Source organism: Bufo bufo, chromosome 7 (genome assembly GCF_905171765.1).
Source record: "Bufo bufo chromosome 7, aBufBuf1.1, whole genome shotgun sequence".
Classification (NCBI taxonomy): domain Eukaryota; kingdom Metazoa; phylum Chordata; class Amphibia; order Anura; family Bufonidae; genus Bufo; species Bufo bufo.
The window spans coordinates 172,775,993-172,836,940 of record NC_053395.1 but is presented as its reverse complement, the minus strand read 5'-3'; the positions used below and the strand labels follow the sequence as shown (position 1 = coordinate 172,836,940).

At 41.9% G+C, this 60,948-nt stretch overlaps 1 long non-coding RNA gene across 3 annotated transcripts; it reads right to left on the bottom strand.

The window, feature by feature from the left end:
• Nucleotides 1–263: 263 nt before the first annotated feature.
• Nucleotides 264–32,599, bottom strand: LOC121007349. Of its 3 annotated transcripts, none has more exons than XR_005780398.1 (5): nt 32,496–32,599; nt 29,822–29,918; nt 21,434–21,464; nt 13,955–14,196; nt 264–433 (listed from the first exon to the last, which is right to left on the bottom strand). It is a non-coding gene; the product is annotated as an uncharacterized LOC121007349 (long non-coding RNA). The 3 variants fall into 3 exon arrangements; XR_005780397.1 differs by lacking the exon at nt 32,496–32,599 and adding an exon at nt 19,765–19,776 and having other exon boundaries at nt 29,822–30,015; XR_005780396.1 differs by lacking the exon at nt 32,496–32,599 and having other exon boundaries at nt 29,822–30,014.
• Nucleotides 32,600–60,948: the final 28,349 nt, after the last annotated feature.

Here is a 60,948-nt window from a genome sequence, read left to right as displayed (position 1 = left end):
CAACGCACAAGTGATGCGTGAAAATCACCGCTCATGTGCACAGCCCCATAGAAATGAATGGGTCCTGATTCAGTGCGGGTGCAATGCGTTAAACTAACGCATTGCACCCGCGCGGAAAACTCGCCCGTGTGAAAGGGGCCTTAGTCATGTGCATGAGCCCTTTGTGATAACCATGGAGAAGTACCTATGGAGTAACCTGAACGTGTAATAGCATCCTAGCTAAAGTTCTCTAATCAATCAAAAAATCAAATAATGCCAACTTTAGTCATTTATTTAGTGAATGTAGTTGTGGCAATAAAACAATCAATATATCAATAGATTATTAATAAATTTACATTTTTTTTTACATATAGATATACTGTAAATGTATGTATACTGTCTAACAATCTTCTTGCATGTCGTCAACATGAAAATTTTCCTCTCACTTCAAGTGCTGCAAATACAAACAGGCAAAAATACAAGTAAGTGCACAACATATGTAGTATAATACGTACAAAACTACAAAAAAACAAAATAAAAGAAATCACAAAAATAAAGCTAAAAACTTTGGGGGAGATATACTGTATCTAAACTGGTGCAAAGGCAAAATGGATTCATTGCCTAGAGAACAAAATCAGATTCCACTTCTCATTTTTCATACAGGCAGTGAAATAACGGGTTATTATGGGCAGGATCTCCAATTTTCCTTTTTAACCATTTCCCCCCCAAAACTTTCATATTAAAGCTACTTTCACACTTGCGTTGTTAATTCTGGTATTGAGATCCGGCAGAGGATCTCAACACCGGAATTAAACTGATCCGTTTTTGCACGTCAGGATGTATCCGTTAGGATGCGGTTGAGTGAAATAAAAATGGTAAAAAACGGATCTGTCACTAAGTATATTAAAAGTCAATGGGGAACGGATCCGGTTTTTTTCTCCATTTTTATGACTGGACACAAAACCGCAGCTTTCAGCAGTGTTGTGTCCGGTCACAAAACGGAACGGAAGACATCCTGGTGCATCCTGAACGGATCTCTTTCTATTCAGAATGCATGAGGACTAAACGGAAATGTTTTTTTTTTTTTCGGGATTGAGATCCTCTGCCGGATCTTAATGAAAACAACAGGAGTATTAAACAGGCCTAAGGCTACTTTTGCGGATTCGTCTGGTATCTGCACAGACGGATCCGCACCTATTATGCAAACGCTTGTATCCGTTCAGAACGGATCCGTTTGCATTATTCTTTAAAAAAAAAGTCTAAGTCAAAACGGATCCGTCCTGACTTACATTGAAAGTCAATGGGGGACGGATCCGTTTTCAACAGCACCATATTGTGTCAGTGAAAACGGATCCGTCCACATTGACTTACATTGTAAGTCAGGACGGATCCGTTTGGCTCCGCATCGCCAGGCAGACACCAAAACGCTGCAAGCAGTGTTTTGGTGTCCGCATCCAGAGCAGAATGGAGGTGGAACGGAGCCAAACGGATGTATTCTGAACGGATCCTTATCCATTCAGAAAGCATTGGGGCTGAACTGATCCGTTTTAAACTGTTTGTGAGATCCCTGAAACGGATCTCACAAACAGAATTAAAAACGCCAGTGTGAAAGTAGCCTAATTCATTCACAGTCAAAATATTCTAAATGTTATTTCCTATAATAGAACATGTAAAACACAAATTGAAAATTCATTAATAAAGGATGACTTTATCACCTTTAATGATAAAAATGTAATTATAACAATAAAATAGGTCATGTATAAAAGGCTTTACGCTAATTAACTCCTTAAGGACGCGGCCATATTTCACCTTAAGGACCAGGCCATTTTTTGCAAATCTGACCAGTGTCACTTTAAGGCCTCCTGCACACGACCGTATGGCTTTTTCAGTGTTATGCGGTCCGTTTTTTGCTTCCATTGTGTTTCCGTTTCTGTTTCGTTTTTCCGTCCCGTTTTTCCGTATGGCATATACAGTATACAGTAATTACATAGATAAAATTGGGCTGGGCATAACATGTTCAATAGATGGTTCCGCAAAAAACGGAACAGAAACGGAAGACATACGGATGCATTTCCGTATGTGTTCCGTTTTTTTGCGGACCCATTGACTTCAATGGAGCCATGGAACGTGATTTGCGGGCAATAATAGGACATGTTCTATCTTTAAACGGAACGGAAAAACGGAAATACGGAAACGGAATGGATACGGAGTACATTCAGGTTTTTTTGCGAAAACCATTAACCCCATAGGGACACAGCCTTATTTCACCTTAAGGACCAGGCCATTTTTTGCAAATCTGACCAGTGTCACTTTAAGTGGTGATAACTTTAAAACTCTTTGACTTATCCAGGCCATTCTGAGAATGTTTTTTCGTCACATATTGTACTTCATGACACTTGAAAAATGAAGTCAAAATGTATTTATTTTTTGCATAAAAAAATACCAAATTTACCAAAAATTTTGAAAAATTAGCAAATTTCAAAGTTTCAGTTTCTCAACTTCTGTAATACATAGTAATACCCCCAAAAATTGTGATGACTTTACATTCCCCATATGTCTACTTCATGTTTGAAGTATTTTGGGAATGATATTTTATTTTTTGGGGATGTTACAAGGCTTAGAAGTTTAGAAGCAAATCTTGAAATTTTTCAGAAATCCAATTTTTAGGGACCACTACAGGTCTGAAGTCTCTTTGCAAGGCTTACATAATAGAAACCACCCAAAAATGACCCCCTTCTATAAACTACACCCCTCAAGGGATTCAAAACTGATTTTACAAACTTCGTTAACCCTTTAGGTGTTGCACAAAAAAGATAAAGTGAAGTCTCAAAGGAAGCAGCTGTTGCTGGGTGATTCAATCATAAGAAGTGTGGAGCTTAAAGAAAATGGTTTTGTGAGATGTCTCCCTGGGGCTACTGCTAGAAGAGATAGAAGACGTATTATTAATATTGTTAAGCAAGCAAAGCAGGAAGGGGACGTGGATGTTCTTGTCCATCTAGGGACAAATGACCTGGCTTGCAATGAAGTGTCAGAGGTGAAAAAATCTTTTATCACACTTGGCAATGACGTACAGGATTTTGCATCCACCATTTCATTTTCTGAAGTTCTGCCTGTGCATAATGTTCAGAATGATAGGCAGAGGCGCATAAAGGAGTTCAACATATGGCTTGGTAAATGGTGTCAAGAGCAAGGATTTGGCTTTGTTTCTCATGATAGCTCTACTTGGAATAGAAAGGAACTGTACAAAAAAGATGGTTTGCATCTTTCTCTCAAAGGAACAAATGTACTTAGTGAACAACTCCAAGAATTTGCGAAAGAGTATTTAAACTAGGAAGGGGGGGCAAAAGAGTGAAAATAAAAGAGTCCATTTGCCACCCGAAACAATGCCAGAACAGGTCAGAAGCACAGAGGTTAAGAAATGATAAGCTCAGAGTCCTGTCTACAAATGTTCGCAGTTTAGGTAAAAAAATCAATGAACTTGATTCAATAATGGCATCTGAGAATGTAGATTTAGTGGCTGTTACGGAGACATGGTTTAATGAAAGAAATGACTGGGACATAACCATACCAGGGTACTCTTTATACAAAAGAGACAGAGAAGGCAAGAAAGGAGGAGGAGTGGCCCTGTATGTGAAAGATAGCATTAAATCTAACCTAATACAAGTTGGTGAGGCCAACATAGAGTCAGTTTGGGTTACGTTGCAGTTTGCTAACCATGCAGTAACTCGTGTAGGTGTGATATATAGACCACCTGGTCAAGTTAAAGAACTAGATGATCTACTAGTTGAAGAAATAGCTAAAATGACAATGAAAGGAGAAGTTATCATTATGGGAGATTTCAATCTCCCAGATATAAACTGGAAAACCAAAATAGCAAGTTCTACCAGGAGTACAGATATTCTAAATTCCCTACTGGGGTTATCTCTACAACAAGTGGTTGAGGAGCCAACCCGGAGGGAGGCCATTTTGGATTTGGTATTCACAAACGGGGATTCGGTATATGATGTCATTGTAGGCGAAACCTTGGGAACTAGTGATCACCAGTCAGTGTGGTTTAATATGAGAACTGTGAAAGAGTCCCACCGCACAAAAACAAAAGTTTTAGATTTTAGAAAAACAGACTTTTCAAAAATGAAATTAGTCATAAATGAGTCCTTATCAGACTGGAACGGATTACATGGAGTCCAGGAGAAATGGGACTACTTAAAAGGTGCATTATTGAAGGCAACAGAAAATTGCATTAGACTTGTCAGTAAAAGCAAAAAAAGGAGGAGACCACTGTGGTACTCAGCAGAAGTGGCCCAAATCATTAAAAATAAAAAGCTAGCATTTTGTAATTATAAAAAAACCCAGAGCAATGAAGATAAGGAAATCTACAAGATTAGGCAGAGAGAGGCCAAGCAAGTTATAAGAACTTCTAAAGCGCAGGCAGAAGAAAAACTAGCTCAGTCTATGAAAAAAGGGGATAAGACATTCTTCAGATATATAAATGAAAAAAGGAAATTAAAACAAGGAATAACTAAATTAAAAACAAAGGACGGAAGGTATGTAGAAGAGAATAAAGGGCTAGCCGACTGCCTTAATAAATACTTCTGTTCAGTTTTTACAAAAGAAAAAGGAGAAGGACCTCCACTAGAAAGAATGACTAATAAATCGTTTGATGCATGTATCTTTACAGAGGAAGATGTTCTAAGTTTGCTGTCTAAGGTGAAGACAAATAAGTCACAGGGGCCTGATGAGATACACCCAAAATTATTAAAAGAGCTTAGTGGTGAGCTGGCAAAACCGTTAACAGATTTATTTAACCAATCATTAGTAACAGGAGTCGTCCCGGAAAATTGGAAATTGGCTAATGTCGTGCCCATTCACAAGAAAGGTAGTAGGGAGGAATCGAGCAACTATAGACCAGTGAGTCTGACATCAATAGTAGGCAAATTAATGGAAACCCTATTAAAGGATAGGATTGTGGAACATCTAAAATCCCATGGATTGCAAGATGAAAAACAACATGGGTTTACTTCAGGGAGATCATGTCAAACAAATCTTATAGATTTTTTTGACTGGGTGAATAAAATAATAGACGGTGGAGGTGCAGTAGACATCGCATATCTAGATTTTAGTAAGGCTTTTGACACTGTCCCACATAGAAGACTTATCAATAAACTGCAGTCATTGAGCATGGACTCCCATATTGTTGAGTGGATTAGGCAGTGGCTCAGTGACAGACAACAGAGGGTGGTAGTCAATGGAGAACATTCAAAACAAGGTCATGTTACCAGTGGGGTTCCACAGGGATCTGTACTGGGACCGATTTTGTTTAATATCTTCATAAGTGATATTGCAAAAGGCCTCGCTGGTAAGGTTTGTCTTTTTGCTGATGACACAAAGATAGGTAACAGGGTTGATGTTCCTGGAGGGAAACGCCAAATGGAAAAGGATTTAGGAAAACTAGAAGAATGGTCAGAACTCTGGAAACTGAAATTTAATGTGGATAAGTGCAAGATAATGCACCTGGGGCGTAAAAACCCGAGGGCAGAATATAGAATATTTGACACAGTCCTGACCTCAGTATCTGAGGAAAGGGATTTAGGAGTAATTATTTCAGAAGACTTAAAGGTGGGAAGACAATGTAATAGAGCAGCACGAAATGCCAGCAGAATGCTTGGATGTATAGGGAGAGGTATAAGCAGTAGAAAGAGTGAAGTGCTTATGCCGCTGTACAGAACACTGGTGAGACCTCACTTGGAGTATTGTGCGCAGTACTGGAGGCCATATCTCCAGAAGGATATAGATACTCTAGAGAGAGTTCAGAGAAGAGCTACTAAACTAGTACATGGATTGCAGGATAAAACTTACCAGGAAAGGTTAAAGGACCTTAATATGTATAGCTTGGAAGAAAGAAGAGACAGAGGGGATATGATAGAAACTTTTAAATACATAAAGGGAATCAACTCGGTAAAGGAAGAGAGCATATTTAAAAGAAGAAAAACTACCACAAGAGGACACAGTTTTAAATTAGAGGGGCAAAGGTTTAAAAGTAATATAAGGAAGTATTACTTTACTGAGAGAGTAGTGGATGCATGGAATAGCCTTCCTGCAGAAGTGGTAGCTGCAAATACAGTGAAGGGGTTTAAGCATGCATGGGATAGGCACAAGGCCATCCTTCATATAAGATAGGGCCGGGGGCTATCCATAGTATTCAGTATATTGGGCAGACTAGATGGGCCAAATGGTTCTTATCTGCCGACACATTCTATGTTTCTATGTTTCTATGTTATTGGCAAATGGGGATGAAATTTGAGAATTTCATTTTTTTGACTAATTTTCCATTTTAACCCATTTTTTCCACTAACAAAGCAAGGGTTAACAGCCAAACAAGACTGTATCTTTATTGCCCTGACTCTGCCGTTTACATAAACACCCCATATGTGGCCGTAAACTACTGTACGGCCACACAGCGGGGCGTAGAGTGAAAAGTGCGCCGTTTGGTTTTTGATAGACAGATTTTGCTGGACTGGTTTATTTACACCATGTCCCATTTGAAGCCCCCTGATGCACCCCTAGAGAAGAAACTCCATAAAAGTGACTCCATCTAAGAAACTACACCCCTCAAGGTTTTCAAAACAGATTTTACAAACTTTGTTAACCCTTTAGGTGTTGCACAAGATTTAATGAAAAATAGAGATACAATTTCAAAATTTCATTTTTTTGGCAGATTTTCCTTTTTTTTTTTTTTTTTCCAGTTACAAAGCAAGGGTTAACAGCCAAACAAAACTCATTATTTATGGACCTGATTCTGTAGTTTACAGAAACACCCCATATGTGGTCGTAAACTGCTGTACGGGCACACGGCAGGGCGCAGAAGTAAAGGAATGCCATACGGTTTTTGGAAGGCAGATTTTGCTAGACTGGTATTTTGACACCATGTCCCATTTGAAGCCCCCCTGATGCACCCCTAGAGTAGAAACTCCAAAAAAGTGACCCCATTTTAGAAACTACGGCATAGGGTGGCAGTTTTGTTGGTACTAGTTTAGGGTACATATGATTTTTGGTTGCTCTATATTACACTTTTTGTGAGGAAAGGTAACAAAAAATAGCTTTTTTGGCACTTTTTTTTTTTTGTTATTTACAACATTTATCTGACAGGTTAGATCATGTGGTAATTTTATAGAGCAGGTTGTCACGGACGCAGCGATACCTAATATGTATGCTTTTTTATTATTTATGTAAGTTTTACACAATGATTTCATTTTGAAAACAAAGAAAATGTTTTAGTGTCTCCATAGTCTAAGAGTCATAGTTTTTTCAGTTTTTGGGCGATTATCTTAAGTAGGGTCTCATTTTTTGCGGCATGAGATGACGGTTTGATTGGCACTATTTTGGGGTGCATATGACTTTTTGATCGCTTGCTATTACACTTTTTGTGACGTAAGATGACAAAAATGCGGTGATACCTAATATGTATACTTTTTTTTAATTTATGTAAGTTTTACACAAGGATTTCATTTTTGAAACAAAAAAAATCATGTTTTAGTGTTTCCATAGTCTAAGAGCCATAGTTTTTTCAGTTTTGGGGCGATTATCTTGGGTAGGGTATGATTTTTGTGGGATGAGATGACGGTTTGATTGTTACAATTTTGGCGTACATGCGACTTTTTTGATCACTTTTATTACCTTTTTTTGGGAAGTAAGGTGGGCAAAATTTCAATTTCATCATAGTTTTTTATTTTTTATTTTTATGGCATTCACCGTTCGGGTAAAGTAACATGACCGTTTTATAGATCAGGTCGTTACGGACGCGGCGATACCAAACATGTGTAGGGAATTTTATTTTTTTCATTTTTAATCAGGGATAAATGTGTTTTTTGATTTTTACTTTTTCTGCACTTTTTTTTTTATGTAGACCCACTAGGTTCTTGAAGATCCAGTGGGTCTGATGTCTGTACAATACAGTACAGTACAATATATATTGTACTGTACTGTATTTTACTTACACTTTGTCTGAACAGATCTCTGCCTTTAGCACAGATCTGTTCAGCACCATGGACAGCAGGACGCCTGAGACGGCGTCCTGTTGCCATGGGAACCTTCCCCATCTGCTCAGAACTTTGCAGACGGGGAAGGGTAAGGAGGGGATCTGTCGGGGGGCTGTCTGGGAGCTCTCTCCCTCTCCATCGGGGGGCTGCAAAGGCACTGCAGCCCCCCGATGGGAGAGGGAGGGAGCTCCCTCTTACTGTTAACTTTTTCCATACAGCGGTCCGTACGGGTTACAGTACGGGTTACTTTTTCCATACAGCGGTCCGTAAAGGGTTAAACGGCTGACATCGCATCGCAGATGTCAGCCGTTTATACCAGGGTGCCAGCAATGTGCTGGCACCCTGGTATACCCACTAACCACCAACGGTCATTCAAGGGGAGGCGGGCGGGGGATCGCGATCCCACCTGCCGCACCGCCCGCCTCCCACACCGCCCGCAACCCTCCCCCTGCACCTCCCACCGGGCTAAAATCACTCAGGGGTGCAGGGGGGGGATACAGATATATTTTGGACATTATAAAGTTTCTGATCCTCGCGGTCAGGGCCAGCGGGGATCAGAAACTGCAAAAAGCGCATCAAACCGCAGGTCTGAATTGACCTGCGGTTTGTTGCGATCGCCGACATGGGGGGGTCACGGGACACCCCCGCGCATTTAGCCTATGTGCCTGCTCAATGATTTGAGCAGGCACCTTGTTCCGATCACTGCCGGCCGGGCGGCAGTGATCGGAACAACACATGACGTACCGTTACGTCATGTGTCCTTAAGTACCAGGACATCATGACGTACCGGTACGTCATGTGTCCTTAAGAGGTTAAAATGAATGGTTCCGTATACGGAACGCAAAAAATGGCCAGTAAACGGGGGGAAAAAAATGGTCGTGTGCAGGAGGCCTAAGTGGTGATAACTTTAAAACGCTTTTTCGGCACATATTGTACTTCATGACACTGGTAAAATGGAGTAAAAAAAAATATCATTTTAATTTATAAAAAAAAACAAATTTGCAAAAAATTTTGAAAAATTTCCAAGTTTCAATTTCTCTACTCCTATAATACATAGTAATACCTACAAAAATAGTTATTACTTTACATTCCCCATATGTCTACTTCATGTTTGGATCATTTTGGGAATGACATTTTATTTTTTGGGGATGTTACAAGGCTTAGAAGTTTAGAAGCAAATCTTGAAATTTTTCTGACATTTTCAAAAACCCACTTTTCAAGGACCAGTTCAGATCTGAAGTCACTTTGTGAGGCTTACATAATAGAAACCACCCAAAAATGACCCCATTCTAGAAACTACACCCCTCGAGGTATTCAAAATAGATTTTTACAAACTTTGTTAAACCTTTAGGTGTTCCACAAGAATTAATGGAAAATAGAGATACAATTTCAAAATGTCACTTTTTTGGCAGATTTTCCATTTTAATTTTTTTTTTTTCCAGTTACAAAGCAGTGGTTAACAGCCAAACAAAACTCATTATTTATGGCCCTGATTCTGTAGTTTACAGAAACACCCCGTATGTGGTCATAAACAGCTGTACGGGCACACGGCAGGGCGCAGAAGGAAAGGAATGCCATACGGTTTTTGGAAGGAAGATTTTGCTGGACTGGTTTTTTGACACCATGTCCATTTGATGCCCCCCTGATGCACCCCTAGAGTAGAAACTCCAAAAAAGTGACCCCATTTTAGAAACTACGGGATAGGGTGGCAGTTTTGTTGGTACTATTTTAGGGTACATATGATTTTTGGTTGCTCTATATTACACTTTTTGTGAGGCAAGGTAACGAGAAATAGCTGTTTTAGCACAGTTTCTATTTTTTGTTATTTACAACATTCATCTGACAGGTTAGATCATGTGGTATTTTTATAGACCAGGTTGTCACGGACGCGTCGATACCTAATATGTATACTTTTTATTTATTTATGTAAGTTTTACACAATGATTTCATAAAAAAAAAATATATATCATGTTTTAGTGTCCCCATATTCTGAGAGCCATAGTTTTTTCAGTTTTTGGGCGATTATCTTAGTTAGGGTCTCATTTTTTGCGGGATGAGATGACGGTTTGATTGGCTTTAATTTAGGGTGCATATGACTTTTTGATCGCTTGCTATTACACTTTTTGTGATGTAAGGTGACAATTTTTTTTTTATTTAGCACAGTTTTTATTTTTTACAGTGTTCACCTGAGGGGTTAGGTCATGTGATATTTTTATAGAGCCGGTCAATACGGAAGCGACGATACCTAATATGTATAAAAAAAATTATTTATGTAAGTTTTACACAATAATATCATTTTTGAAACAAAAAAAAAATCATGTTTTAGTGTCTCCATATTCTGAGAGCCATAGTTTTGCCGTTTTTGGCCGATTGTCTCAGGTAGGGGCTTATTTTTTGCAGGATGAGGTGACGGTTAGATTGGTACTATTTTGGTGGGCGTGCACCTTTTTGATCGCCTGCTGTTGTACTTTTAGTGATGTAAGGTGACAAAAAATTGTTTATTTAGCACAGTTTTTATTTTTTACGGTGTTCATCTGAGGGGTTAGGTCATGTGATATGTTTATAGAGCCGGTCGATATGGATGCGGCGATACCTAATATGTCCCTATTTTTTACCAATTTTTTTTAACTTTATTTGGGGAAAAGGACGTTTTGGTTTATTTTTACTTGAAACTTAATTTTTTGGGGGGGAAACTTTATTTTTTCAACTTTTTTTTCACTTTATTTTTTGTCCCACTTTGGAACTTCAAATTTTGGGGGTTTAATCCTTTTCAATGCATTCCAATATTTCTGTATTGGAATGCATTGGCTGTATGAGTAATACTGTGTGTATTACTCATACAGCTTCCGGCCTGTGAGATCCAGGGAACTGGATCTCACAGGCTCGTCACCGGAAGACAGCCAGATGCCTAAGGAAGGCATCGCGCTGCCTTCCACGCCATCGGGTCCCCCCTATAGCCCCACGGGGACCCGATGGCACCACCGCCGCCTGCAACATGAAAAGCCGCAAACCGCAGGTCTGAATTGACCTGCGGTTTGCGGCGATCGCCAACATGGGGGGGTCACGGGACCACCCCGCGCATTTAGCCAAGGTGCCTGCTCAATGATTTGAGCAGGCACCTTGTTCCGATCACCGCCTGCCGCGCGGCGGTGATCGGAAATACACAGTACGCCCTGTGTCCTGTACGCCCTGTGTCCGGAAGAGGTTAATGTTTCCGCAGTGGAAAAAAATTGTATGCATTAACACCAGTACAAGAATGTTGAGACTTCTCGAAATTTAACCCCTTAGTGACCACACACATTTAAAAAAAAAATTGCATTCCAAGAGCTCTAACTTTGTAGTTTTTTCATCAATGTACTTGTATGAGGTCTTATTTTTTGCAGGACAAGTTATAGTTTTTAATGCACCATTTTGGGTTCATGTAATGATTGATTAAAGCCAGCTGTTTAGCTAAAACCCACTTTGTTTACATCAGTAAAAAGGCGTATTAGTGGTCACTAAGTACTGCATGTGTCACGAAAAAACGTTAATGTATTTGTTTTTTTCTATTGGTCACAGATGCATCCATGCACGGGTAATGATAATGGAGAAGTTGTTCATACAGAGTTCTTTTATAATTAATTCCTTACTGTATACAGTAATGCACAGGGCATATAATGGCTATGGGGCTCTGACCTTTAGCAATGGGATTGTCATTGCAGTTACCCCTAGCTGCCACTAGAGGGAGCACCCTGCATGAAGATTTATTCGCTTCCCATTTATTCCATGCTATTTTATGCTCTATTAAATACACAGATACGTAGCTCCCCTATTGGATGTTCCATGTAATGATGAGCGAAGCGAGCTTCGGATGCTACATCTTAAGTCGCTTCCCTCAAAACTTTGGATCAATGCTGTACGGAGATCCGTCTCTGTACAGCATTAAAATGTACGGTGTCCAATGAGGCGGTTAGTTATTCGCGAAGTCGCGCGAGACTTCATTGAATAACTTTGGTATTTGGTTTTTAAAGTGGGAAACTACTTTAAAACTTGGAACAGAAGGAAAATCGAGGAACCGTGGAAAATCAAATACCAAAGTTATTCAACTAAGTCTCGCGCGACTTCACGAATAACGAACTTTGCCTCATCAAAGGCAGTACATTCTAATACTGTACAGAGACGGATGCATCAAGAATTAAGTAATTAAGCAATTTAGTTAAAAAACTGAAACTCCCCCTCTATATATTTTTTGGACATTCAATAGCACAAAACAGAATAATGAAAATTAATATTAGTAAAAGTGATTTATATTTGGATAAGCTCCTATAAAGCCCTGTGATTTTAGTGCCCCGGGCTTAAAGTGCCCCTTGATGGCCTTCTAATAATTAGGACCTTATGATAGATTATCAATATCTGATTAGTGGGAATCCAACACCTGACACCTCCACCAATCAGCTGCACCGTCTGCCACTTTGAACAGATCCAGAAGGACAGTTCCATTCAAAGTGCGGTGGATGTACCAGGTTACTGCAGTGCTGAGGTAAATGGGGTGCTGAGGTGCAGTAACCTGGCATGGCCACTACCCTTTGAGTGGCGCTGTGCTTCCACATCTGATCTGACCCCCCACTGATCAGATATTGATGACCCATCCTGAGGAGCCCGGAAACCACTATACATTTAATATCAGGTCTAGTACCTTTATTAATTAGTAAAGAAGATCTACTTTGTCAGGCTGAAATGCCGAAGACGCTTACTACAGTTATTTTCTACCCTTCAGAAGTATTTATGTGACATACAGGAAAATTGGCAAAAAAAAGAAGAAGAAGATGTCTACAGTTCAAGGATGTATTGCTGTCCAGAGGACAAACAGGTTTAGTAGGATGCCTTCTGTACAGAGATCCCACGACACAGTCACCACAGAAACACAGTCCATAATAAGACAAGCAAACAATGAGTTGTCAGGTCACCTAGTCCTCAGTGGGGTGAGGAAAACAAATCCCCCCAGTGCACAGACCGAGAGGGTTGGATCCCAGGTATAGATTGTGCTGCAAAAGTGTAAGGCATCCAGCACTCGGAATAAAATCCAAACACTTTATTTGGGACACATAGAAACTTGGGGGGGGGTCATTTATTAAGCTGAAATATGCCTATATTAGGTGTATTTCAGCCGCGGTTAGTTGTGCCGCAATCTGCAACTTCTTCCCACGCCAGGCATAAAATTGTGGGCGCGGCATGGGCAGAGAATGGTCTCATTCACCATTTTCACGCCTGTTTTAGGTGAAGAAAATGGTCTAAATGTAAGACAGCTTGTAATCTCAACTAAAGACATTAATGGGCCAGATTTATCATTATCTCAAGTCAGAATAATGAAGTGAAAAAGTTGCAAATTTTTGCGCAATCGCTTAAACTGCGCAAAAAATTGCGACTTTTATTGGCTCTGCACTATGCTCGCCAGTTTTCTGAAAGTGGGAGTGTTTTCTTATGTAAATTAATCTCTAGACAGATTTACTATTGCGACCATATAAAAAGTCGCAAAAAAGTCGCAAAAAAATTCGCAATTTCACTCCAGTGAGGAGCATGCTTATCTTATGCGACTTTTTATTCGAACATGCAACTTTTTCGTAAAGACGTGCGACTTTTGTAAAGCTGCTTACTGACGGATAAACTGCTACCGTCAAACCACATTTATTACAGTCTTAAAGGGCCGATCATAAATCTGACTTGGCTAAAACTGACTTTAGCCATATGTGAAAGTGGAGTGAGCTGTCAGAGTCATGATAAATCTGGCCCATTGTATTTTATTTCTGAGCACTGGATGTCTTCCACTTCTGATTCTGACCAAATACACTGCCATTATATTTATAATAATAATAATAATAATAATTTTAACAATCTACTTTCAGCAAAAAAGGACTATTTGATTCAAATACTAGAATACATATTCCTTAATCAAGACTCACCCTGCCCTGGCAGCCTTAGTGTTTGCCATGATGGCCATGATGACCATGATGGCCATGATGACCATGATGGCCATGATGACCATGAATTCCATGGTGTCCATGTAGACCGTGGTGTATATTTGGTCCAATGTGTCCAGCATGACCATGGTGTATGTGTGGACCTATGTGATGAGGTGGATGATGTCCTGGGTGGGGCTGATGGTGATGGTGATGGTGGGGATGTCGAGGATGGTGGTGGGGACCTGAAACAAAACATTAATTCAGATTTTTAAAATTACAGGGTCAAGTACAAGGATGTTTAATGAGAAGGCTAGTTTCCCACTAGCGCTTTTCGATCCGGCAGGCTGTTTCATCAGAGAACAGCCTGCCGGATCTCTCTGCGCTCCAGCATTGCCGGAAGCTACCGAATCGTTGTCCGGCTCCATTCACTAAAATTGGACCGGCATGTTTGTCAGATCTCCATCTGTCCTCATTATAGTGAATGGGGCTGGCGGATGTCAGGTAGCGTCCAGACGTGCCAGATCCAGACATCTAGTGTGAAAATAGCCTTATTATATAGAAAAGGAAACCGGTATTGCCAGGTCATAAGAAATATTGATATTCCAGTCAATATATAGTAACATAGTTTATAAGGAATATAGCAACATAGTAACATGGTTTGTAAGACTGAAAAACTACATTTGTCCATCCAGTTCGGCCTGTTATCCTGCAAGTTGATCCAGAGGAAGGCAAAAAAAAAAAAAAAACTGAGGTAGAAGCCAATTTTCCCCACTTAAGGGGAAAAAACTTCCTTCCCGACTCCAATCAGGCAATCAGAATAACTCCCTGGATCAACGACCCCTCTCTAGTAGCTATAGCCTGTAATATTATTACACTCCAGAAATACATCCAGGCCCCTCTTGAATTCCTTTATTGTACTCACCATCACCACCTCCTCAGGCAGAGAGTTCCATAGTCTCACTGCTCTTACCGTAAAGAATCCTCTTCTATGTTTGTGTACAAACCTTCTTTCCTCCAGACGCAGAGGATGTCCCCTCGTCACAGTCCTGGGGATAAATAGATGATGGGAGAGATCTCTGTACTGACCCCTGATATATTTATACACAGTAATTAGATCTCCCCTCAGTCTTCTTTTTTCTAAAGTGAATAACCCTAATTTTGATAATCTTTCAGGGTACTGTAGTTAACCGATTCCAGTTATTACTTTAGTTGCCCTCCTCTGGACCCTCTCCAGCTCTGCTCTGTCTGCCTTGTTCACAAGAGCCCAGAACTGTACACAGTACTCCATGTGTGGTCTGACTAGTGATTTGTAAAGTGGTAGGATTATGTTCTCATCACTGGCATCTATGCCCCTTTTGATGAAACCCATTATCTTATTGGCCTTGGCAGCAGCTGCCTGACACTGGTTTTTGCAGCTTAGTTTGCTGTTCACTAAAACTCCTAGGTCCTTTTCCATGTCAGTGTTACCCAGAGTTTTACCATTTAGTATGTACGGGTGACTTGCATTATTCCTTCCCATGTGCATAACCTTACATTTGTCAGTGTTAAACCTCATCTGCCACGTATCTGCCCAAGCCTCCAATCTATCCAGATCCCTCTGTAGTAGTATACTGTCCTCTTCAGTGTCAATTACTTTACACAGTTTAGTGTCATCTGCAAAAATTTATACTTTACTATGCAAGCCTTCTATAAGATCATTAATACATATATTGAAGAGAATAGGGCCCAATACTGACCCCTGAGGTACCCCACTAGTGACAGTGACCCAATCTGAGTGTGTACCATTAATAACCACCCTCTGTTTTCTATCACTCAGCCAGTTACTTACCCACATACAGACATTTTCTCCCAGTCCAAGCATTCTCATTTTATATACTAACCTTTCATGTGGTACAGTGTCAAATGCTTTGGAGAAGTCCAGATATACGACATCCATTGATTCACCGCTGTCAAGTCTAGAACTTACCTCCTCATAGAAACTGATTAAAGGGATTCTGTCACCTCGTTTTCGGTTATAGAGATGCGGACATGCACGGCTAGATCGCCGCTAGCATGTCCGCAATATACCTGTCCTATAGGGCTGTGTGCTTTTATTTTGTTTAAAAAATGATTTTAGAGATATGTAAATGAGTCTTGTAAGGTGCCCAAGGGGCTGTACGAACCTTCCTGGTGCCCAGCCACGCCCCCCTGTGAAGGAGCCCAGCACCGCCTGCGTCCTCCGAATCTCCTCCTTTCGACAGTTAGATTGCCGTAATCTCGCGATGCGCGAGCTCGCGCATGCGCAGTTCCTTCCCTGAGGCTGATGCCAGCACAGGGAAGGAACACTATACCGGCAGTGCGCATGCGCGAGCTCGCGCATCGCGAGATTACGGCAATCTAACTGTCGAAAGGAGGAGATTCGGAGGACATAGGCGGTGCTGGGCTCCTTCACAGGGGGGCGTGGCTGGGCACAAGGAAGGTTCGTACAGCCCCTTGGGCACCTTACAAGACTCATTTACATTTCTCTAAAATCATTTTTTAAACAAAATAAAAGCACACAGCCCTATAGGACCGGTATATTGCGGACATGCTAGCGGTGATCTAGCCGTGCATGTCCGCATCTCTATAACCTAAAACGAGGTGACAGAATCCTTTAAATTAGTTTGACATGACCAATCCCTCATGAAGCCATGCTGATATGGCATTATTTGCTTATTTTCATTGAGGTGCTCCAGGATAGCATCTCTTAGAAAACCTTCAAACAGTTTACCCACGACAGGTGTTAAACTTACCGGCCTATAGTTTCTGGGCTCTGTTTTTGGACCCTTTTGAATATTGGCACCACATTTGCTATATGCCAATCCTGTGGGACACTCCCTGTCAGTTTAGAGCCCTTAAATATCAGAAATAAGGGTCTGGGTATGACATTGCTTAATTCTCTTCTTAGGTCCTGGCGATTTTTCTATTTTAATCTTTTTAAACGCCACTGTACTTCTTCCTGGGTCAGACAGGGCACTTTTAATGAGGAATTAATTTTACATTCTGTATTTCATCTGACAGTTTGATTTCCTCAGTGAGTACAGTGGAGAAAAAAAAATATTTAATAGCTTTGCTTTCTCCTCATCGCTCTCTGCAACTCCCCCCTCATTTCTCTGTAGAGGGCCGACACCTTCAGATTTATACTTTTTACCATTTATATAATTAAAGAATATTTTAGGGTTAGTTTTGCTCTCTTTGGCAATTAATCTCTCGGTCTCTAGTTTGGCTGCTTTTATTAGTATTTTTACATATTCTATTTTTTTCCTTATAGTTTTCAGTGCTTCCTCGCTACCCTCCTGTTTAAGTGATTTAAATGCTTTCTTTTTGTCATTTATTGCTTTCTTTACAGTTCTATTTATCCATATTGTTTTTTTCTTGTTCCTTAACCTTTTATTCCCATAAGGTATGTACCTCTCACAATTAGATTTTATGCTTTATGCTTTAAAAAATATCCCATTTTGTCCCAGTTTGTTAGACATATGGCCTTTCTTAGTTGGCTAAATTTAGCTTTTTTGAAGTTTGGTATTTTTGTTCCACCCTGAAGAAACACTCTTTTGAATGACAATTGGAAGGTTATTATTTTATGGTCACTATTTCCCAGGTGTCCCCCAACCTGCACGTCTGTTGTTCTGTCAGGTCTATTGGTTAATACTAAGTCCAGTATGGCTGTCCCTCTAGTCGGGTACTGAACCAGTTGGGAAAGGTAATTGTCTTTGGTTATTGCCAAGAACCTGTTTCCTTTATGAGACGTTCAGGTTTCAGTTTCCCAGTCTATATCTGGGTAGTTGCTGCCTCGTCTATCTCATTTAGTAGCAGATTTTCTGGTATATTAGGTGGCTTATAATAAACTCCTATTAGTATTTTATTATTGTTCTTGCCTCTATGTATTTCTTCCCACAGTGACTCCACATGTTCATGTCCCTCACTTAAATCTTCTCGGACTGTGGGTTTTAGACAGGACTTTACTTAAAGGCAGACCCTTCCCCCTCTCCGGTTTTGGCGATCCTTTCTAACCAGACTGTAACCCTGTACATTAACCGCCCAGTCATAGCTATCATCCAGCCATGTCTCAGTTATTCCCACTATGTCATAGTCCTCCTCACACATCACTAATTCCAGTTCACCAGTTTTATTAGTCAGGCTTCTGGCATTAGTATACATATTGCATATTTTCTACCCTACACCTTTCCTTATGTACTGTTCTAGTCCCTTCTTCCATTCCTCCCCCAGTTCCATTACCTTGCCCCAGGTCTCTATCAGCACTATCTTCCCCTCCTATAGCGTAATTACCCTCTCCCCCAGTCCCTAGTTTAAACACTCCTCCAACCTTCTAGCCATCTTATCCCCAACACAGCTGGCCCTTCCCTATTGAGGTGCAGCCCATCTCTACGATAGAGCCTGTAGCCGATAGAGAAGTCGGACCAGTTCTCCAGGAACCCAAACCCCTCCTTCCTACACCAGTTCTTGAGCCACTTGTTACCCTCCCCAATCTCCCGCTGCCTTTCTTGTGTGGCTCCTGGTACAGGTAGTATTTTGGAAAACACTACCTTTGAGGTCCTTGCCCTAAGCTTGTGACCTAAATCAGTCCTTGCCCTAAGCTTGTGACCTAAATCCCTAAAATCATTTTTAAGGACGCTCCACCTACCTCTAACTTTGTCATTGGTTCAGATATGGACCATGACTGCTGGATCTTCTCCAGCCCCTCCCAGTAATCTGTCAACCTGATCCGCGATGTGTCAAACTCGAGCGCCAGGAAGACAACACACAGTTTGACGATCACGGTCTTTGTGACAGATCACAATAATAATTAATTGAGTCTCCCACTAATAATTAATTGATTCTCCCACTACCAGCATCTGGTCTGCCCTGCTTACATTCCCCTGACTGGCAGAGGAAGTGTCCGGCTGCAGCAGTGCTGTCCCTGAACCAACATCCCGCTCATCTGCCAACCTTGCAAACTTGTTGGGGTATGTCAGATCAGGGCTAGCCTCCCTGGCACTCTTCCCTCTACCCCGCTTTCTAACTGTTATCCAGCTAGCTACTCACTCGTTACCACCCTCCCCACATCTACTCCATAGAGTGCTTGCTCAGTGAGCAGTGCCCCGTTAGATACACGATGTGTGATTCCAAACGGGCAATTCGCTCACATTTTGAACAAAGATATGCACCCTCAAACGGCTGTTCCAGGACTGCATACATTTATTTATTTATTTTATGCACTTATATAGCACTACTAAATTCCACAGACATTAATAACCAACTGTCCCCAATGGGGCTCACAATCTAAGGTCCCTATCAGTAAATCAGGAAACCCACGCAAACACGGGTAGAACATATAAACTCCATACTCCAAGATGTTGTCCTTGGTCAGATTCGAACCTAGGACCCCAGCGCTGCAAGGCACCAGTGCTGACAACTGAGCCACCGTGCTGCCACATTAGCCAAGATGTGCACTGGACTGCGCTGTCAATAATGGAACACATATTAAATGGGGATTACGCAAGAAAGAAGAAAAAATACAATATGGTGCAGTGATAAGAATCTAACTTATTGTAGTTCCCTCCTAAAGTCCCTGAATCTCAAATCACGTAATCTTAAATCACACACTTAATACAAACACACACTTGAACTCAAACACTCAAATGCTCACAAACTTTCGTTGTTTGTCTGCTTGTATAAGTGCAGCTCTCAAACCAGACAGCTTTTTTTCCTCTGGATTCAAAGGACTGAGCTGCCCTCAAGACTGGCTATTTAACTTCTCCTAATTAGATACCCACACCCTAATTACTCACCTATGCAACACCCTGGAGAAGGAAGAGAGAAAAAAAATGTAATCACAGTATACTCTCTATGAAATAAACTTGGCAGCAAAATAAACCTGGCAGCAATAGTGGGATAGGGCACACAGTGATGTCACAGTACAGGCATAATGCACACAGTGATGTCACAGCTTAGAAACAATAAATACAGTGATGTCATACAGTGGTACTTCACTCAGCAAAGCCACAACTCATGAGCGATGCTAAAACTGAAGCCACGATAGTGACATAATGTACATAGTGATGTCATTTTATAGTGAACATTTACAAAATTATGTCACAATACAGGAATTATGTATACAAATTTAACAGTCACTATCATGTAACTGTACAGGATAATGGAGGACAATTATTAAAGGGGTTGTTCATCCTTATTTAGATGATGGCCTAACAGGATAGGTCACCACTAGTTGATTGGTGGGAGTCCAACACCCCACTCCCTGCTGATCAGCTGTTCTGTGTAGCACCATCGCTGGAAGTAAGTGCCGGAACTACACTGTACAGTCAACATTGTAGTGGACAGCATTGTCACTGTAGCATAGTTTCTATTAAAGTAAATGGGAGCAGCAGAGCAGTGATAAGTGCTGTCCGGTACAATGTTGACTGATCAGCAGGAGTGGGGGATTTCGGACCTCTGTCGATCAACTAGTGAGGATAAGCCTTCACATAAAAAGGCTGGACAACCCCTTTAAGACCAGTGTACTACACTGCGGTATTATTTTATCCCCTTCTAGTGTCAGATACTCCATAATTATACTTCACACTTCCTAATAATTGTGGCGCATCTGTGCAGGTTTGTGCGCCAAAACGGATATTTACACTGGCAAGTGTACTGATGCAGATTTCAGGTATAATCTATGCAAGTTTCCTGGCGTAGATTGTAATAAATGATTCAGGTCCATCAACTCTGCCCACGTTTTGGAAAATACCCAAAAAGTTGCGAAATCTTGTGAAATCTTTTTGATGCCAGCTTCCTGGTATACAGGGGATGATAACCATCTCCCAATGTTATCTCCTTGGTTTCCAAGTCACTTGCATTACACTCTCCATGCCCCCCTTGCATCAACCATTACTGCCCCTAACTTCAGATCAGAAGTAGACCCCTTACATAGAAGCTGGTATGGTATGCATATAGCCTGGTAGTTCTGCACATTCATATACACACATAGGGGGTTATGTATCAAACTGGTGTAAAGTAGACATGGCTTAGTTGCCCATAGCAAGCAATCAGATTCCACCTTTCATTTCAGACAGCTCCTTTCAAAAATGAAAGGTGGAATCTGATTGGTTGCTATGGGCAACTAAGTCGGTTCTACTTTACACCAGTTTGATAAATGACCCCTGTAATGTATACAGCAATTATTCTAACATATTATGGAGACCTAAACTAGATGGCGTTAACAAATCTTGAAGGTTTAGTCTTGACATGTATAACTAGCAATTATAGGCAAGCAAATGCACTAGATCAGGGATGCCCAACCTGAGGCCCTCCAGCTGTTGTAAAACTACAACTCCCAGCATGCTCAGACAGCCTACAGCAGGGCATGGTGGAAATTGTAGTTTTACAACAGCTGGAGGGCCGCAGGTTGGGCATCCTTGCACTGTATAAAGCACATGGGCAAAAAATGCTTGTGATACTAACCTTGGTTTGAATTTCCCATTATGACTGCAATCTGGAGAAAATAAAAAACTCAATCAATAGCCATTCATTAAATTCTATCAATCTGATATTTTAGATCCCTTTTTCCATGTAGAAAATAAGAAAATACTATTATTAGATATTCTAGACTATAATTTAGGGCTGAAACGATTACTCGATTACATTTTTTTACATCGAGGATTCGTTTGTATCATGTGACCATGGAGCGGGAGCGAAGAGCTTGCCATTACTCACCGCTCCGTGGTCACCCGCTGGCCCGTACCGCACTCCACTGAGGGAAACTTTGTGCGTGTGTCCAGCTGCCATGCCGGTCGGCAGTCTGCTGCCTTTCAGTGTGTCCCCGCTGGGGACGGGGAACTGAGCAGGGGGCGGATTGGCCCCTGGAGGAGGAGTGTATGGGTTTATTTCGGAATATAAAACAAAAATGTATGTTTGCTATGAGGCAGATATAGGCATTTACTGGAATAGGAGAAACTGCAATGCTACCCGGATACTACTAATACACGAGCCCGGTGCACCGTATCTACTATTATAAATAGGGCATTGCTACCCCCGCCAGGCACAGCTGCAGCCTCTCATCTCTCCCGCTGCTTGAACCAGTCTGTGCGCTTCTGTCTGTTCTTCAAAAAAATGGCCGCCGTCTACTTTGTATGCAGGCACCTGGTACGCCGCTCACCCTCTAGCAGACGCAATGGCTTGTGGTTTCTATGGGGACTGGAGCATCGCTCTGGAGATCACGTTTGTGTATTTCAGTTTAACAGAGTTTCATAGTGATCATTTGGAGATCGGTGCCGCAGGTACTGTACTGATTTCCCCATACGTATATGCATGCCAAGGTGTAGCTGGCGTTACACCCTGTGCAGGTGTGGGTGGCCCGGCAATGAAGATCGTCTGATACAGTGAGGCTATTAGAGAAGGAATACACTGCCCTGCTGTTATTTGGGCTCTGTTATATCTATTATTATTACCTGTAGTAATGCTCTGATTTTACTGCACCATAAAGTAGGGAAACTGTTCAGTTCATGTCCACATTGGTTTTCTGCAAGGGATTGTCTAATAACAGGTGGCATTTAGGTGGCTGCAGTTCAACTTTGGGCAAGCTGGTGGCACTGGGGGGCAAGCTGGTGGTACTGGGGGTCAAGCTGATGGCACTGGGGGCAAGCTGGTGGTACTGGGGGTCAAGCTGATGGCACTGGGGGGGGAAGCTGATGGCACTGGGGGGGGAGCTGAAGGTACTGGGGGAACGGAGCTGATGGCACGGGAGGGGGAGCTGATGGCACTGGGGGATAGTGGAGCTGATGGCACTGGGGGGAACGGAGCTGATGGCACGGGAGGGGGAGCTGATGGCACTGGGGAATAGTGGAGCTGATGGCACTGGGGGATAGTGGAGCTGATGGCACTGGGGGGAACGGAGCTGATGGCACGGGAGGGGGAGCTGATGGCACTGGGGGGAACGGAGCTGATGGCACTGGGGGGAACTGATGCACTTGGGCTGATGGCACTGGGGAATAGTGGAGCTGATGGCACTGGGGGGAACTGATGCACTTGGGCTGATGGCACTGGGGAATAGTGGAGCTGATGGCACGGGAGGGGGAGCTGATGGCACTGGGGGATAGTGGAGCTGATGGCACTGGGGGATAGTGGAGCTGATGGCACGGGAGGGGGAGCTGATGGCACTGGGGCATAGTGGAGCTGATGGCACTGGGGGATAGTGGAGCTGATGGCACTGGGGGGAACGGAGCTGATGGCACTGGGGGGAACTGATGCACTTGGGCTGATGGCACTGGGGAATAGTGGAGCTGATGGCACTGGGGGATAGTGGAGCTGATGGCATGGGGGGGGAAGCTGATGGCACTGGGGGGGGAGCTGAAGGTACTGGGGGAACGGAGCTGATGGCACGGGAGGGGGAGCTGATGGCACTGGGGGATAGTGGAGCTGATGGCACTGGGGGGAACGGAGCTGATGGCACGGGAGGGGGAGCTGATGGCACTGGGGAATAGTGGAGCTGATGGCACTGGGGGATAGTGGAGCTGATGGCACTGGGGGGAACGGAGCTGATGGCACGGGAGGGGGAGCTGATGGCACTGGGGGGAACGGAGCTGATGGCACTGGGGGGAACTGATGCACTTGGGCTGATGGCACTGGGGAATAGTGGAGCTGATGGCACTGGGGGGAACTGATGCACTTGGGCTGATGGCACTGGGGAATAGTGGAGCTGATGGCACGGGAGGGGGAGCTGATGGCACTGGGGGATAGTGGAGCTGATGGCACTGGGGGATAGTGGAGCTGATGGCACGGGAGGGGGAGCTGATGGCACTGGGGCATAGTGGAGCTGATGGCACTGGGGGATAGTGGAGCTGATGGCACTGGGGGGAACGGAGCTGATGGCACTGGGGGGAACTGATGCACTTGGGCTGATGGCACTGGGGAATAGTGGAGCTGATGGCACTGGGGGATAGTGGAGCTGATGGCATGGGAGGGGGAGCTGATGGCACTGGGGGATAGTGGAGCTGATGGCACTGGGGCATAGTGGAGCTGATGGCACTGGGGCATAGTGGAGCTGATGGCACTGGGGGGAACGGAGCTGATGGCACTGGGGGGAACTGATGCACTTGGGCTGATGGCACAGGAGGGAACAAAGGGTGTTGGGGACTGATGGCAGGGTGTCTGATGAGTTTTTATAAAGGAAAACAGTCTATTAATTCATTTTTTCTTACTAGATTACTCGCTCAATCGTAAAAAAAAATCAATAGAATACTCAATTTCTAAAATAATCGTTTACTGCAGCCCTAGTATAATTATTACTAGATGTACTTGCTGGGTGTTTGAAACAACGATTCCAGGCAGAGATTTATGTCACTGTGGAACATCACACTGATAATGCAATTTAATACTTTCAATTTTTTTTTTTTATTATTCACTGTTATTTCTATGAATTTGAAATAACAATTGTTTTCAAATAAATTGTAACATACCATGAATACTTTATAAATGAGAGGAATATCGGGAGAGCTAAGCTAAATGTGCTAGATTTCCGACTCTGCACAAAAAAAAAATATAAATAAATGGTGTACATTCCTTCCACCACATCTATTATGTGTTTTAGACACTCTTTTGACCACCAGGCACAGTGGGACAGATATATTACGGCTGGCATAACATGTACCAGTTTTAGTATAAGGTCCAATGGTGTAAAATGCACCAAATTGATTAAGAGGCATGAGTGTCTTTAATAAACATAAATAATCTTCCAGCAGTTCACGTGTCAAAAATTCTAATCCGCTCCAGCTGAGAGCTGACATAGATTTGAACTACAATTTGTGCCAGTTTCTGATGTAAAATTATAGTAAATGTGGTCAATAGTGAAAAATCAGAAATGTGGAGGGAACCATTATTTGGAACTTATTTATGCCAAAATTGTGCCAAGATTTTGTTTTAAAATTAAGATCCAATGTAAGACAACCAAGAGGTGGTGTATGGAAGAACTGAGGGAGAGATTTCTCAAAACTGGTGTACAGGAAAACATAGCAACCAATCAGATTCCACCTTTCATTTTTCAATGCTCGTTTGGAAAATGAAAGGTGGAATCTGATTGGTTGCTATGGGCAACTAAGTCAGTTTTCCTGTACACCAGTTTTGATCAATCTTTTCTGTAACATGTCTAGCAAGATGCACCAAATCTATCACATGGCATGAGACACTTTGGTAAGTTTGGCACCACTTCTGCCTGTCTGGACTAACTTTTAAAGGGGTTGTCTCACGTAAAAAAAAAATGCATTTATTATTTAGAGAAAGTTAATACAAGGCATATACTAATGTACTATTATTGTCCAGGTTGCCTCCTTTGCTGGCTTGATTCATTTTTCCATCAAATTATACATGGCTCGTTTCCATGGTTACGACCACCCTGCAATCCAGCAGTGGTGGCCGTGCTTCCACACTATAGGAAAAAGCACTAGTCCATGACACGGTCACAGTGACACGGTTGTGGCCATTAGAGAGAACAGCAATTTTGAAAATGAATCCAGCCAGCAAAGGAGACAATATGTACAATCACAATACATTAGTAAGTGCATTTTATTAACTTTCTCTACATGATAAATGTCACTTGCTGAAGTGAGACAACCCCTTCAACCCCTTCCCGTCCAGTGCCGTAATAGTATGGCGCAGCGGGACGTGACTTGACGCCCAGTGCCGTACTAGTACGGCGCGCTGATCGGGCGGGTGCAGGAGCTGCTCCCACCTGATCAGCTGCAGGGGACTGGCTGTTCCCATTAGCCGGACCCCTGCTGTATGTGTCGGGACATTAACCCTCACTGTGCTGCGGTCAGCGCTGACCACAGCATGTGCAGGGTGTGTAGAGGGAGGGAGCTCCCTCCCGTTCCCCATCAGTTCCCCCGCGCTGCTGTGACGGGGATCCAATGGCAGGGAAGGCACTCCGATGCCTTTCTTAGGCATCGTGGCTGCCTTCAGGGAGAGCCTGTAAGATCCAGCCCCCTGGATCTCACAGGAGGCAGGCTGTAAGTTGATTACGCTGGTAATACACTTACAGCCAATGCATTACAATACAGAAGTATTGTAATGCATTGTAAAGGGCATCAGACCCCCAAAAGTTGTGAAAAAAAGTAAAAAGATAAAGTTTTACCCAAAAATTTCAGTGTTTTACGGTCCGTTTTTCACGGATCCGTTGTTCCGTTTTATTTTTTTCCGTTGTGTTTCCATTTCCATTCCGTTTTTCCGTATGGCATATACAGTATACAGTAATTACATTGAAAAAATTGGGCTGTGCATGACATTTTCTATAGATGGTCCCGCAAAAACGGAACGGAAACGGAAGACATACGGATGCAATTCCGTATGTGTTCCGTTTTTTTTGCGGACCCATTGACTTGAATGGAGCCACGGAACGTGATTTGCGGGCAATAATTGGACATGTTCTGTCTTTCAATGGAACGGAAAAACGGAAATACGGAAACGGAATGCATACGGAGTACATTCCGTTTTTTTTGCGGAACCATTGAAACGAATGGTTCCGTATATGGACCTTATACGGAACGCCAAAAACGGCCCGCAAAACGAAAAAAAAAAGAAAAACGGTAGTGTGGAAGAGGCCTTATGGAGACACTAAAACATAATTTTTTTTGTTTCAAAAATTATTTTATTTTATTGTGTTAAATGTAAAAATAAAAAATAAATAGAAAAAAGTTGACTTATTAGGTATCGCCACGTCCGTAACAACCTGCTCTATAAAAATACCACATGACCTAACCCCTCAGATGAACACAATAAAAAAAAAAAAAAAAAAAAAAAAAAAAACTTGTACAAAAAGCCATTTTTTGTCACCTTACATCACAAAAAATGTAATAGCAAGCAATCAAAAAGTCATATGCACTCCAAAATAGTGCCAATCAAACCGTCATCTCATCCCGCAAAAATAATACCCTACCTGAGACAATCACCCAAAAATTTAAAAAAACTATGGCTCTCAGAATATGGAGACACTAAAACATAATTATTTTTTTTAGTTTTTGTAAAACTTAAATAAATAAAAAAGTATACATATTAGGTATTGCCACGTCCGTAACAACCTGCTCTATAAAAATATCACATGACCTAACCTCTAAGGTGAACACCGTAAAAAAAAAAAAAACGTTGTCAAAAAAGCCATTTTCTTTCACCTTACATCACAAAATGTGTAATACCAAGCTATCAAAAAGTCATATGCACCCCAAAATCATACCAATCAAACCGTCATCTCATCCCGCAAAAAAATGAGAATCTACCTAAGACAATCGCCCAAAAAATAAATAAATATATGGTTCTCAGAATATGGAGACACTAAGGCCCCTTTCACATGAGCGAGTATTAGGCGCGGGTGCAATGAGTGACGTGAACACATTGCACCAGCACTGAATCCGCACCCATTCATTTCAATGGGGCTGTGTACATGAGCGTTGTTTTTCATGCATCACTTGTGCGTTGCGTGAAAATCGCAGCATGTTCTATATTCTGCGTTTTTCACGCAACGCTGGCTCCATAGAAGTGAATGGGGCTGCGTGAAAAATGCATTGCGATGCGATTTTCACGGATGGTTTCTAAGAGATGTTGTTACTAAACATTCAGTTTTTTATCACGCGCGTGCAAAACGCATTAAAACGCATTGCACTGGCGCGAAAAAAATAAATAACGGAATGCAATCGCAGACAAAACTCACTGAACTTGCTTGCAGAATCGCACAATTTTCCCAGAGTGCACCCGCAATGTATACGGACCTAATCCGCGACGTTCGTCTGCAAGGGGCCTTAAACATTATTTTTTTTGTTTCAAAAGTTATATCATTGTGTAAAACTTAAATAAATAAACAAAAGTATACATATTAGGTATAACGACCTGCTCTATAAAAATATCACATGACCTAACCCCTCAGGTGAACACCGTAAAAAAAATAAAAAAAATAAAAAAAATAAGTGGGTCAAAAAAGCAATATTTTGTCACCTTACATCACAAAAAGCGCAATACCAAGCGATTAAAAAGTCATATGCACACTAAAATAGTACCAATCAAACCATCATCTCATAAAAAAAAAAAAATGAGCCCCTACATAAGACAGTTGCCCAAAAAAAAAAAATACTACGGCTTTCAGAATATGGAGACACTTGTTAGCGGTTTTTCTTCTGGCAGGTTTATGCTGGTTAAATGATGAGACATCAGACCTCCAACCCGTAAATATTTCCCTCTACAATGAATATCCGGTTTGCTTCTGATTAGGAGATAAATATCAGCCCAGACTTAACATAGGTTGTTAAATATCTAAAATCTTTATTTCCCAGCACATACTTATAGGGCTTTTTGGGGGTGGGTGCATATTGTCTCTCAAGATCCAATTGGAACAATCCTGGTGTTTCTTAGCAGGCCTTGGGAAACATGTTTGTCCAGATACAGTTGAAACTTTGTTAAACAATACTGGTATCTGCTATATACAATACATGAAAAGGGTTATTTTACATTGAACAGGTTTCTCTCTACATGCTAATAAGTTGAATGGGTTATCATAGTTTTCTGTCATTGTATGTGAGGTGAGATGTTAAATAGCCTTTTGTTCAGGGAGGCTGCTATTGTGTCCAGCACTGGCAGAGGTTGTGAGATATGTTAATTCGAGGTACTGCATTCCGCAAGAGATGAGGCTTGTATAATCTATGTCTAATCTGTGATGTATCAAAAGTAAGATTTATGAAAAATCCCTTTCAACACTAAAAAATTATTTTTTTCAAAAATCATTTATTATGTAAAACTGAAACAAACAACCAAAAAAAGTCATATTTGGTATTGTCGCGTCCGTAACAACCTGCTCTATAAAAATACCACATGATCTAACCTGTCAGATGAACATTGTAAATAACAAAAACTAAAAACGGTGCCAAAACAGCTATTTTTTGTTATCTTGTCTCACAAAAAGTGTAATATAGAGCAACCAAAAATCATATGTACCCTAAAATAGTACCAACAAAACTGCCACCTTATCCTGTAGTTTCCAAAATGGGGTCATTTTATTGGAGTTTCTACTCTAGGGGTGCATTAGGGGGTCTTCAAATGTGACATGGCAACTTAAAATTATTCCAGTGAAATCTGCCCTCCAAAAACCATATGGCATTCCTTTCCTTCTGCGCCCTGCCGTGTGCCCGTACAGGAGTTTACAGAAACACCCCATATGTGGTCGTAAACTACAGAATCAAGGCAATAAATATTGATTTTTGTTTGGCAGTTAGCCCATTCTTTGTTACTGGAAAAAAATGGATTTAAATGGAAAACCTGCCAAAAAAGTGAAATTCAGAAATTTCATCTACATTTCCCTTTAATTCTTGTGGAAGATTTGCTTCTAAACTTCTAAGCCTTCTAACGTCCCAAAAAAATTAAATGTAATTTTCAAAATGATCCAAACATGAAATAGACATATGGGAAATGTAAAGTAATAACTGTTTTTGGAGGTATCACTATCTATTATAGAAGTAGAGAAATTGAAATTTGGAAATTCACACATTTTTCTACATTTTTGATAAATTTGGTATTTTTTTTTATAAATAAAAATGAAATATTTTGACAGAATTTTACCACTGTCATGAAGTACAAATATGTGACGAGAAAACATTCTCAGAATGGCTTGAAAAAGTAAAAGCGTTTAAAAGTTATTACCACATTAGTGTGACACATGTCAGATTTGCAAAAAAATGACCTGGGCAGGAAGGTGGGGTTGAAAGGGTTAAAGCTGTCTAACCTTAGGACTGCAATAACAAATCTCCTCCGTTAACCTTGCCATGAAAGGAAGCTTTTAGAGCATCCAGTATAACACAAGCCCTATGGCATTGCACATACCTTTCACGAGGGCAAGAAGGCCAGTGACTGATTTCAGACGAACAGCTGAATTTATAGTCAGATAGAAGATCTACAGGATGTGTCAGGCGAAGGTAAACTGAATAGAATGGTATGAAGACACAAAGAAAAAAAGTTTAAGTTTCCACTGACATCAAGCCAGTCATTGTTGTTCCAGCAACAGCCCACTTCCTGACGAGACACTCCCAAGCACTCCCCGTGACCAAGGCCCCACAGTAGAAATCTGATGACACCAAGAGCTCAGAAAGAAATTCTAAGAGCTGTTGTGTAGACAGATTTTTATTGAGTATAAGCAATGTGTTAACTGTGGATATGAAGCTCCTGATACCGTATAAACATAGGTCTAACTCTATGTTATACTCTAGGGGTGTAGTTATAGACGTAGCAGTCGCACCCCAGCCCTGGGCTTAAAGGTTCCTCTGCCACAGAAACAGACCCCAGCATTATAAATGGAGCATGGTAGGTGTGGGGCTGTCACCATCAGGCATGAAGAGGTTACATACCTTCATTGCAAACTGCTAGCAATCCATTCATACGTTCTAGCAGGAATAATAAAGGAATGGCATATCATAGAATCATAAGAATAGCTATTCCAGAATTGTTATTACATGGAGAATGCAAGTAGTTACTAAAACAGACATGTCAGGAGGGGGGACAGCTCCTCTTTAACACACTGAGAAAGGCTATAGATTCTTTAGCCTTTGGCCTGTGACCCTTCAGCTGTTGCAAAGATACAGTTCCCAGTATGCCTGGACAGCCTATAGATATTATGGCATGCTGAGAATTGTAGTTTTGCAACAGCTGGAGGGCCGCAGGTTGAGCATCCCTGCTTCAGAGCATATAAGATCCAAAAGGCGTTATCCAATACTATATAAATGTCCCCCATATGCCGGGCCCCTCACAGTGAATATACTTACCCCGCTCCCTGCACCGCTCCTGGTCCCCGCGCCGCTGCTTCTCCCCGGTGTCGGGGTGGAGCAGCCAATGGCAGGTGGGGACGGGGACGAACCTCCCTAGCGTCACCCGCGATGGTAGGGAGGCTCGGCCCCTGCCTGCCATTGGCTGCCCCCCGACACCGGATGTTTTCATCTGTGTACAGGGAGAACCAGCAGCGGCAGTACGGGGACCAGGAGTGGCGCAGGGAGCGGGGTAAGTATATTCACTGTGAGGGGCCCAGCATATGGGGGACATTTTTATAGTATTGGATAACCCCTTTAAAGGTATGTCTACAAGAAGACAAAAGATAGCTAGATAGGTCATCAGTCTAAAAGTCACATAAAATCCTTTTAAAGCTTTGATATAAACAGGAAAATGCTTACAAAAAGATAAAGTAAGATGACATAAAAGAACATAAAAAACAGTTTCAAAAAGACCAGCAGGGACCCTGGAGCCGCAGTGCTGGAGCAGCGAGATCATTTAATAGGTAGGTAATGGTTCTTTTGTTGTTTTATGCAATGCACCCACCATAGTAAGCAATAGTTACTTTCCTTCTCCCAGTCTATAAATTCTCCCATCGTTTATCTTAAATCCTCTTCTTAGGCCTGCACTGTCTCCTGGCCACGGGTGCATGGAAGCAGTTGGAGAGAAGAGCGGGTGGCACCCTGCAGCAAACTAATATGATGTCTAATGAAATGTTCTATACAGAGGACCTGTCATCTCTCCAGCAATGTTGGTTTTAGTAACTACTTGCATTCCCCATGTAATAGCAATTCTGCATCATCTATTGCTATCACTCCATGATGTAACACTCCATTGCTATTCCTGCTAGAGGTTATGAATGAATTGTCAGAAGCTTGCAATAAAGGTACAGATGGGTATTACCAGTCAGGGGGGAGGGGGGTCCCTGCCCAGTCTGACACCAGCAGCACAGACAAACTCTCTACTGGTAACACCCAGCAGCACCTTTACTGCAGACTGCTGGCAACATTTTTGTAAATTTCTAGCAGGAATAATAAAGGAATGGCACAGCACAGAGTTGTTAAGGCTAGGTGCTTTAGAATTGTTATTACATGAGGGAGAGTGACCGGAAGTCGATGAGAGCGGTTGGCTTCCTACAGTGCTCCGTCTGGGAAATTAAATCCACCGTCATCCACCTCAGAGCCAGCTAATCTTACTCTGGGCTACATTTTGAGGCCAATATCGGGTGAATCGGTTCATCCAGACCGGAGCTACAAATTGGGCCTAGTGCTCACAGAAGACCGCGACCTATAGTACATCGTGAATCCCGTCTGCAGACAAGTGGATTACCTCTGGTGCTGCCCAGACCTGCTTGCTCCTCAGGACCACCTTAGATAACCCTGCCGAACCCGCCTGGATCGACGCAAAACCTGAGGCCCCTGCCGGTGCTTCGGCAGCTCCGCCATCTTGCCAAGACCGGGGTGCACACGTCTACCGGCTGAGGATTTCACCTGGAGATAGTTGGGGACTGCATGACCTGCGGATCTAATACACCTCACTGGCAGCATTCAGGTACCTGCTGTGCTGCTGTATAGACTTTGGAGCCCTGGTCGGACACCAACTCGTGAGCCGAGGAGGTGAGCGTGTGTGCCCTCCTGCAACATGCCCAGATCAGGCCTACTCGAGTTTACTGACGCTGCTGAACGAATTGCCCACATAGTCACCACGTGGTCAGCCTCCGGAACGCCATGATTTTTACCTGCTGCAGCTGGGACATCATCGCTACTTATCACTCGTCATCGCTGTTCTGGTGTTGAGTTTCCAGCCTGCTGGGCTCCCGTCGCCTGGAGTGGGGAAGACCCGGTGAACCAAGATTGCATAGGCCGCAGTAAGTCATACACCTATTTATGCAGCTATTGAAAGCGTTTCCTTGCCTAAAACCCGTTTAGGTCGCGGAGATTGATTCTCGCTTCCAACCCCCCCACCGCTTATTGTAGGAGCTAAGCTCCAACTTTTCTGGACTGTTCTACAGACCAACCTACTTCCACTACTTTAACGCTAATTGCAGGACTTAGTCCTAATTTTTCCTGTGGCGACCTCTTGTTACAACTCCTATTAGCAGCGTGATTACAATTACCTGATGTGATTGCCAAACAGGCTATTAAGAAACCCAACACCTCTATAGCCTTCACTCTGAGATAACATAGGGAAAATCGGAAACCTTACTTCCAGAGAACCGAATAACTCCCAAAAATCTGCCTCCTCGCATGGAGAGATGGACAATTACATGACAAAAAAGAACACTAACTCCGCTGTTCAGAAGTTAGATACACCATCTACACTGCGTGCAGAATTATTAGGCAAATGAGTATTTTGACCACATCATCCTCTTTATGCATGTTGTCTTACACCAAGCTGTATAGGCTCGAAAGCCTACTACCAATTAAGCATATTAGGTGATGTGCATCTCTGTAATGAGAAGGGGTGTGGTCTAATGACATCAACACCCTATATTTGGTGTGCATAATTATTAGGCAACTTCCTTTCCTTTGGCAAAATGGGTCAAAAGAAGGACTTGACAGGCTCAGAAAAGTCAAAAATAGTGAGATATCTTGCAGAGGGATGCAGCACTCTTAAAATTGCAAAGCTTCTGAAGCGTGATCATCGAACAATCAAGCGTTTCATTCAAAATAGTCAACAGGGTCGCAAGAAGCGTGTGGAAAAACCAAGGCGCAAAATAACTGCCCATGAACTGAGAAAAGTCAAGCGTGCAGCTGCCAAGATGCCACTTGCCACCAGTTTGGCCATATTTCAGAGCTGAAACATCACTGGAGAGCCCAATAGCACAAGGTGTGCAATACTCAGAGACATGGCCAAGGTAAGAAAGGCTGAAAGACGACCACCACTGAACAAGACACACAAGCTGAAACGTCAAGACTGGGCCAAGAAATATCTCAAGACTGATTTTTCTAAGGTTTTATGGACTGATGAAATGAGAGTGAGTCTTGATGGGCCAGATGGATGGGCCCGTGGCTGGATTGGTAAAGGGCAGAGAGCTCCAGTCCGACTCAGACCCCAGCAAGGTGGAGGTGGAGTACTGGTTTGGGCTGGTATCATCAAAAATGAGCTTGTGGGGCCTTTTCGGGTTGAGGATAGAGTCAAGCTCAACTCTCAGTCCTACTGCCAGTTTCTGGAAGACACCTTCTTCAAGCAGTGGTACAGGAAGAAGTCTGTATCCTTCAAGAAAAACATGATTTTCATGCAGGACAATGCTCCATCACACGCGTCCAAGTACTCCACAGCATGGCTGGCAAGAAAGGGTATAAAAGAAGAAAATCTAATGACATGGCCTCCTTGTTCACCTGATCTGAACCCCATTGAGAACCTGTGGTCCATCATCAAATGTGAGATTTACAAGGAGGGAAAACAGTACACCTCTCTGAACAGTGTCTGGGAGGCTGTGGTTGCTGCTGCACGCAATGTTGATGGTGAACAGATCAAAACACTGACAGAATCCATGGATGGCAGGCTTTTGAGTGTCCTTGCAAAGAAAGGTGGCTATATTGGTCACTGATTTGTTTTTGTTTTGTTTTTGAATGTCAGAAATGTATATTTGTGAATGTTGAGATGTTATATTGGTTTCACTGGTAAAAATAAATAATTGAAATGGGTATATATTTGTTTTTTGTTAAGTTGCCTAATAATTATGCACAGTAATAGTCACCTGCACACACAGATATCCCCCTAAAATAGCTAAAACTAAAAACAAACTAAAAACTACTTCCAAAAATATTCAGCTTTGATATTAATGAGTTTTTTGGGTTCATTGAGAACATGGTTGTTGTTCAATAATAAAATTAATCCTCAAAAATACAACTTGCCTAATAATTCTGCACTCCCTGTAGAGAAGCCCTTCCCAGAGCTCGCACAGATGTGGGTGAAGACTCAGACAGTGAAATGGATGTCCCAAGTATCTAAGACTCCCTCCCTATCTCTCGTTCCTTCTTACAAAAGTCCTTAGACAAAGCACTTGCCAAAGCTCTTGACCCCCTCTCCAAAGACCTACAGGCTATTAAGCAAGATGTGAAACATATTGGGATCAGAGTTGAACAACTTGAGATGTCACACGCAGCTATATTCGACTACAGTACAGCTGTCGCAGCTAAAATTACATCATGTCAAAACTACCTCAACGCAGCCTTTGATGCCATAGAAGACCAAGAAAACAGAAGCCGCAGAAATAATTTGAGAAAAAAAGGCCTCCCAGAGTCTGTTATACCTATGGCTTTACACTCGACAGTCTTACAAATTTTCCGCTCTATCTTGGGAGACTCTTACACAGAGGACATCACCATAGAACGCGTGCATAGGGCGCTAAGGAGGAAACCTAAAGACTGCACCAAGAGACGTTGTCTGTCACCTCCTTAATTACAAGGTGAAAGAGGATATACTGCGACGTACCAAAACGTCTACTCAGATTGAATACGGAGAAGCCCAAGTAAATATCTACCAGGACTTATCCCATCAAACATTACAAAAGAGAAGGACCCTCAAACCATTAACAGAGGCTCTCTGCGCTAAAAACATCCAATACAGTTGGAATTTTCCTTTTGGCCTCATGTTCATGTTTGGAAACAAACAGTTCCTGATTCGATCAGTGACAGATCTTCCAGCAATATACAAAGCATTAGAGCTTCCAGACCTTCAAATCCCTGACTGGGCAGTAGTAAAAGATCTAGAAAACTTACCAGAGGTGAAACCACCCACCCCTTGGGAAGAAGTGTCTCATGGGTGCTCTGCAAAGAATAAGAAGAAAGCTGGAACACCGTCACTACGCAGCGTTGTCTTAGATGCCACCTGAACTGTCTTATTGGTAAAAAGAGACACTTCTCCTTTCTTGGTACCCTGACATTATGGTACTAACATAAATAGATTTGTAGACTGCGACTGTCTCCTTCTTTCTCTCTACTCTATCTGTATTCCATTCTGCTCTCTTGCACAAATGCACACTAACTTTCTTTCCCTGTCTTCTCTGACAGGACGTTTGCGAATTGGACTACAGGTGGAGGTCAAATGTTATTTATACCTAGTCTGCCTCTCATATTCCTACTTTTGCTCTAAAGCTTTCTTTCAAGCTGGGCATGTGCCCTTGTCAGACATCTAAATTTCCGCTACTCCCTGTAGTTCTTTATACACTCCTTCAGATATTCTTTTTGCAATTTTCCACTCTTCCTTTCTTACCTTACATAACACCATGTATACTAGACTAGTTGGGTCTCGACAGCCGGGGCTCCTGTGGTTGAAATGCCTGTGGCTGCGCTTTTTTGGTGTACACCTCTAAGGTGTCTGATTCACCTTAACCATTGCATTGCACTATTTAGTGGTTTGCCCCACTCTTGCTTAATGTGTGTTAATTTTATGTTGCACTGGTTTTGCACTTGTACTCCATGTCTCCCCCCCCCTACCTTCTTCCCTCCTCTTTACCTCCCCACCCTCACTTTTAGGGCTACTGACACCTGTTCGACTCTGCAAGTAAAGGTTCCTCCTTCGAAATATACCAATGACACGTCTTAAGATCGTTTCATATAATGTCAGAGGACTAAAGTCCCCATCTAAGAGAGGACAGGTAATGTACTTTCTTTAAAAGAACAAATCTGATATACAGTATGTTTGCTGCAGGAGATGCATTAAAAAAAAAAAAAAGAACATCCCTATGAATAGGTTACATTTCTCCACGTGGTTTCATGCTAGTTCAGATAGCGGTGCGTCGAGAGGTGTGAGCATTGGGCTTAGCAAACATGTCTCTCTCAATTTTGGATAAATGCGTAGACTCAGAAGGCCGCTATCTTTTCATTAAAAGGGAAAGTGGTTAACAATATGTTTACTATAGGGAATGTCTATGCTCTCAACAAAGCACAAATTCCCTGACTCATTAAGGTTTTAAAGAAGTTATCGCAATTTACATCGGGGACCCTGGTCCTCGGGGGAGACTTTGATGTTGCGCTAAACCCACTCATACACACCTCTAACGGTATATCAGCTATCCAATTCCGGGCACTGGCGAAACTGCATGATCCTTACCAGTGTTGGCAGCTGTTGAGGGGAGTGTTGGATTTAAATATATATGTATATATGCCCTTACATATATGCATATATATATTGGCCCTTTTGCATGGGCCCATCCAGGTAGTAGGTGTATACATAGAGATGTATGTATGCCCCTTTGTCAGCATACATCTCTATGTATATAATACAGGGTCTTCTAAAAAAAATTAGCATATTGTGATAAAGTTCATTATTTTCTGTAATGTACTGATAAACATTAGACTTTCATATATTTTAGATTCATTACACACAACTGAAGTAGTTCAAGCCTTTTCTTGTTTTAATATTGATGATTTTGGCATACAGCTCATGAAAACCCAAAATTCCTATCTCAAAAAATTAGCATATTTCATCCGACCAATAAAAGAAAAGCGTTTTTAATACAAAAAAAGTCAACCTTCAAATAATTAAGTTCAGTTATGCACTCAATACTTGGTCGGGAATCCTTTTGCAGAAATGACTGCTTCAATGCGGCGTGGCATGGAGGCAATCAGCCTGTGGCACTGCTGAGGTGTTATGGAGGCCCAGGATGCTTCGATAGCGGCCTTAAGCTCATCCAGAGTGTTGGGTTTTGCGTCTCTCAACTTTCTCTTCCCAATATCCCACAGATTCTCTATGGGGTTCAGGTCAGGAGAGTTGGCAGGCCAATTGAGCACAGTAATACCATGGTCAGTAAACCATTTACCAGTGGTTTTGGCACTGTGAGCAGGTGCCAGGTCGTGCTGAAAATGAAATCTTCATCTCCATAAAGCTTTTCAGCAGATGGAAGCATGAAGTGCTCCAAAATCTCCTGATAGCTAGCTGCATTGACCCTGCCCTTGATAAAACACAGTGGACGAACAGCAGCAGCTGACATGGCACCCCAGACCATCACTGACTGTGGGTACTTGACACTGGACTTCAGGCGTTTTGGCATTTCCCTCTCCCCAGTCTTCCTCCAGACTCTGGCACCTTGATTTCCGAATGACATGCAAAATTTGCTTTCATCCGAAAAAAGTACTTTGGACCACTGAGCAACAGTCCAGTGCTGCTTCTCTGTAGCCCAGGTCAGGCGCTTCTGCCGCTGTTTCTGGTTCAAAAGTGTCTTGACCTGGGGAATGCGGCACCTGTAGCCCATTTCCTGCACACGCCTGTACACGGTGGCTCTGGATGTTTCTACTCCAAACTCAGTCCACTGCTTCCGCAGGTCCCCCAAGGTCTGGAATCGGTCCTTCTCCACAATCTTCCTCAGGGTCCGGTCACCTCTTCTCGTTGTGCAGCGTTTTCTGCCACACTTTTTCATTCCCACAGACTTCCCACTGAGGTGCCTTGATACAGCACTCTGGGAACAGCCTATTCGCTCAGAAATTTCTTTCTGTGTCTTACCCTCTTGCTTGAGGGTGTCAATGATGGCCTTCTGGACAGCAGTCAGGTCGGCAGTCTTACCCATGATTGCGGTTTTGAGTAATGAACCAGGCTGGGAGCTTTTAAAAGCCTCAGGAATCTTTTGCAGGTGTTTAGAGTTAATTAGTTGATTCAGATGATTAGGTTAATAGCTCGTTTAGAGAACCTTTTCATGATATGCTAATTTTTTGAGATAGGAATTTTGGGTTTTCATGAGCTGTATGCCAAAATCATCAATATTAAAACAAGAAAAGGCTTGAACTACTTCAGTTGTGTGTAATGAATCTAAAATATATGAAAGTCTAATGTTTATCAGTACATTACAGAAAATAATGAACTTTATCACAATATGCTAATTTTTTGAGAAGAACCTGTATATGTATAGGTGGGCTTATTGCTGCCCATTGAGACCCCCTGTTTTATATATATGTGTATATATATATATATATATATATATATACTTATGGATGTGCCCCAAGCATCTATAAGTGTATATATACAGTTAAACTGTCCCCAGAAGCTCCCATGGATGCCCCCCCCACTCTGGAATGTGCCTGCTGGGTGGGGAGAGACTGACAACTGGACAATTATGTCCAGTTTCGGCCTCTTCAAAGGACAGATGATCAATAAAGATCCTCTGCCCTTTGTCACCATCTCCGGCAGCGCTGGAGATGGTATGCCTAACAGGGACATGGGAACAGAGTTCCCACGCCCCTGGGTGCCGCTCACCTCCGGCACTGTAATTACAGCGCCAGAGATGTGCGATATCTCCACAGGCGGAAGGATCAAAGGATCCCCCTGCCTGGGAGCGCGGGCTGGTGCAGGGCGGCAAAACGGGCGCGAGCACTGCAGGGTTTAAATACCCCAGCAGCATTGCGCTCGGGTAGATTCGGCACCCCCCCCCCTGAAGGTGAGCGCATCCGGCGCTGAAGGGTCGGGACCCCCTCCACCTTGAAGGAGAGCGCATCCTGCACTCCGGACACAGGAACCCTCTGATCCCCGACACCTACCCCTCACAGAAGCGACACCTCCAGGAAGGACGCAGGCAGCAAGGAGCTGAACTGCGCTCTGAACTCAGCCGGCCCCAGGAGGAGAGAGCACACAGGCTGTACGGAGCAATCAGCCCCCCCCCCCCCCCTGGAATGCCGGCTGGCTAAGTATCACTTCCTGGTTAACCCCTGTCCTGCTGCCCTCAGCACAGAACCCCTGATATGCTGCCCTGCCTCAGCATGAACCCCTGCTGAGACCCTGGCAGACCTCTTCAGTAACCCCCTCACTGCCAGTCCCCTGTTAACCCCTTCAGTGCCCTGTTCCCCTACTACCCCTGATCCACCCCTGGTGGCAACCCCTGCATATCCAAACCCCTGCCACACACCCCTCACTGTACACTTGCAGGGTATTATTAACCCTTGCATTTCTGTACAGCCCTGATAACCTTGGTTAACCCCTGAATAACCAAACTCCTATTCCCCTGAGCAACCCCTGTATTGCTATACCCACTGTTAACCCTTCCCTGATCTACTCTGTGGCCTGCATACACCCCTGCAGTGCCATTGTTAACCCTTGTTGTACCCCATAGGGACAGTAAGTAGAACTAGGTGGGTGGGCTGTTAATATATGTATGTAAGTGTATTATTGTAAGTATAGCTAGTGTGTGGGGTGGAATTTGGGATTGTGCTGTGTAGTGTAGTTAGGTTTGTATTGTGTTTATTGTAGTACCGTTTCTATACTGCGGTGTGTACTTCTATATGTATATATATTCATATCCATTGATCTATGAATATATATAGATATAGCGTATTGTTAGAATTGTATTGTGTAATAAATATTCCTTATTGTTCATAATACAGTGTATGGTGTTTTTACTAGTCGCCGCCCTAGTATAGTGATAGTAAGGCGCACGCAGTGTAGTTCAGTGTAGTGTATATGCAATCAGAGGTAATCAGTAGTGTTTGTTGTTTATTTAGGTATAAATAGGCGGAGTCATCACTAGACGACTCACACCTATTTATGAATATCAATTATTGAGATTTGCATAAATATCAATAACTAATATCCCCCTTAACAGCAGCCCTGTGAAAACACCAGAGCCCTGACCCACTGGTGTGCCCTCCCCCCTCCCTCTGCGTATGGCTGCCGGACAGCTCCTGCTATCAGTGCAGGCAGCAGTGTGAAATCAAGAGTCCTGTCAGATGCAGGTAATTGGACCCAAAAGCCACCTCCCCCTCCCCCCGGACAACCACATACAAGTAAAGCCTTGCCCATGATATAAATATATATATATATTTATATATATATACAGACGGATATAGAAATATACTGATCTATCTCTCTCTCTCTCTATATATATATATATATATATAGAAAAAAGAAAAAAAGTGGCAGCACCGTCTCTAATGCAAACAGAATGGTGCAACAGGCCCAATGTGGATATAAGCAAATCCAATGGATAGAAATAAAAAAAATGGGCAGCACTACACAAAGTAAAAAAATACTAAATTACTTTATTTACCAAAACAGGACATGCTGAACATTTTCAACCCTTAACCAAGAGGGAAAGTAGGGAACTTGGTATTCCACCAGAAATTTTGCAGGATGTTTCTATATGGTCTAAATGAGGCCAAACCCCACGAAGGGTTTACCCAACTCAGGAAAAAAAATATCAGAATGCCTCCTATCACGGAGGTCTCCTGAATATATACATGTATGGTATATATATATATATATTTATAAAGGTAGAGAGGTGTGGGCAGCACAGCTGTCTGTAGGGTACGGTCGGAGTGCCAGCGGCTGTAGAGGCGATCCACCTCCAATGAATATAAAATGAAAAAATTCAAGGCGTAAAAAAGTAGAAAACGGCTTTATTCACCAGACCCGCGACGTTTCGATCCGCTCACTGGGATCTTTCTCAAGCAGTGACATAGTAGGTAGTGCAATGTGTATATTTATACAGCTTTACATGATTAAGTGATCATCAAATCAATTACATTGGTCAAATTCAATCATCTCAAAATATCAGTATAGACTTAATATCAATATATTTGTGCAATCCATTCATAGTACAATACAGTGTAATCATGTGGCATCAATGCCACTTTATAAGATCAGCATAAGCAATAAAAACATATCATCTTATCATAATTGTGATTAAAGACATGTGTGAAGGTCTTAATAATGACCTAAAGTGTACAGGTGTACCTTAAAAACATTGATGCGGTAGGTCCTTGGAGTAGGCGATGGGGATGGTCCGCATGGATCTCGGCGTACTCATCATTATAGTGCGCATGTCAAAGGACCTTGTTAAAGTTCCAGGTCATCCTCTAGATTACGGGGGAAGAATAATTAGAAGGCAAGCACTTTTATAACAACAATCCTGTGCGACTTCTTTATATTTGTTTGGAGTCTTGCGGTACTTCCGCTTTTTATATATACCATATCCCCTTTCTAATACTACGGTACTACTGTGTAATTAGTCACCAATTTATACCTCTCAGGTCCACCACTGTCCCATTCTTACAGCACCGACACTCTGACTGTTGTGTTTGCCAATTACAGTATGGCACTGGGTTTAGCCATATTATGCTGTTGTTTGTTGATGATCCCATGTGATTGGTTGCCATGACATCTTTATGTATGCGCTCCACGGTCCGTGGAACGCTTGAAACATTGCGATGTCTCCGATGACGTGGCCATCCATGCTTGTGATCACGTGATCGGAGGCGCGGTTTCATGTCTTAGACATTCCGTAAGGTCCTGTGACATGCGCAATACAATGATCGGATCAATGCGCGATCACATGACCTGGAACTTTAACAAGGTCCTTTGACATGCGCACAATAATGATGAGTACGCCGAGATCCACGCGGACCATCCCCATCGCCTACTCCAAGGACCTGCCGCATCAATGTTTTTAAGGTACACCTGTACACTTTAGGTCATTATTAAGACCTTCACACATGTCTTTAATCACAATTATGATAAGATGATATGTTTTTATTGTTTATGCTGATCTTATAAAGTGGCATTGATGCCACATGATTACACTGTATTGTACTATGAATGGATTGCACAAATATATTGATATTAAGTCTATACTGATATTTTGAGATGATTAAATTTGACCAATGTAATTGATTTGATGATCACCTAATCATGTAAAGCTGTATAAATATACACATTGCACTACCTACTATGTCACTGCTTGAGAAAGATCCCAGTGAGCGGATCGAAACGTCGCGGGTCTGGTGAATAAAGCCGTTTTCTACTTTATTACGCCTTGGATGTGCTGTGGAATTTTTTCATTATATATATATATATATATATATATATATATATATAAATCTAAAAAATGGGCAGCACTCCACGAAGTAAAAAAATACAAAATTACTTTATTTACCCAAACAGGACATGCGACGTTTCGGCTCTATGCTGGAGCCTTTCTCAGGCAATGTATACAGACAAAGTGCCAAATATATATAGCAGTGCTAATTCATGACAATCCTCACAACATGTGTAACCAATTCATGATAATACAACAAATACTCAAAAATGATACAGTGCAAAAATAGAATAAAACAATTATCAGTGTCTCATGATCATATTATACATAACAGTGATGAAAGTGCAATCAAAAAAATACAATCAATATAATAAAAGCATGTCCTGTTTGGGTAAATAAAGTAATTTTGTATTTTTTTACTTCGTGGAGTGCTGCCCATTTTTATATATATACACTGCTCAAAAAAATAAAGGGAACACTTAAACAACACAATGTAGCTCCAAGTGAATCACACTTCTGTAAAATCAAACTGTCCACTTAGGAAGCAACACTGAGTGACAATCAATTTCACATGCTGTTGTGCAAATGGGATAGACAACAGGTGGAAATTATAGGCAATTAGCAAGACACCCCCAATAAAGGAGTGGTTCTGCAGTTGGTGACCACAGATCACTTCTCAGTTCCTATGCTTCCTGGCTGTTGTTTTGGTCACTTTTGAATGCTGGCGGTGCTTTCACTCTAGTGGTAGCATGAGACAGAGTCTACAACCCACACAAGTGGCTCAGGTAGTGCAGCTTATCCAGGATGGCACATCAATGTGAGCTGTGGCAAGAAGGTTTGCTGTGTCTGTCAGCGTAGTGTCCAGAGCATAGAGAAGCTACCAGGAGACAGGCCAGTACATCAGGAGACGTGGAGGAGGCCGTAGGAGGGCAACAACCCAGCAGCAGGACCGCTACCTCCGCCTTTGTGCAAGGAGGAACAGGAGGAGCACTGCCAGAGCCCTGCAAAATGACCTCCAGCAGGCCACAAATGTGCATGTGTCTGCTCAAACGGTCAGAAACAAACTCCATGAGGGTGATATGAGGGCCCGACATCCACAGGTGGGGGTTGTGCTTACAGCCCAACACCGTGCAGGACGTTTGGCATTTTCCAGAGAACACCAATATTGGCAAATTCGCCACTGGCGCCCTGTGCTCTTCACAGATGAAAGCAGGTTCACACTGAGCACATGTGACAGACGTGACAGAGTCTTGAGACGCCATGGAGAACGTTCTGCTGCCTGCAACATCCTCCAGCATGACCGGTTTGGCATTGGGTCAGTAATGGTGTGGGGTGGCATTTCTTTGGAGGGCCGCACAGCCCTCCATGTGCTCGCCAGAGGTAGCCTGACTGCCATTAGGTACCGAGATGAGATCCTCAGACCCCTTGTGAGACCAAATGCTGGTGCGGTTGGCCCTGGGTTCCTCCTAATGCAAGACAATGCTAGACCTCATGTGGCTGGAGTGTGTCAGCAGTTCCTGAAAGACGAAGGCATTGATGCTATGGACTGGCCCGCCCGTTCCCCAGACCTGAATCCAATTGAGCACATCTGGGACATCATGTCTCGCTCTATCCACTAACGTCACATTGCACCACAGACTGTCCAGGAGTTGGCAGATGCTTTAGTCCAGGTCTGGGAAGAGATCCCTCAGGAGACCGTCCGCCACCTCATCAGGAGCATGCACAGGCGTTGTAGGGAGGTCATACAGGCACGTGGAAGCCACACACACTACTGAGCCTCATTTTGACTTGTTTTAAGGACAATACATCAAAGTTGGATCAGCCTGTAGTGTGTTTTTCCACTTTAATTTTGAGGGTGACTCCAAATCCAGACCGCCATGGGTTGAAAAATTTGATTTCCATTTTTTTATTTTTGTGTGATTTCGTTGTCAGAACATTCAACTATGTAAAGAACAAAGTATTTCAGAAGAATATTTAATTAATTCAGATCTAGGATGTGTTATTTTTGTGTTCCCTTTATTTTTTTGAGCAGTGTATATATATATATATATATATATATATATATAAATAAAATCTATATGGAGATACATATTTACTGATCTATATCATTATACATTTATATAGATGGTATATATATATATATAGGAAAAAAACCACTGGCAGCACCACCCTAAGAAGGTATGGATAATGAACGGGTGCAGTATGGTAAAAGGTGCTTACCCACTTATAGGAAATAAAAAATCGGACTGCACTCCAAGCGTTTTCTTCAAAAAAGTTTCTTTTTAATCACCCATTTGGTGGCAAAAGCGATGTTTCGGCTCAAGCATGAGCCTTTTTCAGGCCTGAAAAAGGCTCATGCTTGAGCCGATACGTTGCTTTTGCCACCAAATGGGTGATTAAAAAGAAACTTTTTTGAAGAAAACGCTTGGAGTGCAGTCCGATTTTTTATTTCCTATATATATATATATATATATATATAGTAATATAGATCAGTAAATATATATCTCCATATACACATATATAGAGGATACATATATATATATATATATATATATATATATATATATATATATATACAGTTAAATAAAGTGATGGGTGAGCACACTAACCTGGACTTATTCTGTATAAAATTTTATTAAATCAATGAATATGACACGTGTACAAGTTATAAAATTAGATAAAACAAAAATCAATATCTGATAGCACTGATAATATAAAACACAAATTCCAATCAATGCCCTGTAGTGGATATTGGCCACGTGGTTGTTGCTAAACACAATGCTCAGGCAGGCTGGAATTGCCAGATATCTAATATGTGTATATGTGGATTGCTGTCCCATATATAACAGTCCGCATTAGGAACAGGTGAATAGCCGGGATGTCACTGTGTCAGTATTTTCATCCTTCGACGTAACACACATATAGCAGAGTTTGAGTCTCTAGAAAGGTCACGGTTTGCGTAGCCGTTGGCGGTATTTATAACCTCATAGATGGTCAATATATTGTGAGGAGGAATGGCTCTTACCTTCCTTAGTGTCCAAACGAGGGTCGGGCGGCGCGAGATGATGCTGGCGTCACGCTCCGTACTCCTCCGGCTGGCTGTCCCGAACTATCGCGGGAATTGCAGCGGGACTTGGTTCGTCCGTACCTTTTACTCTTCCGGTAGAAACAAAGGAAGACGTCTTGTGGTCTGTGAATTCTTATTGCGGTCTGTGAATTCTCATTCCAGTGTTGTTTCCTTTATCTTGCAATTTAAATATTCATAGCGTGGCCACGCTTATGATAGCGGAGGTGCTCTTTGCAGGTATCCGATCCGGCCCAGACGCGTTTCGGGAATTACCTTCCCTTCCTCAGTGGTCTCGTGACACCTGTATGCCTCCGCCTTTTATATCCAAGGGAGCACCCAAAATGTGGAAAACTGGATTTCTTTTCCAAAAATGCGTTTTTTTCTGCATGCGTTTTTCATGCGGTTTTACATGCGGTTTTTGTGGGACATATGCGTTTTTTTGGGCTATATGTTGCTTTTTGCTCTTATGAACTTGTAGTATACATAAATTTGTTCTACATAATTGCTTTAAACAGATATATCATTTTATGATTCGTTTTCATAAATAAATTGGTTAAAATTCAACATTCTTTATACAAGCATTTATAAAGTATACTCTTCATATAGATAAAATAAAATGACATGATAAAAATATGATAAAAATATATTCAGATTATGTTTTAAATATGAAATATAAAAAGGTTATGTGAATATTATTAATGCATCCTATTTGCACAGGCGTTTTGGGAGGATTTTTCATGGACTTCAGAGACATAGCCGATATTCATATTATATTATACTGAATTTTCTTAGTCTGTTATGCCCAATTTTAATCTGCCAATGACTCATCTGCAGTCAAAAATGTGTAGTGAGTATATGCTTAATTAAGGTATTGATTGGATGCTGAAGGGCCGGGGGCCCCAGTCCGAGTCCACGACACATTTTTGACTGCAGATTGGGAGATCAGATCCTTACAACAATATTTAGAGAACAACAAAATACCTAAAGGACTCTTACTACAGAAAATCCCAGCACAAGATCTACTCAGTGATAAATTTGAGGAGGAATGGAACACATTGTTGTTCTCACACTCAGTATCACTGATCAAACTAATTATCAAAAGAAGAATGGAAATGCTGGATGATTTGAGTAGTAAGATACAAAAAGTAAAGGAACATGTAGACAAATTACCCAAAAATGAGGAATTTTTGAATTGGCAAGAATGAATCTGTAAAGGATTAGACAGAATTGAAAACGATATAATTAACAGGAAAGGGAGAAAACATATAGATACTCAGAAGAATCCCTATACACTGGATAATAGAGAAAAGAACAATAGACCTAAAGATAATCCATCTAAGAATAGGGAAATAAGAGAGGAGGATATACAAAATAAATATACAGTGGCTGTTAGTAACAGATACGATCAACTGTCCACTCAACATTTTTTAGATCACACCCCTGCACACCACAGGACCTGAACGAGACACCAGGAACACATATCCCCTATAGACAACAGAGAATCACCAACACACCATTACAATCTAAGGCACAAACACCATCACTCAACACAACCATTGGAAGATCACCATTATCACAATCACAGGGACCCCCGAAAATATTACCATCGGGAACACACAGAAGGAGCAAGACCAGAAGAAGCCACAGGAAGAGGAAAACAACACAGGAGACACTAACAAATATAGACACAACTATAATTAATTTAAGTTCAGTTCAACTCACGAAAGCACAGTCACTATTATTACAAAAGGGTCTTAAATTTGCACCTACTGAAAAATTGGACAAATTTTCTGTCTATATAGGGATTAAAAAATTCATGAGAAATCTTTGTTTAAAAAAACATTTTATAAAAAATCCTTTGGATAGGACTGATCACAAGAATGCCACTCTATAAAACAATTGCAGAAAAATGAAAATATCACTATACGCCCCGCAGATAAAGGGGGCAGGACAGTGGTCTTAAATACGGTTGACTATAATGATGAATGCCTACGACAACTTAGGGATACAGAAACTTATGAGATGTTGAGGAAAGACCCGTTGGAGCTTTTTGATCGGGAATTAAAGGTATTGTGCAAGAGAGGATTGGATCTGTCTATCATTTCAAACCAAGAACATGATTTTATTTTGGGGACACAGAGGAGACTACCCGTCTTCTACTGTCTCCCCAAAATTCATAAATGTTTGATAAAACCACCTGGCAGACTAATAGTCTCGGGTATAGGCTCGATATCATCGAATCTGTCAAAATACATCGATGTACAGATACAACCAGTTGTAAAGAAGATTAGCTCCTACATTCAAGACACCACCCATATTATAAGAATATTAGAGGAACTTGAAGTAGAATCAGAGTGGATTATGGGGACACTCGATATACAATCTTTATACACGGTAATCGACCATCAACAAGGTATGGCAGCTGTACGAGAGCAAATAAAAAGGGAGGGAACAATCAAGGAGGCACACATAGACTTCATTATAGAGGGTATCGGTTATATATTAACCCATAACTACTTCTATTTTGAGGACCAATTCTACCTACAGAAATGTGGAACCGCCATAGGGACCACATTCGCCCCAAGTTATGCAAATCTATTTTTGGCAGAATGGGAAGAAAACACCATCAGACCCAAACTGGGGGCGGATCTGGCCCTATGGCGGAGATTCATAGACGACATCATCTTTGTCTGGAAAGGAAGTAGAGAGGCATTGGAATTGTTCCTAAGTGATATAAACAACAATTCAATGAATCTGAGGTTTACCTCCAACATCATGGAGGAGATCGAATTTTTAGACCTAAGAATCAGAAAACAAGGTAATAGATATGTGTGTAATACATTTACTAAACCCACATCCAAAAATAGTTTCATTCAGTTCTCCAGCTGTCACCTGCCGAGCTGGCTGATTAATATTCCTTTTGGCCAGTTCGGCAGAATCAGGAGAAACTGTACACAAGAAGGAGATTTTGAAACAGAGGCTATAAAAATGAAAAATCAATTCCTGGACAGGCAATATCCAGAAAATATTCTGGATGAAGCATTAGAGAAAACTAGAAATATAGACAGACAAATCTGGTTCCAAGATAATAAAAAAACAACAAGTAAAGATAGACAAGATAATGGTCTAATTAATACCAGAATGATACTCCCATTTAATAACAATCATAAGAGAGTGCAAAAAATTATAAAAACTCATTGGCACCACATTTTGAGTGATAGGACCATCGGTCATCTTATGCCAACGAGACCATCTTTAACATTTACCAAAGCTCCCAATTTGGGTTTGAAGATAGCTCCATCTATTAAAAAACCAACAAAGCAAGATAACACAATTATGGGCACTTGGATGAAGCTGAAAGGCTTCTTCAAGTGCGGTAGATGCATGGCATGTAAGATTACCCCGACACCTAGGAAAATAACAACAATTTCCTCCACTCAAAATACATATAAATGGGAGATGAAAGAATGCCTGACTTGCAACACCGCCGGAGTTGTCTACCTGATCCAGTGCCCCTGTAAAAGACAGTATATAGGACGTACCAAACGACCTTTGAAAACCAGATTGGCAGAACATATCTCAAACATACGAAAGGGCTATGACAAACACTGCCTTTCAAAACATTATAGAGATGTTCACAATAAGGATCCTTCCAATCTGGTTTTCATGGCCACTGGAGAAGGTGGACATCCATTGGCGTGGAGGCAACTATATCAAACAGATGTCCAGGATGGAATCGAGACGCATATATGAATTCGGATCAATGTTACCAGTGGGCTTGAATGCTGAACTTGAAATTTTCGGGTTTCTATAGGGTGGGTGCCCCAGGCCCGACTCACACGCCGCAGTTTGGTCGTTTATCGACACTGCGTCGTGGACTCGGACTGAGGCCCCAGGCCCTTCAGCATCCAATCAATACCTCAATTAAGCATATACTCACTACACATTTTTTACTGCAGATGAGTCATTGGCAGATTAAAATTGGGCATAACAGACTAAGAAAATTCAGTATAATATAATATGAATATCGGCTATGTCTCTAAAGTCCATGAAAAATCCTCCCAAAACGCCTGTGCAAATAGGATGCATTAATAATATTCACATAACCTTTTTATATTTCATATTTTAAACATAATCTGAATATATTTTTATCATATTTTTATCATGTCATTTTATTTTATCTATATGAAGAGTATACTTTATAAATGCTTGTATAAAGAATGTTGAATTTTAACCATTTTATTTATGAAAACGAATCATAAAATGATATATCTGTTTAAAGCAATTATGTAGAACAAATTTATGTATACTACAAGTTCATAAGAGCAAAAAGCAACATATAGCCCAAAAAAACGCATATGTCCCACAAAAACCGCATGTAAAACCGCATGAAAAACGCATGCAGAAAAAAACGCATTTTTGGAAAAGAAATCCAGTTTTCCACATTTTGGGTGCATACAGGTGTCACGAGACCACTGAGGAAGGGAAGGTAATTCCCGAAACGCGTCTGGGCCGGATCGGATACCTGCAAAGAGCACCTCCGCTATCATAAGCGTGGCCACGCTATGAATATTTAAATTGCAAGATAAAGGAAACAACACTGGAATGAGAATTCACAGACCGCAATAAGAATTCACAGACCACAAGACGTCTTCCTTTGTTCCTACCGGAAGAGTAAAAGGTACGGACGAACCAAGTCCCGCTGCAATTCCCGCGATAGTTCGGGACAGCCAGCCGGAGGAGTACGGAGCGTGACGCCAGCATCATCTCGCGCCGCCCGACCCTCGTTTGGACACTAAGGAAGGTAAGAGCCATTCCTCCTCACAATATATTGACCATCTATGAGGTTATAAATACCGCCAACGGCTACGCAAACCGTGACCTTTCTAGAGACTCAAACTCTGCTATATGTGTGTTACGTCGAAGGATGAAAATACTGACACAGTGAGATCCCGGCTATTCACCTGTTCCTAATGCGGACTGTTATATATGGGACAGCAATCCACATATACACATATTAGATATCTGGCAATTCCAGCCTGCCTGAGCATTGTGTTTAGCAACAACCACGTGGGCAATATCCACTACAGGGCATTGATTGAACTTTGTGTTTTATATTATCAGTGCTATCAGATATTGATTTTATGTTTTATCTAATTTTATAACTTGTACACGTGTCATATTCATTGATTTGATAAAATTTTATACAGAATAAGTCCAGGTTAGTGTGCTCACCCATCACTTTATTTAATTGTTTATACTTGACCAGAGGGTGGGTGTCCCTCTAATTTGGGTTAGGAGCACCTGTTTCCATAAATCGTTTGGAGTGAGCCACCATATTGTAATTTTATATATATACAGTTGCAAGAAAAAGTATGTGAACCCTTTGGAATGATATGGATTTCTGCACAAATTGGTCATAAAATGCTTTTCGCAAGAAGCATTGCCTGATGTGAATGATGCCTCGCACAAAAGAGCTCTCAGAAGACCTACGATTAAGAATTGTTGACTTGCATAAAGCTGGAAAGGGGTATAAAAGTATCTCTAAAAGCCTTGCTGTTCATCATTCCACGGTAAGAAAAATTGTCTATAAATGGAGAAAGTTCAGCACTACTGCAAATCTCCCTAGGAGTAGCCGTCCTGTAAAGATGACTGCAAGAGCACAGCGCAGACTGCTCAATGAGTTGAAGAAGAATCCTAGAGTGTCAGCTAAAGACTTACAAACGTCTCTGGCATATGCTAACATCCCTGTTAGCGAATCTACGATACGTAAAACACTAAACAAGAATGGATTTCATGGGAGGATACCACAGAGGAATCTACTGCTGTCCAAAAAAAGAATTGCTGCATGTTTACAGTTTGCACAAGATCATCTGGATGTTCCACAGCAGTACTGGCAAAATATTCTGTGGACAGATGAAACCAAAGTTGAGTTGTTTGGAAGAAACACACAACACTATGTGTGTAGAAAAAGAGGCACAGCACACCAACATCAAGACCTCATCCCAACTGTGAAGTATGGTGGTGGGGGCATCATGGTTTGGGGCTGCTTTGCTGTGTCAGGGCATGGACGGATTGCTATCATCTAAGAAAAAATGAATTCCCAAGTTTATCAAGACATTTTGCAGGAGAACCTAAGGCCATCTCTCCACCAGCTGAAGCTCAACAGAAGATGGGTATTGCAACAGGACAACGACCCAAAGCATAGAAGCAAATCAACAACAGAATGGCTTAAACAGAAGATAATACGCCTTCTGGAGTGGCCCAGTCCGAGTCCTGACCTCAACCCGATTCAGATGCTGTGGCATGACCTCAAGAAAGCGATTCACACCAGACATCCCAAGAATATTGCTAAACTGAAACAGTTCTGTAAAGAGGAATGGTCAAGAATTACTCCTGACGTTATGCACGTCTGATCTGCAACTGCAGGAAACATTTGGTTGAAGTTATTGCTCCCAAAGGAGGTTCAACCAGTTATTAAATCGAAGGGTTCACATACTTTTTCCACCTGCACTGTGAATGTTTACATGGTGTGTTCAATAAAAACATGGTAACATTTAATTCTTTGTGTGTTATTAGTTTAAGCAGACTGTGATTGTCTATTGTTGTGACTTAGATGAAGATCAGATCACATTTTATGACCAATTTGTGCAGAAATCCATATCATTCCAAAGGGTTCACAAACTTTTTCTTGCAACTGTATACACACACACCATCTATATATCTATATGGAGATTATATACTTACTGATCTATATCACTATATTCATTGTGTGTGTAAATATATATACACTCACCTAAAGAATTATTAGGAACACCATAATAATACGGTGTTGGACCCCCTTTTGCCTTCAGAACTGCCTTAATTCTACGTGGCATTGATTCAACAAGGTGCTGATAGCATTCTTTAGACATGTTGGCCCATATTGATAGGATAGCATCTTGCAGTTGATGGAGATTTGAGGGATGCACATCCAGGGCATGAAGCTCCCGTTCCACCACATCCCAAAGATACTCTATTGGGTTGAGATCTGGTGACTGTGGGGGCCATTTTAGTACAGTGAACTCATTGTCATGTTCAAGAAACCAATTTGAAATGATTCGAGCTTTGTGACATGGTGCATTATCCTGCTGGAAGTAGCCATCAGAGGATGGATACATGTTCTCATTCTATTTACGCCAAATTCAGACTCTACCATTTGAATGTCTCAACAGAAATCGAGACTCATCAGACCAGGCAACATTTTTCCAGTCTTCAACAGTCCAATTTTGGTGAGCTCGTGCAAATTGTAGCCTCTTTTTCCTATTTGTAGTGGAGATGAGTGGTACCCGGTGGGGTCTTCTGCTGTTGTAGCCCATCCGCCTCAAGGTTGTGCGTGTTGTGGCTTCACAAATGCTTTGCTGCATACCTCGGTTGTAACGAGTGGTTATTTCAGTCAACAATGCTCTTCTATCAGCTTGAATCAGTCGGCCCATTCTCCTCTGACCTCTGGCATCCACAAGGCATTTTCGCCCACAGGATGGCCGCATACTGGACGTTTTTCCCTTTTCACACCATTCTTTGTAAACCCTAGAAATGGTTGTGCGTGAAAATCCCAGTAACTGAGCAGATTGTGAAATACACCAACAACCATGCCACGCTCAAAATTGCTTAAATCACCTTTCTTTCCCATTCTGACATTCAGTTTGGAGTTCAGGAGATTGTCTTGACCAGGACCACCCCCCTAAATGCATTGAAGCAACTGCCATGTGATTGGTTGACTAGATAATTGCATTAATGAGAAATAGAAAAGGTGTTCCTAATAATTCTTTAGGTGAGTGTATATATATATATATATAGAAAACAAAAATCGGACTGCACTCCAAGCATTTCTTCAAAGAAGTATGTTTTTATTCACCCATATGGTGGCAAAAGCGACGTTTCGGCTCAAGCATGAGCCTTTCTCAAGCATTGGTGAACAGTGAATAGCAGGTATATAAAGGTGTGCCAATACATACAATCAAACAACATAATTGATACTTTAAAAATAATACATGTATACAATATATAGATATGTGCAAAAACCGCATAATGGTGATGATTATTAAAGTGACTAGTGCATTACATACAGTAAATCTCCATGATACAACAAATTACATGTAAAAACACCATAAGACATATAATTGGTTACATCTGTAACAATTCAATACATCATTCATGCATCAACTGTAATAGTGCACATGTGCAAATAAGGAAGACTAATGAATTACTACCTGGGGAAGTGATGGCGCCCACATGTACCATAGCGCTGATCCGCGCGTCCTCAGGAGACCAACGCGCATGTCCCAGTCGTATCACGTCATCATTGGAAGACAGGCTGATGCATAACAGTGCCGCCTACTGATGACATCAGCGGCGCACCCGATAGCATGTCACCGCCTTCTCCCATCGATGCGCAATAGCTACAGCAAGCTGTTTGCCTCCATATTGGAAAAGGGAATCCGAGCAAAGGGATGATCATAGACTCTGTCGCTTGCTGCCTTGTTCGTTCCACATATTCAGTTATTGTGGTTAAATACCACCATGATGCAGGGTGGATGAGTAACCATCTTTTCCAAAATGGTACACTCAAATCCACTCGTCACCCCAATACCAGCGGCACGTCAGTGTCGTCAGCATTGTAGGATCTTACCCTGCTTCAATACACAACTGTGAGGGTACTCCTCATTATAACAGAACGGTTTAAAACAAGCGGCAGTGTACACTATAGAGAAAAAAAGGTATAAAATGCTCAGTGTCGGCTACAGCAAGGGAGGTATAAATTGCTCCTTCCCGATTTTTTGTAAAATCATCTTAGCGGGACATACGCATGGAATCCAGAGAAAAAGAATATCTCAACACAATTATTTTTTCGTGGGCTCATCATCCACCAATCAGGTTCATCAGTTTTCTGAGGTGCCATCTGTGCAAGTGTATCTGAAAAGATAATGCAAAAGTGTCAGTGTCATAAATTAGTAAAATTACCTATTACATATATATTAAAATCAATTTCTTACTCATAATTATGTGTTTACATTTTTTTCTTTTTTTAAACCAATGAATCTGTCAACCACAGGAGGTAATATGGAGCCCACATCAATGGAACATAGGGGCAAAATGACCTCCTCACAAAACTCCACCGTATCTATAGTCAATGTTTAAACCTTTAGGATGCAGACTTTGTAGTGTCTGGATCCAATGCATTTCTCTTTTTTTGAGTAGAGATACCCGATCTCCGCCTCTCCGTGGCATTGAAACTTGATCTAAGATCCAACATCTAAGGTCTTTTTCTTTGTGTCCCAGTAACCCAAAATGTCTAGGCACTGGCAAATCTTTGCGTCCCTTTCTGATTGTATAACGGTGATTATTGAGCCTAGTCTTAAAATCCGTGGAAGTTTCGCCTACATACAGAAGTTGGCATGGACAGGATAGGACATAGACTACAAATGAAGAGTCACACGTTAAGTGAAACTTAATGGGGTATATTTGTCCCATGTCAGGATGTGTAAATGTCCTAGATCTACAAATCAGGCTACAGTTGACACAATGCAGGCACGGGAAACAGCCCGTGCCCGATGGTGCCAACGTTGTCTGCCTGACAATAGACCTGGGTCCCACATCCGCTCTCACCAGTTGGTCTCTTATATTTTTACACCTACGGTAGGCACATAGGGGAGATGTTCTAAATTCTGGTACCGTTTTTAAGCAGCTACCAAGTATTGGCCAGTGTCTTTTCAGGATTTTATTAATTGCGCTGCTGTATTCTGAATAGGTGGATACAAACGTAATTATTTTCTGTGTCTTCCTGTTATACTTACCCTGCAATAGGGAATCCCTATCCACAGCCAGCGCTTTTTGTCTCTGCTCAGTGAGCAGTTTCTCCGGATATCCCCGTTGTTTGAACTTAACAACCATGCTGTCAACCGTATTTTCTAGGGCTTCATTGTCAGCTACAATTCGCCTAGCTCTTAAAAATTGTGAATATGGCAGATGCTTTACCATGCTGCGTGGATGACAGCTCTCGTACCTCAGCATCATATTCCTGTCAGTGGGTTTAGTATATAATGATGTAGATAGCATTCCATTCGTAACCACGACATTAGTATCAAGGAACTGAACTGAGGTATCTGAGTAAGTCACCGTGAACTGTAACTCACTGTCCGCATTATTAAGGTAACCGTAAAAATCCAACAACTGTTGTTCAGTTCCTGTCCAGATGAGGAAGATGTCGTCTATGTATCGCCACCATCCCAAGATGTGTTGGGCATGGCGGGACACATAGACGACATCTTCCTCAAACCTGCGCATAAAAATATTGGCGTACGTTGGGGCCACATTGGACCCCATCGCCACGCCGCGTTTCTGGACATAGTATGTGTCTTGGAAAAGGAAATAGTTGTATTCCAATACAATGGTAAGAAGCGAGATAACAAAGGCGCAAGCCTCTGGTGTCATTGATGACATATCCAACATACCTTGTACCGCAGCTATACCCTTTTTGTGATCAATGGAAGTGTACAGGGATATGACATCAAACGAAACCAGTGTGATCCTACCCACATCCTCAAAATTGACCTTACTCAATTTTGTCAAGAAATCTGACGTATCTTTGATGTAAGATAATCCCCCTGTAGAAAAATCTCGTAACACTTTGTCCAAAAAAATGGATATGTGACAAAACACTGAGTCGGTGCCGGAGACAATAGGGCGCCCTGGTGGGTCCACCATTGTCTTGTGCACCTTTGGCAACACATAAATTACTGGGGTAATGGGGTGGGAAACAATAAGATATTCCTTAAGCCCCTCATCTATAATACCTGCTTGTACAGCCCTACTCACACATTGTTCAATGATACGTATGATATTAAATTTGGGGTCATGTGGTATCAAGTTATATACTTTCACGTCATTTAATTGTCTTGTGATCTCTTTGATGTATTTTATGGTATCCATCACTACAACGGCACCGCCTTTATCGGCGGGTTTTATCGTTAGGTCATTATCCTTCTTTAGTTCAACTAATGCATACACCTCGGCCGCAGTGAGGTTGGGGTACCTGAAGTCCTCCGTACAAAGGAGAGACCTCAGGACACCAATCTCATTCTTGACAGCCGAGATGTATGCATCAATGGCTGGCTCATTTACCACCGGATTAAAATAGCTCTTGTTGGACAGATTAAACATTTTACATGAGAACTCGCTAGTTCTTGTTACCTGCTCCCCACTCTTTCCTTGGAACCACGCCTTCAACCTAATGGAGCAGAAAAAATTACTCAGATCAGATTCAACATCCAGCCAATTTACCTGAGCATTAGGGCAAAATGATAGCCCTTTGGATAGAACGGTTAACTGCGCAGGGGTCAATGCTTTGGAGGAAAGGTTAATAACAGCTATTTCTTCTTTTTTTGTATTTGAATCCGTGTTTTCATGTTGCGTGTTCTGGTGGTTTCGTCTGTATCGACGACCACCTCTCCTGGTTCGTTTCCTCTTGCTGCATTGGACTCCGCTTTGTTCCCTAAAAAAACTTCCGGTTCTCCTTTGTGCATCTGCGGTTCTCCTTGCTGTAGCCGACACTGAGCATTTTATACCTTTTTTTCTCTATAGTGTACACTGCCGCTTGTTTTAAACCGTTCTGTTATAATGAGGAGTACCCTCACAGTTGTGTATTGAAGCAGGGTAAGATCCTACAATGCTGACGACACTGACGTGCCGCTGGTATTGGGGTGACGAGTGGATTTGGGTGTACCATTTTGGAAAAGATGGTTACTCATCCACCCTGCATCATGGTGGTATTTAACCACAATAACTGAATATGTGGAACGAACAAGGCAGCAAGCTACAGAGTCTATGATCATCCCTTTTGCTCGGATTCCCTTTTCCAATATGGCGGCAAACAGCTTGCTGTAGCTATTGCGCATGCGCCGCTATGTGGAGTCATCGATGGGAGAAGGCGTTGACATGCTATCGGGTGCGCCGCTGATGTCATCAGTAGGCGGCACTGTTATGCATCAGCCTGTCTTCCAATGATGACGTGATACGACTGGGACATGCGTGTTGGTCTCCTGAGGACGCGCGGATTAGCGCTATGGTACATGTGGGCGCCATCACTCCCCCAGGTAGTAATTCATTAGTCTTCCTTATTTGCACATGTGCACTATTACAGTTGATGCATGAATGATGTATTGATGAGTTACAGATGTAACCAATTATATGTCTTATGGTGTTTTTACATGTAATTTGTTGTATCATGGAGATTTATTGTATGTAATGCACTAGTCACTTTAATAATCATCAACATTATGCGGTTTTTGCACATATCTATATATTGTATACATGTATTATTTTTAAAGTATCAATTATGTTGTTTGATTGTATGAATTGGCACACCTTTATATACCTGCTATTCACTGTTCACCAATGCTTGAGAAAGGCTCATGCTTGAGCCGAAACGTCGCTTTTGCCACCATATGGGTGAATAAAAACATACTTCTTTGAAGAAATGCTTGGAGTGCAGTCCGATTTTTGTTTTCTATAAGTGGGTAAGCACCTTTTACCGTACTTGGACATTGCACCCGTCTATTTTTCCATACTCCTCAGGGTGGTGCTGCCAGTGGTTTTTTGCTTTATTTTCTGTGATATTGGCTCAGCACACCTACAAATTTTTATCTTTGTGTTTTTGTAATACTTTTTTGTTGGTTTTGCACACCAACATGTCGCAATTGGATACACCCGGTGGTTGTGTCTTCACGCAGGAGGATGCGGAGCGTATTATCGGCGGCATAGAGGGAGATACTGCCTTCCTCACGACTCCATCTTTGAAAGAATATAAAAGAAAATATGAAAATCTATCCAGACGGACACTGTCTTTAAAATTGCACATGACCACTCTTGGGCATTATTATAAGGAGCAGCGGATCCCCAGAGGGATGCGATCCCATTTGCGCCCCAATCTGTTTTCCCATAGTGACTTTTTTTGTAAACGGTTTGAGGCCTTATCAAACAAATATTTCATGGACTTTATTTTGTTAAACATTGAATTCTTGCAACAGGAAGTAGCCACATTGACCATTGATATGGCACAGATAGAGCAACAGCTTCGTATATGTATGACGGAGGAACAGTACTTAGAGTTCAGTGAGATGTTAAAGTGGCAGTTACAGCAGCTGCAGACTGAACTGGAGGATGGTAAGAGGATCAAATGGGCCCGAGACATCGAGGACTACAAAAAAGGTGACATTTACAGTTGGCATCCTGGTAATTCTCCATATAACATAAGGGATAATAAAAAAACAATAAAAAACACGCAGATGCACAAAGGAGAACCGGAAGTTTTTTTAGGGAACAAAGCGGAGTCCAATGCAGCAAGAGGAAACGAACCAGGAGAGGTGGTCGTCGATACAGACAAAATCACCAGAACACGCAACATGAAAACACGGACTCAAATACAAAAAAAGAAGAAATAGCTGTTATTAACCTTTCCTCCAAAGCATTGACCCCTGCGCAGTTAACCGTTCTATCCAAAGGGCTATCATTTTGCCCTAATGCTCAGGTAAATTGGCTGGATGTTGAATCTGATCTGAGTAATTTTTTCTGCTCCATTAGGTTGAAGGCGTGGTTCCAAGGAAAGAGTGGGGAGCAGGTAACAAGAACTAGCGAGTTCTCATGTAAAATGTTTAATCTGTCCAACAAGAGCTATTTTAATCCGGTGGTAAATGAGCCAGCCATTGATGCATACATCTCGGCTGTCAAGAATGAGATTGGTGTCCTGAGGTCTCTCCCTTGTACGGAGGACTTCAGGTACCCCAACCTCACTGCGGCCGAGGTGTATGCATTAGTTGAACTAAAGAAGGATAATGACCTAACGATAAAACCCGCCGATAAAGGCGGTGCCGTTGTAGTGATGGATACCATAAAATACATCAAAGAGATCACAAGACAATTAAATGACGTGAAAGTATATAACTTGATACCACATGACCCCAAATTTAATATCATACGTATCATTGAACAATGTGTGAGTAGGGCTGTACAAGCAGGTATTATAGATGAGGGGCTTAAGGAATATCTTATTGTTTCCCACCCCATTACCCCAGTAATTTATGTGTTGCCAAAGGTGCACAAGACAATGGTGGACCCACCAGGGCGCCCCATTGTCACCGGCACCGACTCAGTGTTTTGTCACATATCCATTTTTTTGGACAAAGTGTTACGAGATTTTTCTACAGGGGGATTATCTTACATCAAAGATACGTCAGATTTCTTGACAAAATTGAGTAAGGTCAATTTTGAGGATGTGGGTAGGATCACACTGGTTTCGTTTGATGTCATATCCCTGTACACTTCCATTGATCACAAAAAGGGTATAGCTGCGGTACAAGGTATGTTGGATATGTCATCAATGACACCAGAGGCTTGCGCCTTTGTTATCTCGCTTCTTACCATTGTATTGGAATACAACTATTTTCTTTTCCAAGACACATACTATGTCCAGAAACGCGGCATGGCGATGGGGTCCAATGTGGCCCCAACGTACGCCAATATTTTTATGCGCAGGTTTGAGGAAGATGTCGTCTATGTGTCCCGCCATGCCCAACACATCTTGGGATGGTGGCGATACATAGACGACATCTTCCTCATCTGGACAGGAACTGAACAACAGTTGTTGGATTTTTACGGTTACCTTAATAATGCGGACAGTGAGTTACAGTTCACGGTCACTTACTCAGATACCTTAGTTCAGTTCCTTGATACTAATGTCGTGGTTACGAATGGAATGCTATCTACATCATTATATACTAAACCCACTGACAGGAATATGATGCTGAGGTACGAGAGCTGTCATCCACGCAGCATGGTAAAGCATCTGCCATATTCACAATTTTTAAGAGCTCGGCGAATTGTAGCTGACAATGAAGCCCTAGAAAATACGGTTGACAGCATGGTTGTTAAGTTCAAACAACGGGGATATCCGGAGAAACTGCTCACTGAGCAGAGACAAAAAGCGCTGGCTGTGGATAGGGATTCCCTATTGCAGGGTAAGGATAACAGGAAGACACAGAAAAGAATTACGTTTGTATCCACCTATTCAGAATACAGCGGCGCAATTAATAAAATCCTGAAAAGACACTGGCCAATACTTGGTAGCTGCTTAAAAACGGTACCAGAATTTAGAACATCTCCCCTATGTGCCTACCGTAGGTGTAAAAATATAAGAGACCAACTGATGAGAGCGGATGTGGGACCCAGGTCTATTGTCAGGCAGACAACGTTGGCACCATCGGGCACGGGCTGTTTCCCGTGCCTGCATTGTGTCAACTGTAGCTGATTTGTAGATCTAGGACATTTACACATCCTGACACG